A 72,089-nucleotide genomic window follows, 5' to 3' on the forward strand; every position below is an offset into this window, starting at 1 on the left:
TGGCTTCTTTCTTCCAAAATAGGCCATTAGCTAGAACACATCCGTGACCATTATTTTTAAAACTGTAAACTTTGACAAGCCACGAATATGTCAAACTGTAAATATATTTATATCTGACGTCTTCTTGGCACTTAACACAAAGCGTTTGACACTGACATTGCATCTATTACCATTACCTCATTTGACTCCTCTCTGTGCTTTGAATCTGTAACAAAATACTAGTGCTAAAGTTCATATCAGTAGGCCTGCCTGCCTGAAAAATTTGGGGTGTTCTTCAGCCTGGCTTGGTACACCCTTGTTTCAAGGAATTTGATGAAATGTTTATAACAGAACTGAATAACAGAGTTGGAAGGGACTTTTGGAGGTATTCTAGTCCATTGCCTACTCAAGCAGGAAACCCTATGCCCATTTCAGAAAAATGGTTGTCCAATCACTTCTTAAAAACCTCCAATGTTGGACCACCCACAACTTCTGGAGGAAGTTGTTCCACTGATTAATTGTTCACACTGTCAGGAAATTTATCTTTAGGTTGGTTCTCTCCTTGATTAGTTTCCATCCTGTTATATGAAACTAGGGAGCTCCATTGGTAGTAATGACTTATTGGATCAGATCCTCTCAATGTTTTTCAGAGGGCAGGTGCTTGGGTTTCATTGGCTGGCAAATAACATACTCTACTCACATTTGCCAATGACAGCTCATCTACTCTGTGAATAACAGGGGAAAGGGATTGGTAAAGAAAGTACCAGAAATAACTGTGGCTCACTTTATCTAGGTGATAACAGTATTCAAAGAAGGAATATCTCAGTAATCCAGCATGTGGTTGACATGCAGAAAATACCAGGCTCCGTTAAATAGCAGTGCCTTGAGCAGCCACACCCAAACAATTGAAGAGCTTTTCCCAACTCAGGGAGAAATGAATAGATTAGTTAAACCAAGGGTGTAACAAAGTTAGGTGACAAAGTCTTATCTTCATAAGCAGCAAGCAGGCATTAGCTGAACGTTAAATGTAAGATCTCAAACAAGGTACAAATATAATGCATCAAAAGTCAACATTTTTAAGGGTAAACTTAAGGCTGTATATGAAAGTTTGTCAGAAGTTAGGAAAAAAATTCTTTTAATATAATACAATTAAATTAAATACTGGTTATCACTCCATGTACAGTATATTCATTAATTTTGAAGGGATACTGGGAGCTGCATCTTAGACTTTAGTGGAGTACATGAAACCCTACAGCCTCAAGTTGTACACCAATGCATTTATGAAAATATCCCGTATGCGTTCTCAAGGATTCTTACAACATTGTCAAGTGGATCAGGATTGTCTCCCATTTTGTAGTTAATAAGGAATGACCTTTGAAGAAACAAGATACTGATTGATGCTTTTGAACTCTGTTGTAGGAAAAGAATACAATGGACAGCTGAGGCAGGGTGGTGGGGGGAGGATCATTAAACAAAACAGCCCAGAATTTTCACTCAAGGCACAAATGACCTGGCTAAAATTATCCTATCTTTACTAAGTAAAGACCTAACTTTCTAGAGAAGGCTTCTAAAATAGGGAGAAGTGGAAGGAAAAAAGAGGACAACCAGCAGTAAGGTGGATGGACTCGATTACAGTGGAGATAAGTATACCATTGGAAGACCTAAAGGACCAAGTTGGGAAAACTTTGAAAAAAAATTACCAATATGGTCCCCAAAAGTCAATACTGACTTGATGGCGCATAATCAATCAATCAATCAGATGAAATTGAGAGATTTTTGGCTTCCTAATATTGTTTAATAATCTGTAACTGTAGCAATATTTAAACCAAGGACCATCTAGATATATAGAAACAGAATTATGGAGTTGGAATTATTTAGTTCAGCCACAATTTGCATTTGTATACGAAACTGTGTTTGAATCCTACCAGTCACACGTGAATTAAGATTCTATAAATTAAAAAAAAAAACTTATTTGGTTACTAAAGAACATTATATGGTCTCTCTTCTGCCATAGCTGCTCTATTCCGCCAAACTATATTCAGCAGAATCCTTGGTGGCTTAACTGGATAAGAGAAGAACTTCAAAGGCATTTGTTCATATAAATCATGATAGATAGTAAATCAGGAATTAACTGTATGAAATATTTTGGGGTCCCTTTGAGTCAGATTTGATTCCTGGCCACTGCCTGGACAAATCCCTGTAGTTTTATTGGCAAGAATTCCGAAGTGGATTGCCACTGTCTCTTTCCCAGGGCTGTGAGAGTAACTGACTCAAGGTCACCCAGTTGGCTCCATGCCCAAGACGGAACTACAACTAGATAGCCACTTCTTGTTTTCTAGCCCAACATCTAAACCACTACACCAGACTGGTTTTATATGATTCATACATATTTTATACTATAATCTATCCTTCTGCCATTTATCACATAGGTGGACTACTTGAAGAATCCTTTCCTCTTTTCAGAAGATGCCATTGTCCTCCCCTCTCATACCTAAACAGAATTAGAATATGGAATGCAACTTCATTTTATGAAGAGGCGACATTGTGAGGTAAAACCTCGTTCACACTTGTCTTCAGTTCCTCAGTGTCTTTAAAGTGTTTCTTCTTGAAGCAGAAGTGGTTGTTATATCCACCTTGCCACACCTACTTTTGAGTTAAGGTACGCTGAACATGGATTGCTTTCCATCTTAGCAAAGTATTCATGAACAATTTGAGCTATAATCAATGGGGCCTCTATGAAATCCATATAGATTTTTTCTAAATTCCAGCACAATTCATTTGCACAAGGTTCTGCTCTTCGGGGGAATTAATGTTCTTACGCACTGGTCTGGAGATGTTCTTTAAAGATCATGAATAGAAAACATGTTCCTTTCAATAAGAGTTTACAGACCACTGGTCTTTTACAAAGCTGCAAACGGTAGTGAATGCATTCCAAAATACATCTGGGGTTTGTCTCATTAGGTCTGGTCAATGTTTGACATAACCAAATAGGGCATGTCTATTTTGCTACAAAGCTCATGGTTAAAGACAAGCAAATTCATGTAGAAGTCGTTCCTATTCATATAAAATACTTTATAAAGGGTGGTGTTTTAGAACATTTCTACTAATTCACTAATCCAGTAATCCTTCCCTATTTAAAGACAGATTTGATTGACAGAATGCTTCAAAAGACAGGAAGCCCTTTTGAGTTGCCTATTTTTTTGTATTTTATATTCTTTGTATAATTTATATTTTCTTTTTAACAATTCCACAAAACACAAATGTATTCAGTGAGGAAAGTCCAAGTGTATTGTTATTTTTAAAAATGGTAAGAACATTGTGTAATACTTCCATTTGCCAGATGCCCTCCCCCTCAGCCAGCAAACTAAGACCCTCAGAATGGTACCATGCATCAGAAATATAAAGAGGTACTTCAGAAATAGAAATCCAGATTGCAAGTCCTGACATTTATAGATGCAAAGAAGTGCTCCTGGATATAGGAGGTATATCTGGGTAAGGCTGAAGTCCCATCTGTTTGTTATCTTTCAGTTTTTGCACTATGATTCTAGCGACATCTTCTCCTTGACTGTCAGTAGTATCAAGCAGTTGCCTGACTCTTGAGGTCCTTGTAGGTTTGGTGTTAACAAGTTCATAATCCTCTTTCATGATTAAATCCCTGGCGAGAAGGGCATCTAAACACTGGTTAATGCAAGTGTCGGTCATCTGATGGACAATATTCTCTCTTTTAGTTTGGATCCAATTATGAGCTACAGCAAAATCTTGTGACTGCATAGTCCTCAATATAAAGCCTAATATAGAGAAGGAAACAACAACAACAAAAATATGACTCAGTCCTAAAATAAAAATAACATCAAACTACAAAGAGCAATTTAAGAGAACAGAGCATATTTTCCTAATTTTTTTAGTATGATACTTCAAAAACAAAACTTTGTCCTTTCACCATTATTAAAATAAAAGCTGTATTCTCCAATTATTTCCTATATACTAGCTCTTCCTTCAGCAGATCCTTAATTGTGTTATCTACCTTTTTGTCACATCTGGACACACAGCCATTGCTTTTATTAGATAAAGATGATAGGCAGTTATGATCATTTGAAGGTGAAAGGCAGACCACACACATTGTTGCAGTGTGAAAATCCCAAACTTTAGATTAACATTTCTATCTTGTTGTTTTGCCTAAATATTAGGGTCACCTAAAGCATTTGGAAACTGTTGTCCAGGGTTATTAAGCAGATAGTGTGTTTCAAAAGTCAGTGTGTCCCAATTTGTGGTTCTCTCCAACATGAAAGAGACAATCCTGGCAGAAATATCCACACGTTCCAGAAACAACTACCTTCTGTACATGTACCTCCGAATGTTTTGTATAACACAGCTTACAAAAAGATTATTTTTTCCTGATAGGTTCAATTTCTTTTAGATGTTCACTTCATTTTTATTATACTCAATTTTGTTCTAAATACCGTTTTAAGGAACACATTTTAAATGTTATTTAATGTTGTAAATCAAGATATCAGAACATTAATTATAATCCTCATTCCAAAGTGCATAACTAAATGTCTATGGAGATTTTCAGTCATCAAGGTCATGGTTGTCCCAAAGGTGCTTTTTCAAGAGCTGAAGAAGCTTCTTGGATGAGAAGCGAAACGTCTTCAAAGAAAAACCAGAAAGTCCAGTTGCCTCTTGAAAAAGCACCTTTGGGTATAATCCTCATTGTTTAAAACAATCACAAATTCTGACATGTAGCTTCTGTTCAAAAGTTCCACCTTCTATATACTTTCCATTTTTTTCTACAATCTTAAAGTGTGTATGAACTGAAACCATAAAATGATTAATAGTTACAGTATACCACCCTTTGAAGATAAATCCTTGTGATAGACAGTCTGTACATTGCTACCAGAGAAAAAATACATTTCTTTTTATAAATGTCCCCGTAAAATAACTCGCACAAATATGTAAAAGAGAATAATGCATGCACATTGGTGAAAATTATGTTGTTATTTCTAGAGATCTGATGCAGTTATATAGCAAAACAAATTGATCATGAGTAGGATTCAAAACTCTCAGCTGCTTACCTGGATTGGCTTCTGCTTTCTGTAGCAAGCCTGGCATGGAATTTGACGAATTAGAACTATCTGTGTTAGATGAAGAACTTTGTTGCGATATGCATGACTGAGTACTCTGGGAATGTGGAACATAACTGATCAGGGAGTGTGGTTCATCCTTAACTGTCACAAAAGAAAAGTATCTTATTAATTTAATTAAAAAAGAGTAAAAATAAAAACAAAGCATGAAATAAACCCAGAACTACTCCGTCATTTACCTACAATTTACCTACCATCCCAGCCACACTGCACCACACCAAATGGCTGCAACACAACCAGTAGATGGATTTTTCATTTTTTGTTTCTCTCATTATCCCAACAGATAACATCAAAAGTTATTTTCTGTGAACCAGAGAGACACTATCTAGTTATGATGTACTCATAGGAGGTGAGGGGGTCCTTGGTGATCTCTGAGCTTGGTTGTTTTTCTTGCAGACATTTTATTACCCAAACTAAGTAACATGATCAGTGCTAGTCTGAAGATTCTAGCACTGATAATGTTGCCTACTTTGGGAAATGTCTTTAAGAAAACAACCAAGCTCAGAGAATGGGTTTTGGTCCTACCTGATACACCCCTTTTCTGTGGAGAAGGAATGACTCCAGACATGGGTATTACTCTGTCTTCTGGCTCTATAGACTGGGTTCAAACTTCTTCAAGTCCTCTTTTGCAGATGCTCCCAGTTTCAACTATGTCCAACGAGGCTCCAGGATACTGCACCTGTAATGACACCCCATGAACGCCTCCCTGACCAGACCTCTGCTTTAGGGTGGGGCTGGAGTCACTCCTCCACAGAAAAGGGGTGTATCAGGTAGAACCAACACCCATTTTCCTGTTAGAAAACTCATGATTCCAGACATGGGATTTACCAAAGCTGGCAGTCCTCATGAGTGAGAAATCATCTGGTCCTGTCCTTCTGGCATCTCTACTACATGCTGCAGAACTCTCCAACCAAAGGCCGCCTCAGCCAATGCATATGTGTCAATCCTATAATGTCCTATGAACGGCGACTGAGTTGACCAGGTCGCCGCTCTGCAGATCTCCTCCACCGATGCTTGCCCAGGCAGCAGATGTGGCCGCACTTCTCTTCGAATGGGCTATAACTGCCCTGGGCTGCGGCAATGACTGAGCCTCATAGGCTCTGGCTATTGTGGCCCTGAGTAACCTGCCAATCGCCGAAGCAGATAGTTTCTGTCCCATTGTTGATGGTAAAAAGGACACAAATAAGGCCTCTGTATGTCAGAACAACCTGGTCCTCTTAATGTAAATTCTGAGAGCCCTCCTTATGTCCAGAGTATGCCAGACACACTCTCTGGCATGTGATGGATTAGGACAAAAATCTGGGAGAACCAACTCCTGGGCCCAGTGGAACCAGGAGTTGATCTTTGGCATAAAGGCCGGATCCAATCGCAATATAACTCAATCCGAATGAAAGACACATAAATCTTCTCTCATGGAGATTGCGGCCAGCTCTGATATTCTTCGGGCCAATGTGATGGCCACCAGAAACAGTATCTTGTATGTTAAAAAGTTCAGGTGAATCGTTTTAATTGGCTCAAAAGGGGCATTAGAAAGTGCCAGTAAGACCTTCTGAAGGTCCCAGGTGAACGACCGCAAGTCTCAAGTTGGTTGCCTCCCTTAGAAATCTCATATCTGGATGTTGTGTCATGGATAACTTTCCCCCACAGACTAACACAGATGCTATAGCTGCCACTTGCCTACAAAGTGTTGCTGGAGCCAGTCCTTTGTCGAAACCAGCTTGCAGGAACTCTAATAATTGCTGGATCTTGATATTGGTGGCTTGAATGCTCTTGCCAGTGCACCAAATCATGAACGTTCTCCAAGTAGTCATAAATACGTGTCATGGATGGGCATCTGGCAGCCTGCAATGTCCTTATTACTCCTGAAGAGAAATTCTGCCCTTCCAGCAGTCCCTGGTCAACCGCCACACTGTCAAGTGTAGCCACTGAGGCTCTGGATGGTAAACTGGCCCCTGGCTAAGGGATACCCTGGCGGGCGGAATCCTCCACAGTGGGGCGATTGATAGGCTCACCAGATCCGCGAACCACGTCTTGGTCAATATGGAGCAACAAGGATGACCTCCGCCCTGGTCTGCAGAATCTGACCGATCACCTGTGGTAGGAATGCCATCGGAGGAAATGCGTACAGTAGACGCCTGGGTCAGGGATAGTGAAGGACGTTGACCCTCTCTGCCCCGAGCCAGGAATCTGGAGAAATAGCAAGGAAGCTGATGGTTCATTGGTGACGCAAAGAGGTCTATGATCGGCTGTCCAAATCAGCACACAATCTCTTCGGGATTATCTGTTAGTTTAGTTTAGTTTAGTTTATTTGATTTGTATACCGCCCTACTCCTGAAGGACTCAGGGCGGTGAACAGTCAACAATAAAATACATAGATACAAAAAATTTAAAAACCAGATAAAATCAAATCAAATCATTTTGGCCCAGACAGATTAAAACACCCCAATAATTTAAAAACAGATTAAAGTTTACATATTTAAAAAAGGGAAGAGATTAGGCCAAGCCCGCCTGATGGAATCCAATGGCGCCATGCTTAACCAATCTGCTCTTACATTGTCTATCCCTGTAATGTGCTCCACCCTGATGGAAATCACATTGCACTCGGCCCAGCAACAAAGGCTCCATTAGAACCCTGGATCGAGTGCTGCCCTGTCTGTTGATATGGGCTTTCACTGTTATGTTGTCGGTCATGAGAAGGACATGGCGATTCACTAGACAACGTTTGAAGTGCTTGAGTGCCAATTGGGCTGCTCTCATCTCCAGCCAACTGATGCTTTTCTGCGACTCTAACCTCGACCAAGTCCCCTGCGTCACCTGGTCGACAATGGGCCCCCCAGCCTACAGACTGGCATCCATAGTCACTGTAATGCAGTCCTGATCCAAGAAGTGGCAACCCTGTTCCATGTGCCTGGATGTCCACCAGCAAAGAGATGCTAGGACATCCTTCGGAACCCTGACTTTGATCTGTGATGTTGCCCTGCCTGACCTCTGGAATGGCAACAAAAACCACTGCAGAGGCCTGGCATGGAATCTTGCACACAGGACCCCCTCTATATAAGAGATTATCTTGCCCAACAGGGATGACAGGATCGCTAGAGAGACTCTCCTGTGCGAACAAATTTGCGTAATCAGGTCCTTGATACTCTGAAGTCTGTCCGGAGAGACGAACACCAGACCTTCTAGCGTGTCTCTAATCGACCTCAGGTGTAAGAGGCAATTTGTAGGAACCAGATGGCTCTTTCCCATGTTTATGGAGAAGCCATGTGTCTGTAGACATTGTATCGTGATTCTCAAATCCTCCACTGCCTGCCTGTGAGAGGTTGACTGCACCAAAATGTTGTCCAGGTAAGCCGGAAGACGAATAGGTTTTGCTCTGAGCGATGCTCCTAACGCTGCCAGGTGTCAGCGCTTCAACGCTGGCATAGAGAGCAGAGGAGAGAGAGATAAGCTCTGAACTTTTGCCTGCTAAATCCCTTTGAAGTCGGGTTGTCGTGGAAATGAGGAGGGGGGACATTCCTGGGAAATGACGAGACAAGAAGTCTGAAGAATGACTTGGAAGATAGCCAATGAGAAGCAGAGATTTGGAGATTGGAAAGGGAGGGATTGGGGGGGAAAAAGGTCAGTCTTGTCCGTCTGTCAGACTTCGATGCTATCTCAAAATAAATGAATTTCCAAACTGCCAATCTTTAAGGAAATCTTTTCTTTAATTGAGCACAGCCACCGGATCATGACTCGATGCTTCCGCTGCTCCTTGGCAGTTCAACTATGAAGTCCATAGCAATCTCCTCCCATGGCCTTGACGGTTCAGCTACTGGCTGCAGCAGCCCCGTAAGCATGGAGAGGGACGAAACTTTATGTCCCAGACACTTTGCGTACCTTAATCCTCAAGAGAAGTCACGATGTCAAACCAGCGGGACATTTTGGCTTCCTAAAGACTCTGCACTTAGCTCGGAGACAGTTTTGGTGGCCCCACATGAGAAAAGACGTGGACAGCTATGTAAAAAGTTGTACCATCTGTGCCACGATGAAAACCCGACTAGGAAGGCCCCCCGGGGATGCTTCCTTAAAGATTGGCAGTTTGGAAATTCATTTATTTTGAGATAGCATCAAAGTCTGACAGACGGACAAGACTGACCTTTTCCCCCCCCAATCCCTCCCTTTCCAATCTCCAAATCGAGTCATGATCCGGTGGCTGTGCTCAATTAAAGAAAAGATTTCCTTAAAGATTGGCAGTTTGGAAATTCATTTATCTTGAGATAGCATCGAAGTCTGACACCAGGATCTTTGTGAAGACCCTGAGAGCTGATGCTAGACCAAACGGAAATGCCCGGTACTAGAGGTATCTGCCGTTGTAATAAAACCTCGTCTTATGATAACGGCCTTTTGAGCCCCAACCGGAAGCTCTCTGCAAGTGAGAAGTGTCAGTTAGCTCCATTTGGTTGCTAAGTGAAGCGTCTGATGCCATACCTATATAAATAGAAATATAATGAATCTTTTTTTGTTATTTCTGACTGAGAGCAATTGTACAGAATTATAAGGGCCAAACACCCTAAACTGTGGACCACTCCGCTCTGCAGGCCAAGGCCGCCTGCTCAGAGCCCCAAAATATGTCAAGCCTCGCTGCCCGAAACCGGCCGCACTTAGGCTATTCCTGGTCTGAAAAAAGACCGTATCAATTGATTTACTTCACCTTGGAGGGTAAGCGGACTCAGGCCCAGGGCCCTTCACGCTGCCCTCCAAGGACTTGCGCTGTGCTGGAGGACCGAGAACTGAGCCTATGACAGCTCTCCTCTCTGTGCTTAGAAATATGCTGACAAAATGGCCACCGCATCCGGCAAACTCTGAACAGCTCTCAAAATGGCGCATAATCACCCTTAGTCATGTCCTCCTGCACGCAGTACTTTTAATTCGCCACCCTCCTCCTTTTACTCACAATCCTGAGGAGAAGTAGCCAATCTGTAGGCCGAGCGATTTAAAGCTCCAGGCCCCTCGCCACACCGCTCTGCACCGCACCAGATGCTTTCTGCATGGTCCTAGTATCAAAATGGCGGCTCTCTCCTGAGCCACGCTATCACCTGGGTGATCTAGACACGCACTAAGCAATGGCGGCTGCTAAATCATCGCTTGCTTCGTCAAGGGTGGAATAATGGCGCCCGTTCTCCTAGCCGCCTATCTCTGTGACCTTTAATGGCAGCGTTTCACTCCCAGCTGAATACTATCTGGCCTCTTAGCACAGAGGAAAAGAGGACCCTCGGCTGAGGAAATACCTTCCAAAATCTTTAGCGGCTGGTGCGTCTGCGCTGAATCGCCGCTGAAATTGACTCACACTGCTGCTGCTATGAAAAAGCAGCTCTCCGATGTTAAATAGAAGCTACAACAAACTCCAAAAACAGCCAATTCTAAATAAGAAATGAGAGCAACCCAGAAAGATACTAACGAGCTCAGGACTGAGTTGAAACTGGGAGCGTCTGCAAAAGGGGGCATCTCTTCAAGTTTGAACCCAGTCCATAGAGCCAGAAGACAGAGTGATACCGATGTCTAGAGTCATGAGTTCTCCAACAGGAAAATAGACAAAGGACCCCACATTTCAATCCTGAGCTGCAAATATTCTCCTTTATTGGTATTCATAAGAGTATTATGTAATTGCCAATGATCAAACTGCAATTGTGTGCAGAGGACATACCATCTGAAAGGAGGTTGCACTTTTTTGATATATTTTGGGGAACACTTGACGGATAAGATTGATCATCTTGGGATGAACAGGAACTCTGGAAAGAACAGAATCACATGGAATAAAGATTTTTGGTTTAATTTTTTCAACTGGTAAAATTTAGCAAACAAGTACAATGACCACAAAATGTACTAGTGATTATGCTAGATATATTTAAAACCCTACTTACATATTAGTAATAAAATAAACACACACACACACACAAAGAAAAACCTATAATAAAATTATAATGGGGCTACAATACTAGCTGTCCAGGACCTCATGTGGCCCGCCAGCTGGACATGCCTGAAATACATGAAATAATGGCTTGTGTCCATGTGCCCCACATTTATGAAACATCTTGGTTTTTTTTTCTCTCCATACTCGCCTTATGCAGTATCAATCCAGTAGGATATATTTCTGAAATAGCACTGCAGAGTTACCAATGTTACTCTTAATACCATTAATTCTACCTTATGTTGTGGTCTCAGGGTATCTAGAATAATTTTACTCATTCTTGTGGCTTTCAAATTTGCTTAGGCTAAATTTTTTGGAATTGATGATCAATATAGCTAAAGTCTAATCTGTCTGAGGGTGCCAGGAAAGCTATTTCAAAACTTTGCATACATACCAAAATTGTTGGTTATAAATACTACACACAATCACTAATTGCCTCAACCATATTGTAGTTGATTTAGAATGCAACAAAAGTACTGCAAAGATTTTTGGTGTAAACCAAAGCTAAACTCATTGTACAATTCATGCATACAGCTCTTCATCAAGGAACATTTTCCCAGCCTTAAATAATCACACACACACACACACACACACACACACAGAGAGAGAGAGAGAGAGAGAGAGAGAGAGAGAGAGAGAGAGAGAGAGAGAGAGAGACCCATAATAAAACAGCATTGTTACTTGCCTTCAAATTTCCACAAAAAAAATTACCAATGATATTTTATTGTTTCTCATTTTATTAATAACAAAATGACATAAATCAGGTCTATAATTTTAATTAATGACAAGTCTGTGAGAAACATCCCACCGAGAGAATGTAGCTAGCCTAAAGTTACCCGGAAACTTTTCTGAAATAATATTGAATTGTAAGGGCTGGAAGATCTATTTATTTCAAGGATGCTTAGATGTTATCCCAGTTTCACCCTTTGGAAGCTATTATTTTTAAAATTCATATCTGCTCTGTGGCATTCAAACATGGAAGAGACGTCCCTCTGTATCATAGTATGGTAAGCAGGGATCAGTAATTATCCATGTCGGGCATTTGCCATTTATCAGTGTTTATCTTCTGCCTTGAGGAGGTCTATGAATATGCTAACTTATAGGTGTGCCTATGATTAGCATAATATATGCTATATGCCCCTGAAAGACCCTCAACATAAGTCTGAAATGCTGAATGTTAATCCTTGGCAAAGAGCTCATTGTTTAGCTCATCATAAATCTTTGCATCACTGGATGAGATGTTGATGTGTTCCAACCCAATATAGTTTACAAATGAAATAATCTCTGAGAGTCTCTGACTCTCTACAAAACTGACCTTTTAAGGTGTTTATGATAATAATAGAAAAAAAGTTTTACCTCTTGTATACTAGTGTTCAGTGGTATATTTAAAGATATTGATTCATCACTGGATAACTTGTTAGACAAATGAACGCAACTCCACTCATAGTGTGCCTGGAAGAGACATTGGTATAAAACAAAATGGTGTTATGAAATCGAAGCATAATTATGTGACAAAATACCCAAGAGTCCTGCATTTGAGTAAGGCTATGTGGGAAGAGCACAATTTGGGATGTGTGCTCACCTACAGCCAATTGCTTGCAAAGATTTTTATTGTTTAACACAACAATACATGAATTTATTTTGTAAATAAACTATAATTTATAATTTTTATATTATATAAATATATTAAATATAATAATAAAAATAAACAATACATACATAAATGGACGGGATGTCTATGGAGATTCTCAGTCATCTAGGTCATGGTTGTCCCAAAGGTGTTTTTTCAAGAGGCAACTGGACTTCCTTGTTTTTCTTTGAAGACGTTTTGTTTATTATCCAAATAATCTTCTTGGATGATAAGTGAAACGTCTTCAAAGAAAAACCAAAAAGTCCAGTTACCTCTTGAAAAAGCACCTTTGGGACAAATGGACAAGTACATCCCTTTAGCTAAACATGGTTACAGTTCTATCTGTAATCAGGTACCCCAATAGGGCAGTTTTCTGATTACAAATATCTCAATGGTCTTATGGTCCCATAAACTCCCATATATCTTAGCATAATTCAGACTGGGAAAGTGAACAACTGCATATGATTAATAGTATGAGAATTCTAAGTTCAGATACATGGATATCCAATTTCCTTTTTGGGAATAATTTTTATTCATAATAGATTATAATATGAGCACTTACTTTGGCCCTCTTTAAATCTATTACTGCTTCAAGCATAGGTATCTCTTCAAAGGTCCTCATCACAGATTCAAGATCTATTAAGCACCCTAAAGAAAGATACTCACTATTAGGTCTCTTAACAGAAAGTTTAAATTATGGAAATTACATTCCTGAAAAATATTTTAAAGCATACTCCCTAAGGCCAATTTGAAGGATGTCAAAACCAACTATTCCTGGGTAAAACTAGATAGTACTACATCCTATATATCCAACAGATAGGGAACAATTAATGTTTGACATTTTAACATAATTACCCTAAGAGATTTGGACTCCAGAAAGCCTTAATGTTCTCCCAGGCCTTAGGGTAGGATGAACTGAATTCCTTGTTAGATAAGTTTGTCACGTTACATATTTTTGTGTTAAACAGTCACTCAGTTTTGCCATTTTGCTTATTTTTCTTATTGAGTGCTTTATTTACTTATTATTTATCTTATTATTTTGTTTATCTTATTGTGTTTGTTCTTATATTGTGAGCTGACGGGTTATATAAATAAATAGTGTGTGTATTCTGCTTGACACATTGCTTTCAGGTTCACCAAACTTTACCAAAATTTGGTATTAACAGAATTACAATCCCAGCCATGTTGTGCCCCCTATCTCTCCTTCCCCACTGCTTCCCCAGTAGCTCAGTCCGATTGAACAGGATGAACCTATAACCTGCCAGACCCCACTTGTGTGGACTGTATCACCATCTTGAAGATTTTCACAAGTAAGGTAAAATGAATCTCCCTCATAAAAGCAGTCCTAGAGGCAACAAAGGCATCCCAAAGGCAATGTACCACAGTGGCATCTACAGCTTGTTTTCTCCTCCTTCATCCTCCATTTCTTCAAGCTTACTCTATTTGGATATTCTTGGGAGAATAGGAATATTGCATTGCACGTCTTGGAACTGTAGTTTTAACATTATTCCACATAAATACTATTTTAATGAGCACTTAATGCTGGTTAAAAATTAAGTATGTTTCCATAAACGTATATTACAACATAATAATGCATTAGTTCAGATACTACACAGACTAAACTGAAACTATTACATGAACCTTGCTTATTTATTTATTTATTTATTTTATTTATTCAAATTTCTATACCGCCCTTCTCCTTTCGGACTCAGGGCGGTGAACAGCCAAGATAAAAAACATCTATACAAAACATCACAGTTAAAAAATAAAGTTAAAATAATTTATAAATTTGGCCCATAATTTAAAACTTGTCAATTAAAATCAATATTAAAATTTTAAAACTAACCCTAAAATCAAGACAGACCGGCTAACTGGAAAAAATGAGTTTTTAGGGCCCGACGAAAAATCCGAAGGTCGGAGATCACTCGTATCTCTGGGGGTAGATTGTTCCATAGGGTAGGTGCCACCACAGAGAAGGCTCTCCTCCTGGGGGTCGTCAGCCGGCATTGTCTGGCCGACGGCACCCTGAGGAGGCCCTCTCTGTGGGAGCGACCCGGCCGGTGGAAGGCTATTGGTGGCAGAAGGCGGTCCCGTAAGTACCCTGGCCCTAAGCCATGGAGCGCTTTAAAGGTGATCATATATCTGATTCAGAATAAGGTGACTCTTAACACAGAAGTTAAGAAATCAAATGTCTTTGATTTCAAAATTTTCCAGAAAAAGCTAATCATATCATATTCCAAAAATATTCCGGTGGCGCAGCAGATTAAAGTGGTGTTAAGTGACACCAGCTGCCTGCAATTACTGCAAGTTTGAATCTCACCAGGCTCAAGGTTGATTCAGCCTTCCATCCTTTCGAGGTAGGTAAAATGAGGACCCGGATTGTGGGGGCAATAAGCTGACTTTATATAAAAAAGAACACCGCTTTGGGGGGGGGGCGGCGAAAGCCCTACTAAGCAAGTATATAGAAAAGTATGAAGGCTATTGCTTTAATGCATTGTAAGCCACCCTGAGTCTCCGGAAAAGGGCGGCATAAAAATTGAACCAATAAATAAATAAATAAATGAATATGCTTACTCAAACAAAGACTAGGTGGCTCAATGGCTAAGACCCTGAGCATGTCGATCAGAAAGGTTGGCAGTTCGGCGGTTCAAATCCCTAGTACAGGTCTCCTGCGTGAGCAGGGAGTTGGACTAGATGACCTCCAAAGTCCCTTCCAACTCTGTTACTGTTTACTGATTACTACTAAATCCCTTAAATCTTAAGAAAGTATCTTTCACCAAATTATTATTATTTACTTTCGCCAAAACTGAACAAAAACAAGGTTAAGATTTCAGGTATCTGAAGGCATAATTTAAAAGATGACTTTTAGAGTTTTCCCTCTTAATAATAATAAAAAAGAAATACTGAATGAACCACAACAAATCACCATCTACCATAGTATCGGATATGATTTTGAGTGCATTTCAATATAAAATAACTGGCATGTATAGTGAGCTGAGCGCTATCTGATAGCCAGAACAGGAACCAGGAAATATCAGGGTTAAGAATTTGCATGCAACAAACATATTACATGGCTTTAGGTAAAGTAGTATGCTGCAGAGTAAGAGTATGGGAAGAATGACATTGACACGTTCACTCTTTTCAGTCATTCCAGTGAAATTGGATAGAGATCAGGCTACAATACAGAAGCAACCCTTCCATGGGTGAAATGTAAAATCTGTTACTACTGGTTCTGTGGGCATGGCTTGGTGGGGGGTGGGTAATGTGACTGGGTGGGCGTGGCCAACTTTTTTTTAAAAAAAATTTTCAAAGCATTTTTTCTAAGCATTTTTAAAAGCCTCTCTGCCGATCAGGAACTCAGCTGGGATCATCAGAGAGGCTCTTTAAAAAATGCCTCTCTGTCGATCAGGGAACTCAGCTGGGATCGTCAGAGACTTTTCAAAGCATTTTTTTTTTTTTACCACCTCTTTGGCCAAGAGGTTGCAGAAAAAAATGCTTTGAAAAGCCTCTGGTGATCTCAGCTGAGCCGCGCGATCATCAGAGGCTTTTTTTTACTTTTAAAAGCATATTTTCATCGGAAGAGGTTGTAGAAAAAATGCTTTTAAAAGTAAAAAAAAAAAGCCTCTGATGATCGTGCGGCTCAGTTGGGCATGGGGGGGGCACGCAGGGATTTTTGCTACTGGTTCTCCGAACCACCCGCCGCCATCGCTACCTGTCTTGTCATTTGCAATTGCATTTTGACCTGGTCTTGCTGAAAACTGGAATTTACTTCCAGATTTTAGCAAAACTGCACCCCTAGTGAACCTTTGCTTCCTTAATGACCACTGCAAAAAAGGTCATAAAATGGGGTCAGTCACATGAACGACTCTTTTTATGACCTCTACAATATATCACAGTAATGAGCAGGCTCCATTATGATTACATGCTAAGGACTACTCTATCCAAGAAAGCAACCAGGCTGCTTTCTATGTATTCATCCTATTTAAATTTAAATATTAGAATATATATAAAAATCAACTATAATAATATAGTATTAGTTGTGACATCAATGGCTTCCGGAATCCAAACACCAGATATCTGATTAGTACAAATGTAGTACCTTATTGGATGGTTGTGTTAGTGTCTAGATTGTTCTAAAGCACTAAACAATTTTACAAACAAGAGTAATATATGCATCATTAAATTATGCACAGACTTTCTACCTCACTTCTGCATAGCAGGGCTGTGCAAAGACAGCAGCCACATGGGGCTTGCTAAGAACTAGTTGCTTTAATGGTTCAAGAAGAGGTCCTTCACTCATGCTCACATGCTTGGAGAATTACTGTTTTTATTCCTCCATGTCTAGCAACTGTCTCAGTTTTGCAATTCAGCTGTAAAATGGGAAAAAGAGTAACCATATCCTCACTGAGGGTTTAAAAAAAGCACAAGGAAGACTTGCTTGACTGAGCAACCTTCAGTGAATAGATAATCTCAAAACTTCCCACTGCAATTGAAACACAAAATAAATATAGGGTTACCTATTAGGTGGGCATTCCCCTTAGTCAATAGGCCTGTACAGGATTACAATTACAATTACAATGGGGAAAAGGTGCTTCAGAATTTCATTGGTCATGAACCAAGCAATAGCCCACAATTTCTTAACAAGTATTTTTGCATGTTTGGAATGGAAAGTGTGCCCATATGACTACAGGAATAAGTATAACTGCTTTAACAAGTTGTTGACTAGTGCTATGTCACATCTGTTCCAAAGCATCTTTGCTCATTGAATCCAGGCAACTGGTGGTGATGGGAAAGACCCACTTAGTAGGTAGTCCTATTTTTATAATGGTAAAATAATGCTTAAAGGCCAATGCAAATTATACTTAATAACTTTAATATACAATTAAAGCAATCCCAAGTAATACTTGGGATGCTTCCAACCATTGAACAATCTTGAACATTGTGTTCAAGTGCGGCTTTTCTTCAGTAGAGTTGATATGGAAGCAAGAGAAGCACTTAAGCGGGTGCAACAAATATACAACAGCAGAGTGTAGCCAGAGCTGCTGAGTTATCTATCATACAGAGAAACTCACTTGAAAAAGATGGTCTTTCCTCTGGATTGGGTGCCCAAGCAGATTCCATTAAAGACACCATCAATTCTCGGTAAGGAATATCAAGGGGCAAAGTCTCTTCCCCAACATCTGGACGCTTCCCTTGTGACATGCTAAACATAATTTGCAAATAATGTACAACGTCTGCAAAAGTCAATACATGCCTATGTTAGAAATATATGTGCATTTCGTCCAATTTTAGAAATTGAAACACAAGTAGTAAATTCACATTTTAGATAACATTGTGATCTAAACGTAATTTAGAAATTTTAAAAGCAAAATAGTTCTCCTGCTCTACCAATATTTTGCAATAGTCCAATACAATACAAGCTTAAGACAAAGGGGAAACAATGGGCTTTAAAAATATTGTTTACGTTAATCTGAATTTTAACTATTCAGGATTATTCTAACTAAGCTATTCTTTAACAGAATTAAAGACCAAAATCTGACCTTCAAATGGTTTTTTTCTTGACATCACTTCCCACATAATAATGGCATAACTGTTACAAACAAAAATGCATGTTAGTATGTATTTTTAAATTAGTTCATTTTTCCCCAAGGCAAAATAATCTCAGTAAAATGAAAATATCCCAGTTACTGTTGTTTTGTGGGAAATCTACATCCCAATCTAACAGCAAAGCAAGGATATTAGCATTTAAAATATTCTCAGTGACTAGTTGGGACAAATACCTTTGGTATCTTAAAAACACAGTAATTTTGTTATATATACAGCATTTGTGAATAAACAAAAACACACACAAATAAATAAATAAATAAATACCTATTACACCTAATATAAATACAAGGATACTTTCTCAAATGTTATTTAAATATTAATTATATCAATTGCATTCTTATATCAATATATCCCTGACATACTAGAAATTAAATAGAGTATATTTTAGGTTTCCATGCTAATTCTATGTAGCCACAAAGAAAACTTTGGAATATTTCACATCTATTTTTTATTGAATACATCCCCTTAGCAAAACTTCCTTCCATACAAGAGATGGCATCTTAAAATCAGAAGCTGATTTTATTCAAGAACATTAAGATGAACCTACATTCAATGCGTAGGATTAAGCTTTTCTTTAATTAAAAAGGAAGCAATATTTTTGAAAATATGCAGAAAGCTGTATTGAAAAAGAACACAAAGCAGAAGTTCTTTCACTAAACCAGAGTTTACCTGAATGCAGGCTCTTTGGATATGTATCATTGTTTGTTGCTAATGTGCATGCATGAAGCACTGGAGCAGCCAAAGTCCTTAATGAAATCTTTACACTCTATACCTTGACTTGCATTGTTAGTTAGTTAATACCCCTGTAAAAATTTTCTGAAGGGCAGCTTTTCACTAAATTAAAAATGCTTGACTTGCTTTAATAACCTGAAAAGGGTTAAAATGTTCCTTTCAAGAAACTAGTAATAATGAGTTTGGATTAACATTTTTGTGACCCTATTTCACAATAAGATACACGTGTGTGTGTGTGTTATTTGAAACTTAGGGATGAATTAGATTTTCCAAGCATGTGTACAATATAAAGCCTGAGAAAAGGTATGCATGAAAAAACTTGCATTATGCAAGACATAACTGGACAGCAAAGTCGTAATTGCATATAGAAACCCATCCTTAAATTGACTTGAGAGGCAGTTTAAAAATTTAATTAAACTGACTGGCAAATACCAGATGCAAAAGTGCATTAGTTTGTTGACTGCTATTGAACAGGAAAAGAAAAGAAATATACCCCAAACAATACATAGCGGATTAGAAACACCACTAAGAAAACAATCTTCCCAATAAAAAAATGTGCTGACCTTAACCTCCACAAAGAAGTATAAGGTTTTTCTATAGAGACTGAGACACCAAGGTATGCAACATTTTTGCCCTTTAATCTCACTGCATTTTACATATGGTATCTGTAATGCCCTATATGGCTGATTTTTTTATATTATATATTTTAAAAAATAATAAGCACACATTGTTCCGAAAATCCATAATAGAATAATATACCTGTATATATCATGCTTTACAGTTGAACAGATTTTGCTGCTATCGTAACATTCAGGTGGTATGTAAATGATGGTCCCTCCCTCAGATATTGATTTATCCCCTTTTGAAAGTGTCATGGACACCATGCGCCACTTTGATAAACCAAAATCTGCAATCTGAAAGATGGAAAAGAAACTCACGTCACCACGTGCAGCTCTGAGATACAAAGGTTTAGGCCCATTAAAATATCTACTTTGGTCAAAGAAAGGCTGTTTATATGAAAAGAAGCTTATTCTTTTTACTTTAAAAACTTTAAAATTACAACAATTATTTCAAAAAGGTAGGCAGATCAGAAAATAAAAGGGATTGGCTGATTAAAAAATGGAAGCATAAAATACTTCGTGAGAATTTGTTAAACTAGAAAATATGGTAATTGCCAACTCACATGTGTGTGCGTGTATATATACTGTATATATATATATATATTTATTTTCTGAGGTTTTCGCGGGTGTTTGTATATAGGTCTTTGGTTATTCGGGTTTTGTCCCGCGTAAATTGGAAGTGTCTTGACGACGTTTCGACGAAGTCTTATTCGTCATCTTCAGGCTGGTGTTTTCGGCTTCGTGCACGAAGCCGAAAACACCAGCCTGAAGATGACGAATGAGACTTCGTCGAAACGTCGCCAAGACACTACTCGCCGTATAAGACTACCCCTCTTAGTCTTAGCACACCAAATAAAAATTAAAAAAACATCAACTGGCTCACCCACTATGTAAAAGCAGCTGTGCTAGACCCAAAATGGCCCCTGCAACAAGCAGGAACCTCACACAGCCACAAAAAGCCCAAAAACCCAACTTTCACACTTTACACACACAAAATTCCACATACAGCTTTGTGAGATTTTGTGTGTTTGTGTAGTTAGAGTGAAACACTACAGAAACATACTAAATCTCAGAAAGCTGCACAAATATTATTTTATTTTATTTTATTTTTATTTTTATATGAAAGCTAAATTTAAAACTTCCTAAACTTTAAATGGCTAGGTCTAAAAAAGAACAACTAAAAAAAACCCCAATTAACTATTTTTTTTTAAAGATCCCAAAGGGGAAAAAAACTTACCCAATAGAACAGGGGTCTCCAACCTTAGCAACTTTAAGACTTGTAGACTTCAACTCCCAGAATTCCTCAGCCAGCTTTGTTTTGCTGGCTGAGGAATTCTGGGAGTTGAAGTCCACAACTCCCTGCCTGCTTGATTGCAGCAGGGAGTTGCTTGCTGATGGAATGGATTCAGGCAAGCGAAGCAAGGCAAGCAGCTAAGGCAGTGGTTCTCAACCTTCCTAATGCCGCGACCCTTTAATACAGTTCCCTCATGTTGTGGTGACCCCCAACGATAAAGTTATTCCTAAAACCATCAAAAATATGTGTTTTCCGATGGTCTTAGGCCGGGGGTCCCCAACCTTTTGGATCTCGGGGACCACCAACTTCATAATTTTAAATTTCGCGGACCACTAATACGAATCTAGTGCGCCGCTTGCTGAAGCACCTGGACTCCTAGTACGGGATGGGGTCCTTCAGGCACTCTCCCTCCTCTCTCTCTCTCTCTCTCTCTCTGTCTCCCACTCTTTCTCTCTCATTCTCTCTTTCTCTCTCTCTCATTTTCGATTTCTCTCTCTCTCTCTCTCCCTCTCTTTCTTTCTCTCCCACTCTTTCTCATTCTTTCTCTCCCCCTCTCTCCCCCCCTCATTCTTTCTCTCCCCCCTCTTTCTCATTCTTTCTTTCCCCCCTCTCTTTCTCTTTCTTTCTCCCCCCTCTTTCTCATTCTTTCCTTCTCTCTCTCCCACTCTTTCTCTCTCATTCTCTTTCTTCCCCTCTTTCTCTCACTCTCTTTCTCTCTCCCCCACTCTCTCTCATTTTCTCTTTCTCTGTCCCCCTTTCTCTCTCCCCCCCACTCTTTCTCTCTTTCTCTCTCCCCCTTTCTCTTTCTCTCTCTCTCTCCCACTCTTTCTCTCTCATTCTCTCTTTCTCTCTCCCCCTCTTTCTCTCTCTCCCCACTCTCTCTCTCATTCTGATTCTCTCATTCTGATTCTCTTTCATTTTGTCTCTCTCTCTCTCTCTCTCTCTCTCTCTGATTCTCTCTGTCTCTTTCTCTCATTCTCTTTCATTCTGTCTTTCTCTTTCATTCTTTGTCTCTTTCTCTCTCTGTCTCATTCTGATTCTCTCTCTCTCATTCTCTCTTTCATTCTTTGTCTCTTTCTCTCCCTGTCTCATTCTGATTCTCTGTCTTTCTCTCTCATTCTCTCTCTCTCTCATCTCATGGGCCAGCCAGTGTCTTGGGGCTGAGAGGAAGTCAAGCATCTCCCTGAGAGACTGAGAGCCGGAAGAAGTGTGGGAGTGAAGCACTACTTGAACTTGTGCGGCATGAGCATTTGCCTTGGTATATTTGCGCCAGCCGATGGCCAAGGCAGCCCTCATCTCTCTGCTGAAAGTGCAGCATCAGGATTCTGCCTTGGTATATTTGCGGCGCAAGGCAGCCTTCGTTTCCTGCTGCTTGGGACTCAGAGCGGTAAATGGTGACTGGTCCGGGGAGCAGCTGGATTTTGCTCTCCATTGCGGACGCCAGATCAGCCCCCTGCAAGATCTCATCTTTCGAGGAGTGCTCCCTGAAGTGGCACTGGAAACTTTGGTCGGTCTCCTCGAGAGATGAGAGCTTGCAGGGGGCCGATCTGGCATCCACAATGGAGAGCAAAATCCGACTGCTCCCCGGACCAGTCACCATTTACCGCTCCGAGTCCCAAGCATCAGGAGATGAGGGCTGCCTTGTGCCATAAATACCAAGGCGGAATCCTGATGCCGCTCTTACAGCGGAGAGAAGAAGCTGGATTTTGCTCTCCATTGCAGACACCAGATCGCCCCCCTGCAAGCTCTCCTCTCTCAAGGAGCCCAACCAAAGTTTCCAGCCCCGCTTCAGGGAGCGCTCCTCGAGAGACGAGAGCTTGCAGGGGGCCGATCTGGCATCCGGATTAGAGAGCAAAATCCAGCTGCTCTCCGGATCAGACGCTATTTACCATTCTGAGTCCCAGGCAGCAGGAGAGGAGGGCTGCCTTGCGCCACTGGCTGGCACAAATATACCAAGGCGGAATGCTGTTGCTGTACAAATGAAAGTAGTGCTTCACTCCCAGAGCTTCCAGCCATTGCAAACGCCACTTCTTCCCACTTCTGCCACCCCCTCCCCCACCGCCACAACAGCACCATTCATTCCGGATGGCGAGGGCTGCGCTCGTTTTTCTGAATTGCATCACCTGCAAAAATGCAAAAATTTCTCCGCGGACCACCAAAGGACCACCGGTTGATGACCACTGTTTTAGGTGACCCCTGTGAAAGGGTTGTTTGACACCCAACCACTGAGCTAAGGTAAGCAAGCTGGAGGGGGAAAAGTTTTTCCCTTCTCCATGGCTCTGGCGATCCCAGCTGAGTTGCCTGATTAGCAGATCGCCAGAGCTTGGATCGCCAGAGCCATTTAAGGCTCGTCAGAGCCTTTCGGGCTGGTCTGCCTGGTTACAGGAGAACGACACCCGGCGTATAAGACGACCCCCGACTTTTGAGAAGATTTTCATGTGTTAGTGTCGTCTTATACGCCGGAAAATATGGTGTGTATATATATATATATATATATATATATATATATATATATATATATATATATATATATATATATATTCCACTTGCTTTTCTAGACATATTCTTAAATCATTAGACTAACCTTGAGCAGAGTTCAAATTTACCAACAGCAATGTGTTATGTTATAAAACTAAAATCATGGTCACCACAAACCTTCTTAAAGTTCTCATTTACTGAGTGGTGATTTTTACTTCCCCTTCTAAGACATAAATATGAGCAATGCGATTATCTATTAAGCCACAATATTGCTTTTCACAATCACAAAAATGAATAAAAAAATTGAAAGGAAATTTAATAATTTGCAAACTTCTAAAAATACGGTATGTAGAAAAGAAGATGGAAACTTGATCTCTGTTGAAATTCAAGGGGAGGACTAGGATTAACAGGTTAAAATTAAAAGAAAGGAAATCCACACTGAGTATTAGGAGGAATTTCCTGATAAGAGCAGTTAAACAGTGGAATAGGCTAGAACAGGGGGTGTCAAACTCAAAGCTCGCGGACCAGATTTGGCCCGCAGGGTGCTTAGATCTGGTCCGCAGGGCTGCCCTGGAAACAGTGACGGACCAGCAGCAGTGCCTCTGCCAGCAAAAATGGGCTCCCAAGCTCCATTTCTGGCTGTGACGGCCTCCTGCAACCCTCTGCCAGTTAAAACAGAGCTTGGGAGGGCCGCACATGGTCCTGAACTGTACTGTAAAGTTTCTATCCTTGATTTTTCCACTTCTGCACTGTAGAAGAACCCAGTCTTACCTTAACATGGAACTCACTGTCAAGTAAAATATTCTGGGTCTTCAAATCATGGTGCATGAGTGGAGGGCTCAGGTTGTGAAGATAATTTACTCCCAAAGCAATTTCATACAAAATGCGATACCTGAGTGACCAAGCAATGTCGGGGTAGATGTTTTTCTATTTAGAAAAGAGAAAGAACACAACACATGGCGATATAGAGAGACAGACTGGAATGGTTGAAAGAGCATCTTGAAACTAGCTGATCCAGCGGCTTATGTATTTATTTATCAAATTGTAAAACCACCCATCTCCCTCACAGTGCAAATACTGAGTCTCTGTGCGCTCCATGCAAAGCAGCAGAGCCATGTTTTCAAACCTTTGCAAAAGGCTAGGAGAGTTGGGCTCTACCTCACCTCGGGGGGGGGGGGGGGGAGATGTTCCTAAGGCCGAGGCCAACACAGAGAAGGCTCTTTTCTGGACCCTAGCAGTCAGAATTCTTTAGCTGACAAGGTCCTCAACATACCGGTAACTTTTCCCTGATTGACAGGATGGGATGGGCAATGTCATGGGATACTATGGATAGAATGTAGTATTGCAGGCAAATTCTGCCCACAGTCAGGAGTTCAATCCTGAATAGCTCAAGGTTGACTCAGCCTTCTATCTTTCTGAGATCAATAAAATGAGGACTCAACTTGTTTGGGGGCAATATGACATTGTAAACTGACCAGAGAATGCAATAAAACACTGTGGAGTGGTATATAACTCTAGGTGCTATTGCTATTGTCAAGATAACCTGAAGAAGTCTTCCTTAAGTCACCAAGAATTGACCTCAACTAGATAACACCTTTAGCCTTTACCAATTGCCACCAGTTTATTTATGTACGCAATAATTAAAACTACACAATTAAAAATTAATAAAATTAATTACACAACTAAAACTATTTCATATTCATTCTCAATCTATAACAACATTTTGTATATAATAAAGAAAAAATGTATATGTTCTGGAGAATGGCTACATTCAGTAGCATTTAAGAGACTCCCCAAAAACTTGTCATTCCATATCAATGCATGAAGATGGGGAACTTGTTCTCAAGTTGCCCCTTTCTGGACTAAGACACAACGCTGGTCAGAACATGTGCTCCTTTTCTTTCTGATGCATTAACTCAGTGTTTCTCAACTTCAGCAATTAAAAAATATGTGCACTTCGATTCCCAGAGTTCTCCAGCAAGTATGAGTTAGGGTTTCTTTATTTTAAAATTAATAAAGTAGCTCTAAACGCTTACTACAATTGTGCATACTTACCTCATATAAAAGTTGGTTCAGTGATCCATTAGGCATATATTCTGTCACAATACCCAGAAACTGAGGTTCATTGCAAATTCCCAAAATTGGTAGAATGTAACTGAATCTTGCCTGATGTAAAATTTCAGCTTCTTTTAAGAGACTGTCTCGTTCACTACAAGAATAAATGGCAAAACAATAGTCAAATTTAGTTATCTTCCAGCTAATAGACTTAAAATGTACATTGTGGAAAGACATGGCTAAAGGAAAAGAATAAAAGGCTTATTTACATATTAATTTATTTAAATCTGTCCTTTCTCTTTGCATCTTTCATCATTTGCTGAAGTGAAAATATACAGTTGTTTTCAATTCTATTTCCAGGATTCCATTTTGAGGCTAGTTTTACTTTTGCTAGTCATTCTGTGGAATATAGGAAACTATATTTCCTACAGCTTTATACATTGTTACCTTAAAATCAGTCCTAGAAAGTTGGCTCAGGCATTAAGATAATTTAGGCAGTTCAAATGAATGTAAAGTTTTATTGCAAGCTTAAGATCTCTACAAGAATCTGAACTACTAACAGTCAAAGCAAATTGGTGGTAGATAAGAGTCAATGGAATTCAAGGTGGGCTGGACTTAGGCGCAAATGGACTGGAAACTGATGACATTTGACCTCTTCCTAGTCATCTCCTACAACTGCTTTATATTACCTATATCTGTTTGTAGAATTTTTTGGGAGAAACTCATGAGCAAAGGTTTTGATTACATTCAAATAAACTACACTTATTTTCTCTCCTGCCCCATGTGTGTGTGTGAGAGAGAGAGAGAGAGAGAAAGAGAGAGAAAGAGAGAGAGGGGGGGGAGGGAGGGAGGGAGGGAGGGAGGGAGAGAGAGAGAGAGAGAGAGAGAGAGACAGAGAGAGAGAGACAGAGACAGAGACAGAGACAGAGAGAGAGGGAGGATCTGGGAAGTGTTCCAGATTTTATCATCAGATTGTCCTAGTTCCCCATCATCTATCAAGAACCTTTTTATCCAGTCGACATCTGAGCTGGAATGACACATCTTGTTCATATCACACTTTTGAGGTAGGCAGGTAAAGCATTAGGGAGACTTTGCCCAAAGATCCCCATTGGTAAGATAGGTACCAGCCAGTCGTTTAATCAAAGAGTCCCGTATCAAAGGTGGTACTCTAACATATACTATATTATCCAGCCACTCATCAGAAGACAGCGGTGGTGATAGAGCAGTGCCAAATTACAGCAACATCAAGAAGAAGTATGAGAAGCTGGAGAAGTATCAAGATCTGAAGGAGGAACTGGAAAATAAAGGAAAGTGGAAAGTAAATGCCAAAGTAGTCCCAGTGGTGGTAGGAACACTCTAGACTATGACTCCTAAACTAGGAGAGTTGCTCCAACAGATGAATTAATTGCTCCAACAGCTCCATGAACAACAAGAGTTCTCAGTCCAAAAACATGCAGTGCTAGGGACAGCTAAGATACTGAGCAGAACCTTCAAACTCCTGTTTGTTTGTTTGTTTATTTATTTATTTATTTATTTATTTATTTATTTATTTATTTATTTATTTATTTATTTATTTATTTATTTATTTATTTATTTATTTATTTATTTATTTATTTATTTATTTATTTATTTATTTATTTATTTATTTATTTATTTATTTATTTATTTATTTATTTATTTATTTATTTATTTATTTATTTATTTATTTATTTATTTATTTATTTATTTATTTATTTATTTATTTATTTATTTATTTATTTATTTATTTATTTATTTATTGGTTCGATTTATATGCCGCCCTTCTCCGGAAACTCAGGACGGCTTACAATGCGTTAAGCAATAGCCTTCATACGTTTGTATATTTATACAAAGTCAGCTTATTGCCCCCACAAACTGGGTCCTCAATTTACCTACCTTAGAAAGGATGGAAGGCTGAGTCAACCTTGAGCCTGGTGAGAATTGAACTTGCAGTAATTGCAGGCAGCTGGTGTTACTTAACAGCACTTTAGTCTGCTGCGCCACCAAGGCTCTAGACCTTTGATAGGGGACCCAAGATTGAGGAAGATACATATCATCCATAGGGGGTGAGAATAGATTTTTATACATATTTATCTAGAGAAAGAAAGTATGAGTATGATAAATACATTCCCAAATGTATTCTTCTAGCAAGCAAACAAATTAAATAAAAATATTGGAAAATTTGAAGTCTAACAAAGCTGAAAGATGCTAGTGAAGAGGCTGTTGAATGTAACCCTTTATAGATAGAGTCTAAGAAACAATCAGCCAATGAGTTGGATTGGAAGTGGGCTTTGTTTAATGCAAAGGACATAATTCTGGGAACTGCAAATTATTATTCATTAGAAAGTGACAAGCAACACCATGCGAAACTGACACACCAATCCATATAGGAAACTGCCGTCAGTTTTCTATGTTTCTATATTTCTAATCACATTTCAAGAGAGAGGCAATATTTCTCGTCTCGGGAGAGATACATTATCTGCTCCTCCCAAAAATCACATCTCACTGTCTAGAAAATGTCTATGGAGTTCCCCTTTGTACATTTTACAACAGGCTTGCTAGGAAAGCATTCATGAGTCACACACATGGTTGTCCTATCATTTCTTCACAAAGGCTTCTCAGAATACAGCTTTGCTGTTTATCAGAAGGCAAATAATCTTCCTAAAACTGCAAAACCAGTAGACCCAACTCTTAGATGCAGCCATGTAAACTATCTCTGGAGGTTATCACTAAAGTGCAATTTTGAAAATCATTAAAGTTAATAGGAATAATCATACATACTGTATTCTGATTAAATCTAGTTATTATTTATTTTTGGTTCTAGTCTGCTGGTTATTGCTTCAAAAATGCCGCCACTTAAAGGTCAGAAAGTTACATGTGCCTTTTATATAAGACTATTATCCTTTCATAACTGGCTGGAATTTGAAAGTCATAGTGACCTAGCACTAGTGGTGGGCTGCTGCTGGTTCGGGCGAACTGATAATTCCGACAATCAGCTGGCCCCATCCACCTGCCCCCACCCTATGCTATCCTATATTTCCTTCTGTCTGGCTCAGCTGATTCACGCGGCACAGCTGATTTCTGCGCCTCCACTGTTCTATTTACTGGGGCCTTTGAAGGTAAACAGCTGAGCTTCAAATTGCTGTATTTTGAATGCTGTGCGCAAAGTGCACGCTCACAGAACCGGTTATTAAACCGGTTGGAGCCCACCACTACCTAGCACTTATCCTAAGGGGTGTTTAAATTTGCAGAAAGGCAAATTCTCTTGAGACAAGCTCAGAATCTGATGACTACAAGAGATCACCCAGGTCGTTTTCTTAACAATAATACAAAAGTGACTTGCCATTACTGAATATCTTGATAAGTCTCCATGCATCTCTTTGAAGAGCAGCAAGGTGCTGCTGTCTGCACTTTCTCTGAAAAAAACTAAAACTATGCCTGTTTTCAACCTTCAGAGTCCCAAACACTTATTCCAATAGGCTACATTTTGGGGAAGGTATAGGATTGGGACAGTGAAAGAACAAAATATGGGTTTAAGCTTTAAGGTGCTTGTTTTAATACTGAAATATTCTCACCTTGTGATAAAAAAGTCCTGCCTCTGCCTATTTTTGCACCACATACTGCATTAAGAGAAGATGCATACTTTCATAATTAACTTTAGGGAATGCTTAATATTAGAGATCTGCAATACTTTATTAAAGACTGTTTAAACCTGCCCAGTATCTAATTGGACAGAATTTGTTCAAGTGATCTTTCCAGCTTTATTTATTTATAAAATGTATTTTAAGTACATTTGCAAAAAAAAAACAAAAAAAAAACCAACCCTGTATAAAAGAAACCCACAATTAGCCCAAAATTAAATAATGTAACTTCCGAACGGGAAAGCATAACATTCCAACTCTAAAACATAAGGAAAAAGCCAGATCTTACCAACCTTCTGATGGCCAAGAGAGTTAGAGCCAAGAAAATAATTATCTTTTCAAAGCACAAATTGTGCTTGTTGATTTTAAATGAATTTATTCTTTTTCAATTCTTATTCTTTTCTTACTCAATTTATTCTTTTCTTGTTACTTAATTCTTATTCTATCACTTTTGTTTTTATTGGGGAAAATATTATGTTACTCTCTACCTTCAATAAATTTAAAGAAAAGAGTTGAATACCTACCAAAACAATCTTAAACTGTGTGCATTGCTGATTTTCTTTTGTTACCAAGTTATTTTATAACACATGTAGCTTGTGTCTTGCTCCCAACACCTGTCAGTCTGACATTTGTTTCCTTACGGTGCTTAGCAACCAGGTACACATACACTGATTATATCTTGGCTCTATTCCCATCTCTTTAAATCAAAATATTTTGCTGTTAGCATGAGCAAAATCTAGGCCACCACAAGTGATAGGATTCATCCTGTAGAGGCAGAATTGAGTTCATGTTTCTTATTAATAGAAACATGGCTGTGTCTTAAATGATAATGCAGAACCTGGCTTCTCTTCTGGAAATCAGAGCAGCTACTCCAAGAGAAAGTCTTCAGTAAACTGTTGAACTATAGATAGAACCATAAGGAACTAAGAGTGAAAGTAAGGAGTCTGTGTGTCTTCAAGTCAGTTTCTGACTTCTACCCACTACCAGGACAAGTTCCTGCAGTTCCTGAAGATTTCGTAAGTGGTTTGTCATTGCCCTCTTTCTAGGGCTGAGAGAGAGTGATAGGCACAAAGTTACCCAGATGATTTCATGCATAAAGTGGGACTAGTATTCATGGACTTCTACTTTAGCCTGATGCCTTAACCACTACACCAAATTGTCTCTCCAGTTAATTATTAACTGAATTAAGGGGAAATACTGAAAACAAAAGTGGTGCTACTTCTATTTATTAAACAAATAAAGACCAGCTGATGATAGAAATAAAAATTAACACTTGAAGTGTAGTTAAATACACACACACACATTCACACATAGAAACTTGATCTGAGCTTTGGAAAGTGGAACTGGATGTTCAGGTGAATTGTATATTATTAGCTACCATTTTGCATTGAGCAAGAATGATCCCTTCCAACTTTATTATTATTCTACCTAATTAATAACTAAGCAAAACATTAATACTATACAGGGCTGGATATTCAATTTATAGGATTGCTTTTTTATTGTCTACTACGCTTTCTACGTTGCATAACTATTCAGCCTTGCCCCTTTTCTTCTTTATCCAGATGCATCAGCTAGTTAACTATAGATAACTGTTGGTTATTGTAGTGTACCAGCTTTTGAACGTATCTCAGCTTAGAAACAAGCCAAGGAATCATAACATTTTTGTTAAGGAATTTAGAGTAGAAAGAAGTCAAATAACAATTTATGTTCATTAAATGAACAGGAAACATCCTTGATTACGCTGATTTAACAGGAATAAATATGGAATACAATGTGATTTTTAACATATGTCATAGTCAGTGGCGTATTAACCAGGGTGGATTTGATTTAAATCGAGTCGATTTAAATCATGATTTAAATCACTAGTAAAAAGACTTGATTTAAATCAACTCGATTTAAATCATAATTTTTAAAGAGCAACTGTCATCTCTGCTACTCCTTTGACCCGCCGCTGACTCACCAATAGTCCCAGTGTTGCAGAATATACAGCCTCGTGCTACATAACTAAGCTCCATTTCATGCTGAATAAACTAAATTATTTATGTATCTTAAATAGAAAACTATCTTACAATAGATTTTTACCCCAAAAGTTTTTTATTAAAATAAATTCAATAAAAATATAAAAAAATCTGATTTAAATTAAAAAATCCAATTTAAATAAAAAAAATCCAATTTAAATAAAAAAAATCCGATTTTTTTTTTTATTTTTTTTTAAAAAAATCATTTTTATCCATCCTGGTATTAACTGTTAAGCAGACTAAGCACGTGCACCAGACCCAAAGGGGGCACCACAAAGTTGAGAAAAAAAAACACAATGAAGATTTGTACAGTATGTACAAAGGAGGGGAGGCATCAAGATTTGTCAGTGCTTAGGGCACCAGTGAAGCTTAATCCACCACTGATCATAGTACAGAATGAATCTTTTCAAGATTCCAGCCCTTAACTTTATGTTGTTTTATATAATACTTTATTCCACTTTTCTGCAAATGACAGCCAGCCCCACTAACTCTGCCTTGGATTGTTTAAGTGCTTCTTTTTTGGCCTACAATTTTTACATGTATATATAACTTTATATTCCGGCAAGTCTATGTAGTAATTGAACAATATAATCAGTAGCAATACTGATTTTGCCTTTTTGTATTTGCTTGTACTACCGAGAAGTAGTTTTACAAATATAGGCACATTAGATTACTTCTCAAAACTGAAGCTCTATTCTGACAATATTTGTAGAAGTCTTCCACATCTCAATTTTGAAATGTAGACAGTGCGTTAACATATTAGCATTTTTACTAATATGTCTTGAAAAGGGGTAATTCCTATCTAGTATGCCTTATGTGCTAGTATTTTAGAAAGTGTTCTGGCTAGAGAATTGATCAGGTATGTTAATAATTTGGATAGTTAAGTTCTGCCATATAGGAAAACCAAAAATCATCAGGCGTGCCTGACTTTATATTAACCAAGAAGTAAATTGTAATTGAGGAAGTGAAAATAGCAAAAACACATGGAGAAATGGTGGCATTCTTGATTTCAAGGAAAACTAAACTTGAATGAAATGGAACCAACATCTCTAACTTCAAAAGCAGAGATTTTGAGAATAATGATGTGTAGAATTCCATAACAAATAGGAAAAGTTGCCCACAATAAGTGAGAAATAAAATAAGGCTATGCAAAGCATTCAAAAAGCTAGTTTAATACAAGTGAACACATCTTGCTGAACTTCTAGATGTATAATCAGGAAATGTACCTGTACATCAGGGGTGAAATCCAGCAGGTTCTGACAGGTTCTGGAGAACTGGTAGCGGAAATTTTGAGTAATTTGGAGATCCAGCAAATACCACCTCTGGCTGGCCCCAGAGTGGGGTGGGAATGAGATTTTGTAATATCCTTTCCCCCAGGAGTGGGGAGGGAATGGAGATTTTGCAGTATCCTTCCCCTGCCATGCCCACCAAGCTACACACGCACACCAAGCCACGCCCACAGAACCGGTAGTAAAAAAATTTGGATTTCACCACTGATGTACATATTACTGGGGACATTCTTCCAAGCAACTGTACAAGCCTAATACAAAAAAGAAAATTGGAAACAAATGGTTGATAATGAAACGATACTCAGTAAATGTGCAAAAACACTAATAGAGATTTCAAAGCAAAAGAGGAGACATTTAAGAGATTGTAAGAGAGCCATCTTCTCAAGGAAGAGTGTTTACAGGAAGCCTGGAAGTATAGATGTGGTGTCAGGAAATCTCCAGCTCAGAAGGAGTTAAGACTAGCAGAGGATGCTATGAACAAGAAAAAGACTTCCAAATTATGATCAAATAAAAAGAACAAGGAGGAAAAATTTAATATACAAGCTCTGGGATCCTCAACCCCTACTCTGCGTCCCCGTGGGAACCAGGCCATGCAAGCGTAGGGGAATGCGTGAAGTTCCATTTGTATAAAATCTCCCCCAGCTCACCACCACCGCTGGTCCATAGAGCTGGAAAGGTTAGGGACTGTTGTACTAGTTACTTAATGAAGAACATTATATAGATAACACAGGTAATACAGGGACTCCTTATTTTTAGATTAAATCTTTAAAGTCAGATTAATTACATCCTAGGATACTGAGAGCCGGTGAATGGTCTGACAAAACATTTATGCATGATTTTTATGAATTGCTAGAGAACCCTAATGGGAGCGCCAATGGGAGTAGGAAGTGGGCTGTTTCCTTGGCAGCCCTTGTCCTATGGAACATCTTTCCCTCCAGACGTTTGGCAGGCCTCCACCCTTTCAGTTTTCCATAAAGACTTAAAAACCTGATTTCCCCTCCCCCAAGCATTGGGGGATTAGATAATGATATGTTTGTATGGATTGGCAACAGTTTTTGTTTTTACTTTTTAAAATATCCATTATGTTTTAATTGAGTTTGTTTTAAAAAGGATTTTATTGAGGGCCACGCAGTGTTATATAAGTAACTATATAAATGTTTTAAACAAACACATTTGGTAATAATATATGCCACACAATTGAAGAAAGCTGGTTTCCCTATTTTTAGATATGGCAAAAATGAGGATCCAGGAACCACAGTTCACTTATCTGGCATGGAAAAATACTAGAGCAAATTACAAAGATTACCGTATTTTTCAGAGTATAAGACACAGGCCTGCCAAACCCTCTGTGCACTCAGTTTTTCTCAAAAACGGACAAAAAAACTGGCCCATTTTTGCAAAAAACGGGGCATCCAGAGGGTTTGGGAGGCCTGCAGAGTGCTCCTGGGGGCCGATGAGGGCAAAAACGCCCCCGTTTTTGCAAAAAACAGGTGAAAAATGGGCCATTTTTGTGAAAAACGGGGTGCACAGAGGGTTTGGGAGGCCTTCAGAGTGCTGCTGGGGGAAGGCAAAAACCCCCTTTTTTTCTTACTTATCTCTTCGAAATCTTGGTGCATCTTATACCCTGGGGCGTCTTATAGTCTGAAAATATGGTGTGTATATATATATATATATATATATATATATATATATATATATATATATATTACAAATCTATAACCATTTTGAAAACAATGGTTGTATTACCACAACCCAGCAAAGATTTTGACAAGAATAACCAGACTTGTGGTTGTTATTGTATTGGACAGTTCCTCTGTATATTGTGGGAATGCTCTAGGTTTAAGTATATCTTGATTTCAGCAAAACATCTGACAAAGTAACCCCAGATAGCTGTAAAGGTAAAGGTTTCCCCTGCCCAGTCGTGTCCAACTCTACAGGTGATGCTCATCTTTGTTTCCTAGGTGAGGGAACTAGCATTGTCCGAAGATGCTTCCATGAGCATGTGGGTGGTACGACTGTACGCTGAAGTGCATGGAATGCTGTTTCCTTCCACCAAAGGGGCTATTTATCTATTTGTATTTGCACGCTTTTGAATTGCTCAGTTGGCAGGAGCTGGGCCAAGAGTGGAAGCTCACCCCATAACACGGGGTCTCGAACTGCCAACTTTCCGGTTGACGACCCAGAGTTTTAACCGCTAGGCCACCACGACCTATAATATGATATATGGCATGACAATTAGCTGGATACAAAGCTGGCTAAGAAAAATCATACTGAAAGAGCGCTTATGTCAGGTATGGGAAACCAAGAACATGGGTAAACCTCAAAGCAGTTTCTTTATTGCATGTTCAGGTACAGACAAAATATTTCTAGACTACAGCATGCTCTGCATAACTATAAACCATAAATGCTGAGAAGAAATTAGGGAGTGTCCCTCCTGGGCTACTTCCTGAATAGCAACAATTCAAAACTGCTTTATGTTTTCCGTCTCTCATATCTCAATGCCAGATTCCACCACATCTCAATGGTGATTCCTCATTACATGATCACTGACTTAAATACCACAGCCTTACTCAGGTAAAGAAAAACTTATTAATATTGAGACTGAAACAAAGCCTGGGATAACTAATAGATATAGAAAATTCAAAACAATGTTGATAGGGTAAATAAATGGTCTGAGAAGAGAATGAAAGTCAGGGAGACAAATGCAAGTTTCTTCACTTAGGCTATCAACATTGAATGTAAATAGGATGGAGGTATCTGGCTTGGCAACAGTAATTCGTCCTGGAACAAGCATTAAAACTGAATGTATCAGATATGATAAGGCTGCAAAAATGCCAAAGGTAATCTTAGACTGCAAAAACAGAAACATCGTTCCAAATCATGAGCTGCAATTGTTTCATTTTGTTTTGTTTGGTCAGATTTCAGCAGGAATGCTGTGTTCAGTTTTGGTCTTGCATTGCATAAAGAATTCAAAAAAATCTGAAATAGATTTGGAGAAAAGCAACAACGATGATCTGGAAACTAAAGACTAAATTTTATGAAGGCAAGATGAAGGGAACCTTATCACTCCAGACTGGATAGCTGCAAACTGAAAACAATGGTGTCCCAAAATGGCCTAAGAACTTGAAATGATTAATTTCAACATTGAAACATCTAGGGTAGAATTCTGATATAACACTTAAATTCCATCTCTTTAAAATATGGCAGAATCTTCTAGCAGTTCCTATACTACTCGTATTCTCAAAGAACTAGCTAATATTAGATTTATTGAAAAGATAAACTGAATTTGATCTACTCCCTTTACCACCACAAAATAATAGATAACACAAATGACCATTTTGTGCAATGCCCAACTGCTCTACAGTGTTCACTTAGACTTGCTAACTGCCAACTGAAATTCTGGAGATTCCTTCCCACACAAAATGTGTCCAAAAGTGACACACCTATCTGTATAAGTGTCTTAGACGTATGCAGCACTCTTTACCTGCTGGAAACCATAAACCAAACCAGGATAAAGTTGGAATGAAAATATATATTTATATTAACTCAATTAAAAATATGAATTGAAATTATTTGTCTGTAATATAATGTACCCTATTTACAAGGGTATTATCTGTACATGCACTATCCTCCCTTCCCCACAGAAATGTATGCATATACACATATATGTGAGGACCCAGATTGTTGGGGGCAATATGCTGATTCTGTAAACCGCTTAGAGAGGGCTGTAAAAACACTGTGAAGCATATATAAGTCTAAATGCTATTGCTATTGCTATATCCCTCCCCCCCCCTTGCAAAGCAAATGAATAAAAAATCCAGGATAACAATTATGGAACAAGAAGAATTCTAGGAATCCCATCCAAAACTATACTACAGAATCATATTGCTTTCCTCTGCAGGCACGTTAATATCCTCCCAAAACTCTGCAGTATTTCCTTTTTTTCCGAAAGAGAAAGTGAAAGAAATTTTACCAGAATTTACCAGTCTGAGGAGTCCTTTGTGCTCTTTGAGCTTGCTTGTTTTCCCCCCACACATTTCATTAGCAAAACTAGGTAATATCATGCCTAGTGCCTAGCACTAATGATTACCTAGTTTGGGTAATGACACGTCTGCAGGAAAACAAGCAAGGTCAGAGAGCACCAAGGACCCCTCATGTCAACTCTGAGCTACAAATATTCTCCTTTATTTACCAGTCTGATCCTGAGTTACTTTTCCAACCCACATAATAGGATCCACTACTAGTGTGCTAATAATCTTTTGCTTCAGGTGCAAATTAAATTTCCTATAAAGGCAATGAGCCCTTAGTGCTCATTATCTCTAGCCCATGTGGCCAACAGCAAGAACTGTGGCCAACAGCAAGAACTGCTGGGAGAAAAGCAGGCCTTATCATGGGTAAGAACAGGTAGTCCTCAACATACGACCACAATTGAGCCCAAAATTTATGTTCTTAAAGTGAAAAATTCGTTAAGTGAGTCCTGCTCCATTTTACAACTTTTCTTGCCACATTTGTTAAGCGAATCACTGCAGTTGTTAAATTAGTAGCACAGATTATAAGTGAATCTGCTTGTCAGGTTGCAGAAGGTGATCACATGATCCCAGGACACTGCAACAGTCATACATGTGAATCAGTTGTTAAGCATCCAAATGTAAATCATGTGACTATGGTGGATACTGCCACGATCATAAATGCGAAAAATGATCATAAAGGTAACTTTTTTTCAGTGCCATTGTAACTTCGAACAGTTCACTAAGACAGGGGAAGGCAAATATGGCCCCTTTATGATCTGTGAACTTCAACTCCCAGAATTCCTGAGCCAGCTTGGCTGCTCAGGAATTCTGGAAGTTGAAGTCCACAGGTTGTAAAAGGGCCACAGTTGCCCACCCCTGCACTAAGAGAACTGTTGTTAAATCAAGGACTACCTGTATATAATCTCTTATGAACCACATATAAAAATGCCCAAATAGGGCTACTACCCGCCAAAGAAAAATACATAGATCTAATAATTATAAGACTTGGGGTTTTTTTGAAAAGAAGAATGACTTTCTTTTTTTTTAACTTTTCGGAAACAGCAATGGAGAAAAAGCCTGTCTCTCAGGAAAAGGAGGATGGCTTAGAGCAAGGGTCTCCAAACTTGGCAACTAAGCCTGGAGGACTTCAACTCCCAGAATTCCCCAGCCAGCAGAGCCCCAGCTCTGCTGGCTGGGGAATTCTGGGAGTTGAAGTCCTCCAGTTTAAAGTTGCCAAGGTTGGAGACCCCTGGCTTAGAGGGCAGCGGTGGCATTTGAGCAACATCCAACAGGCCTTCGTGCCTAGCCCTAAAAGTTACCTTTCTAACAGGCTGCCCTGCAGGGATTTGACAGCCACCGGGATCCGCCAGTCTGCGTGACGCGCGGAAGACACCGTCCCGTAGGCCCCACGGCTGACGAAGCGTTGGTCCGGGAGCTTGTTGGATGAGATGATGGGGAGGGTGTAGCTGATGTTGCAAGGCGAGCAACTGGCACTGTTCCCGCCGTCGGGGCCTCCGCCATTCGTCCTCATGCTGCAGTCAGAGGCCATCAAACTATGGCAAGTCCTCCGGGGGAAAAAAAACGCCCCTCGCGTGGGAATTCAGGCAAGGGGTCCCAAATGATGCCCGGCGGTGGCGCACTAATGGGCACCACCTACCCTTTCCAGCGGACCCCCGATAATCTCAGCCAAGAGATCTTCCGCGACTCGTTTCCAAACTTCTCTTCTTTGCATCCCAGCCTGCTCTCACCCGGCAGCTCATCCGAAGCGTCCCGAACCTCCAACCTGCTGATTTCTACCAGCCGCTCAGAATATCATTCCGGACCCGTCACTCTCTCGGCCGCCATCTCCGGAGTCCGGCTGATCGAAACGAACTTGTTTTGTTTTGTTTTGTTTTGGAGCCGCTCGGCTCGGCCTTTCCTTTCCCAAAATTTTCCTCCCGCCCAACTCTCGACGCTTCTCTTCTCCCACTCCCCTCGGCCGGAACAGGTGACCGAACCTCGCGCCAGAGACAGTCTTGCGCTTTCGGTCTTGCGCTTCACAGGGCGGCGTCGCCTTCAAAAGGGCGGAGAAGAACCTGGGGGTGGGTGAGGGGGCTCGATTTCGAAAGGTTCGGAAGCCGAATCGGCCCCCCTGGGGCTGTTCTGTTTCGGGCGGAAGGAGTAAAACACGGAGGACGAGGGACGCCCAAGAAACCCAGCTGGCTGCACCTGGCGGTGCCCGCGTCAATGGCGCCCTAAAATCTTGACGGTCCCGTCTTCTCGCGGGGAACTGGATACTCCTCCCAACTGGGAGAGTTGGGCAGCTCTGAGGAAAGAAAGGCGCTCGGGGAGGAAGGCGGTGTCTCGGCTGCGTTCCCAAAACCTCCGACTCCCTCCAGTATTCCGGAAGAGCATAAACTCACAGATTGGAAAGTCTGGCTAATGCCCGCCTCCGATCAGTCGCCTCCTTGTTCGTCGCTGCGAGTTGGCGGTTCTCCTCCCCTTAGTTGCTTAAGACGGAATCGTTCACGTAGTAGACCCTTTGGCCGGCAACTCATCGGCAGGCTTGGGAGAGGAGAAAGCTGCGATCTCGTAATACAAGCTAGTCCTCGATTTATGGCCACGATTGAGCCCACAATTTATGTCACTAAGTTTGTAAAGTGAATTTTGCCCCATTTTACCACCTTTCTTGCCATAGTGGTTAAGTGAATCACTGTAGCTGTTAAGTTAGTAACACGGTTGTTAAGTGAATCTGGTTTCCCCATTGATGTTGCTTGTCAGCCGGTCGCAAAAGCTGATCCCAGGGTCCCGGGACACTGCAACCGTCATAAGTATGAACTAGTTGTCAAGTGGCTGAATTTTGATCATGACCATGGGGATCAGTGGTGGGTTTCAAATTTTTTTTACTACCGGTTCTGTGGGTGTGGCTTGGGCGTGGCAGGGGAAGGATACTGTAAAATCTCCATTCCCTCCCCACTCCAGGGGAAGGTTATCGCAAAATCTCCGTTTCCTTCCAATCAGCTGGGACTCTGAAGGCAGAGAATAGATTGGGGGAGGGGCAATCAGAGATGGTATTTACCGATTTTCCGAACTACTCAAAATTTCCGCTACTGATTCTCCACAACTGGTTAGAACCTGTTGAAACCCACCTCTGATGGGGATAATTGTAAGTGTGAAAAACAGTCATCGATCACTTTTTTCAGGACTGTTCTAAATTTGAGCGGTCACTAAATGAGCTGTTGTAAGTCGAGGACTACCTGTAGTTGGCAAGCAAGCAAGCAAGAAGAAATATATCTGAACTTCGCAAACTCTGATTTATTTGGGCTAAAGGTGATAGGCCAGTTTTTATGTTGCAGTCCTGTGCCTGTCTGGCTATTTTTACAGTATGTACTTAAATATTTGAGGTTATCTTAAGAAGCATCACCCCGTTAGGGTTGTGATTCATGTCAGCTAACCACACAATCTTTAATCTGTGTTTACATAACATTAAGACAATTCTCAACAAGCAAATAAATTTTTGTCTTAGGTTGTTACGTGATTCAAACCTATCCTACCTCAGTGTATAAACCTCAACAGAAGTGATCATCATAAAGTTTAATTAATGCAGCAGAAGTAAAATATTGTTTTCAACAGTTTCCACAGGATCTAATTGATTTCTTTCTGAGGAAAAGAGGATCTCATATTTATTGAGATCAAAGAATCTAACCTAATTTCCAAATTAGAAACAGAGAAGTTTTTGGTCCTGCCCTTGGGTTCATTTTAATCATGTGGAAGCCAGTGGAGAAGGGTGATTTCCGGAAAACACACCAAAGTTAGGGTGCTTTTTAAGAGAAAGCAGAAGTTTTGTAAAAAAAACAACAACCAAAATCCTATACTTTATAACTTGGCGCCAAAATCTAATAGAGGAAACCAATTTTAACATCAAAAATTACTTTCAAAATTGAGAGGCAATTCTCTTTCAATTCTTCTATAATTCCATAAGTCTTGAGAGAAGTGTGAAATCTCATCAAAACACTGATGATGTTACCTAGTTTGGTAATAAAATGTCTTGAAATATATCTCTCCCTCCCTCCCTCCCTGTGATTCTATAAAATTGGACCTACAATAGCTTAACCTTGCTCCCTTGCTCCTTGCCCTTTCTGCTGGTTTCAGAGTTCTCCCAATATCTGCTGATTCTCCCTTGTCGGTTTTGATGGCTTCATGAGAGATCTGCATGGATAACCTTATTCTGTCTTAATAATCATTTTTTTTAATTTGGCAATTAATTACCATAATCTATAAAAACAGGACATTATGACATTCTTGCCCTAGAAACAAGTTGTTGAATATTGAAAGGAATTCTCAATCGGAATTCCCAAACAAAGAGCAACTTTGGTCAGCATTCTTCACATATGGAAATTGGAAACTATTTGCTTTCATGTATTTGGGAAATTTCTGTTAGAGGTCTTTATCAAATTTGGCATTTTCCTAGCTATTTACAACAGCCTTGGGTCTTATAAGCAGTCTGATCTATGAAGTTTTGTAAAATGATGTACTATTTTCTATTTTTTATGTATTTATTAGATTTAGATGTATTATAATATTATTATTATTATTATTATTATTATTATTATTATTATTATTATTATTATTATTATTTAGATTTATTATTATTATTAGATTTATTAGATTTATTTGAAAAGTGGTTGGGCTACTTTTTAAGTTCATAAAGTACAGAATTAGAAACCGAGTGCTAGTTCCAATTAAAAACTGCATGATATAATCTGACCTTGCACAGTTAAAATCCTTCATATGATCTTATCTAGTGGAGATGGAGGCGGCGAAGCGTTCCTACTTCTCTGCCCTCATCGCATCTGCAGATAACCGCCCAGTCACCCTGTTTAGGGTGTCACACTCCCTTTTGAATCGGGGAGCGCGGGATGACCCTTTGCGGGGGCGGGCCGAGGAGTATAGTCAGCATCTGCTGGACAAGATCGCTCAGATTCGGGACGGTCTGGACTCTGACTGGGCAGGGTCAGACAAGGGGGAGATGATGGGTCTTGTCATTTGGGAAGAGTTCGATCCTGTTACCCCTGAGGAAGTGGACAGGATCATGGGAAGGCTGAGTGCTACCACATGTTTGTTGGACCTGTGTCCCTCCTGGCTTGTTTACGCAACCCGGGAGGTTACACGTGACTGGATCCGGGCAGTGATTATTGCGTCCTTGGGTGAGGGTAGCTTCCCCGCCACCTTGAAGGAGGCGGTGGTGAGGCCCCTCCTCAAGAAACCTGCCCTGGATTCAGCCATTTTGAACAACTTTTGTCCTGTCTCCAACCTTCGCTTTGTTGCGAAGGTTGTTGAGAGTGTGGTTGCACGGCAGCTCCTGTTGACCCTGGAGGAAGCAGAATACCTAGATCCGTACCATTTGGGTTTCAGGCCTGGGTACAGCACAGAGACGGCAATGGTCACGCTGGTGGATGATCTCTGGAGGGCCCGGGACAAAGGATACTCCTCTGTCTTGGTCCTATTGGATCTCTCGGCGGCCTTCGATACCATCGACCATGGTATCTTGCTGTGACGCCTCAAGGGGTTGGGGGTGGGGGGCACTGTTCTACGGTGGTTCTCCTCCTACCTCTCAGGACGTTCGCAGGTGGTGTTGGCAGGGGGGCAGAGGTCGGCCCCGAGGCCCCTCACTTGTGGGGTGTCCCAGGGGTCGGTCCTCTCTCCTCTTCTGTTCAACATCTATATGAAGCTGCTGGGGGAGATCATCTGTGGTTTCGGGGTGAGGTATCATCAGTATGCTGATGATACCCAGCTTTTTATATCTACCCGAACCAGCCCAGTGATGCCCTCAACGTGATGTCCCAGTGCCTGGAAGCGGTGCGGACCTGGATGGGGAGAAACAGGCTTCGGCTTAACCCTGCCAAGACTGAGTGGCTGTGGGTACCGGCATCTCGGCTCGAACAAGATACCTCATCTTTGGTTATAGGGGGTGAGGTGTTGCCCCTTGTAGATAGGGCGCGCAACTTGGGCGTCCTCCTAGATTCACAGTTAAATCTGGAAGATCATATAATGACCGTGACCAGGGGGGCATTTGCCCAGGTTTGCCTGGTGCGCCAGTTGCGCCCCTACTTGGACCGTGATGCCCTATGCACAGTCACTCATGCACTTGTCATCTCCTGTATTGACTACTGCAATGCTCTCTACATGGGGCTGCCCTTGAAGACCACGCGGAGGCTTCAGCTGGTGCAGAATGCGGCCACATGGGTAGTGATGGGAGTGTCCCGACACTCCTACGTTACACCTCTCCTGCATGACTTGCACTGGTTGCCGGTTGCCTCCGGGTGAGATTCAAGGTGCTGGTGATTACCTATAAAGCCCTTCATGGCTTAGGCCCGGGATATTTGGCGGACCATCTGCAGCCAGCAACAGCTTCCCATCGCCCTGTGCGTTCCCACAGGGAGGGCCTACTCACGATGCCGTTGGCCAGATAGTGTCGGCTGTCTACCCCTAGGGAGAGAGCTTTCTCTGTGGGCGCACCCACCCTTTGGAATCAACTCCCTCTGGAGCTCCAGGTGGCCCCCGACCTTCGCTCTTTCCGCCGTGGCCTGAAAACGTGGCTATTTCACCTGGCCGCCCTGGACTAATGGGGGTTTTAATAGAATTTTAACTGGGTTTTATTGAATTTTTGTTAATTTTAACTTGGATTTTTGTTTTAATGGTTTGTTTGCTTTGTTTTAATTGTTGTGAGCTGCCCTGAGTCCATTGGAGATAGGGCGGCATACAAGTTCCATTAATAAATAATAAATAAATAAATAATTGATAAAATAGGGGGATAATATTTTATTACATATTATATTAATTTAATATAGGATATTGTATCATGTAGCATTAATTAACTGAAAATATTTCCAAATTCTGTATCCTCCTCCTCTCCCGCCCTTCGCAGTCTTCAACATTTCAACTTTCATAATACCCAGCCAGTTTACGTAGCTGTGCCGTCTTTGTTTCTAAGTTTTCTTCTCTTTTATAGTAAAAAAAAAGAAGTGGAGAAACACCAGAAGACATTTTCAAGCATTGTCACCAGATGATACTGGTAGGGATGGGGCAGAGGTGGTATTCAGCAGGTTCTGACCAGTTCTGGAGAATTGGTAGCGGATATTTTGAATAGTTTGGAGAACCGTTAAATACCACCTCTGAATGGCCCCACCCCCATCTATTCTCTGCCTCCCGAGTCCCAGCTGATCTGGAGGAAATGGGGATTTTGCAGTAACCTTCCCCTGGAGTGGGGAGGGAATGGAGATTTTACAATATCCTTCCCCTGCCATGCCCACCATGCCACACCCACCAATCCATGACCACAGAACCGGTAGTAAAAAAATTGGAATCCCACCACTGGGGTGGGGGTATTGGACCAGAACTAGAAAGATTAGAAAGAAAAAAAGCTAGAAAGAAAATTTAAAGTACCCCGAGCCTTGAAAATAAAATCGGGTGGCTTTGGACCAGTTACTCTCTTTCAGCTCAATTGACCCTCTAAAATAAGTTAAGTGGAAGGAATGTTCTGCACAATCTTCCAGCAAAAAGACAGAATAAATAAGAAATAAATAAATTTAAACCCTTTGTGAAATTCTGTGTTTGAGAAAGGCTATTGTGCAATGAAAGCTTAATTTGAAACGCCCTGGAAGAGGGCACCAAGCAGTGCCTATGAAAAAAGGAAAATCCTTTGTTGAAGTAATACATTTGGCCACAGCTTTGGGTCAGCTTTTAAGCAGAAAAATAGACTTATCTCTGATTGGACATAGAAGTCAAGCTAGGCAGAAATGCTGGGAAATTCCCTTACCCCCCCCCCCTTCTGGCTAAGTTAGTCGTCAACAGGAAGGAGGAAATAGTTCAACTCTACAGAAGGACTGCAAGAGCCACTAGAGATCCTGGGGAGGAGGGTGGAAGGAGCTCTATGCAAACTGCAGACCTTTATCATTGCAATTTTAATTGCATCCTTTTTATACGCATTGCTTTGCACATGGTCAGTTGGAGCCACTTGGAGCATTTCATGGAAATTCCCATTGAACGGATCCTGAATGTAGTGAAAATGAAACCGGCAGCTGGGGAAAGGGGTGGGAGGAGAAGGGTGGATTAATGGCATTGATGAACTGGATTTCCCCTTGTAGTGTTTTATTACCATTTTTTTAATGTTAAAACTACTACGACACTATTTGTCATAGCATTTGGCAATTGAACAGTTTGACAAATAAACATTTGATTTAATTGATTACATGTCAACCACCCTGAAACAATTGAAATTTGGGAAGTGATTGGATTGAAATAAAATGTAGAGGTTTTTTTTAAAGGTCCAATGCGTATCGATTGGAACGCTTTACTAGATTCCTTTTCTTTTTCTCTTCTTTTTCCTGCTTACTGACATTCCAGGCTTCCTGATCACACCTTATTCTCCTGGAGCTGTTGAACCGGTTTCCCTCCACTCTCTTCGTCTCTCCTCCCTTTCCCCCCCTCCTCCCCCACAGCCTTTTCTTCTGTGTTTCTGCAAATCTCTGGGTTTCCCCTCCGTCTTTCAATACCTCCCTCTTGTTTGCAGTTATTGCTTATTTTTGACTGTCCATGGACCAACCTTCCTTCCTGAAGACGGAAAGTGGAATGTAAATTATTACATGTGCTGTTGGTTTTGAAACCTGTTACTCATTAGGAAAAATGACTTTCTCACTTTACCTTTCTTCCCACAGCCAATTAATTTACAAGTAAAATCTGGCTCACTGGCACAGTCTTGCATTTCATTTGATTTCTTTTTAAGATGTCAGAGATCAGGCTGGTTAACTTCGGAGAAAAAGAGGCTGCCTGATCTGGAGAGAGAAGGGAGGCCATCTAGTGACATAATGACATCACTAAAAGGAGCAGAGCTATTTTTTTTCCTGAGCCCATGGGATACATGGGGTGAGGGGTGGGGGAGCTATTCATTGGAGAGAATCTATTCTCAATCCCACCCTTTTTACATTGATAAATAAAGTCTGAGATCACAAAATTTGAGGTGACTTGGGCTATTTGGGATGTTTTTAAGGGTAAGATGAGAATAGTTTGCCCTTGCCTCCTGTTCCCACATCCCAGAAGGCAAAATGATTGGCAAAATTGAATCAAGAAACAAGATTTGATGTCCATGGACTTAAGAGATAAGGGGAATCAGTGTTGGAATTGGGAGCATTTGGCTTTATGTGCCACTCATTTTGAAGAAAAATCACCAAATTTAGCTACTAAAATTGTGATATGATCATGGAAATTAAAAATGGGGATGCAGACATTAGATTATCCACTCAAACGGTATTAGATAACCTGAATATTCAGAAAGTTTTCAAAATTCTTTGGCTAGATTGTTGACTTGTGGATTATGTCTTTGTTCACGAAGGTCCTCTCTAGCTGTACTTTAGCACAATAAAATGCTGATTATAACCTATAAAGAAGAGACTTTGTTGTCAAATATTAGATGAGAGACCCTTATCAGCCCGGCTACCATGGGAAACATGTCTGATCGAAAAAGAAGAGAGGTCTCCTATATGACGGTTCCTAACCTGTGTTATCTTCGTTGTCCAGCAAGGAATGCATTGATTCTAGCAGACCTTCTTTTGGTATTTAAAGTGATTTGTGGAAGGCTAGGGGGAGGGAAGTGGTTGATTGGTTATAAATACCCTGTTTTCCCCAAAATAAAACATCCCCTGATAATAAGCCCAATCAGACTTTTGAGTGCATGGAAATAAGGCCAAGCAGTTATTTCAGGGTTCAAAAAAATATAAAACAGGGTCTTATTTTCGGGAAAATATGGTATTGTCTTTATGATACCTGAACTGTGTTTATAATTTTAAAACAAGGCTTTTCAGTTGCCAGAAGCATCAATGGTTGGAAAGTTGAGGTATACTGTAAATAAGAAAAGAAAACGAACTGGCCAGGGAGGGGGAGGGGCATAAAAAAAATTCCTTGAATTATGAATATGATGTAGTGGTGTTCTGAACATTTGAGATGTTAACTTTTTTTTTTTTTTTTGGCTATGCAAAGGCCTTTATTTCTACTACTATTCATGTATATATTTATTATGTTTTATCGATAGGAGTAAAATACAAAACAGAAAAACAGTAACAATACACGTCCAACAGTAACAACAACAACAAAAAGAAAAAATGTGTACATAAAAAGAAAAACGACCCAAACATCCAACATTAAACATAACAAAATCCACCCTGGCTGGATGCTGAAAAGGAAAATAAAAAAAAAACCTAATAGATTCTCTTCCCGTCACATACTGGTCCGTAAATAGTTATACATTTTCTCATTCTTATTTAACAAGAAAAATATATAAACAAATATTTCAAATGAGGAGGTCTCTATCTAATAAATGAATCAACCCAACATCTAATATATATATAAAAATAAAATAAAATAAAACAGTCAGTAGGCTAGCCCAAATATTATACTAGCCTTCAAATCCCTGTTTACTGTCTGTTACTGTATTTAACACATAGAAAGTCCATTTTCATGTCCAGTATTCCTAATAAAAACAATTCAGGTTTCAAATCTATTTTTTTGCTTTGTAATTTCTTATAACCATTTTTGAATTAGACACCAATACTTCCTTGTGATGGGGCACGTCCACATTAAACAAAAAGACGTAAATATAAATGAATATAAATGTGTAAGAAAAAATGAATATCATAATGTGTATATATATATATATATATATATATATATATATATATATATATATATATATATATGTCGGAGTAATGCAATTATTCTACTATTGAGTAGTAAATAGAAACGATAGAATAGAAAACTACAAAAGCAAAGTACGTAAATTCATACGAAATGCTGTAAAATTATCATTAATGTTATGTTCAATACGTTATGTTTTGACATGTTTTTATATACGTGTGTTTTTATATACGTATACAAACTGCTTCTAGTCTCTTATACAGCTGTCTAGTCTACTATCTTTAATCAAGGCAGTTAATTTTGCCATCATTGCTAGTTCAGTCAGTTTTAAAATTCATTCTTCAGCAGTCGGCATCTCCTTTCCTTTCCAGATGTTAACCTTAATGGGATAATGTTTAATAGGATAAACTTGAGATAATAACATTGACGCATGGTATGACTCCAAGGTGAATTTCCCAGCCTTCATGCTATTTGCAGATGTGGAATCTGCATTGCTGTCTGTTGGACAAATGTAAATCAGGATTCATTTGTGCTTTATTTTGTTGCACAGGTGTGGTGAACCTGAGCGGTAAGTCAGTGCTGCAGTTTAATTAATGAAGGAAAATAGTTCTGCCTTAAAGATTCAGGAAAAGTTGATCTACCCTGGCAAAACACTTTGCTTGATGTCAGAGGTTCTGGCATGTGAACAGCAAATACCCAACAAAGTTGCACAGTCACGTCACACTCTAATTCAGCAAAGGAAAATACTTCTAAAAGATCTGCACATCTCATCTAACATTACCTTTTTATTAGATATTCAAACCTTTAGTTTCTCACTGAATCACTGAGGAACTAATGTATAAAAACCTTGGTTAATAAACTTATTTGAGTTGACTTTGCTGTGGAGCAAAATAGGTGTTGTGGTTAAGTTGTTGACTTTGACTGGGAACAGAATGGGAACAATTGGCCATGGCCGTGACCAGGGGGGCCTTCACCTGGTGCGCCAGTTGCGCCCTTTCCTGGACCGAAATGACCTTCGCACTATCACTCATGCCCTGGTTACTTCCCGCTTGGATTACTGCAATTCCCTCTATATGGGCCTGTCCCTGAGATGCACCCGGAGACTCCAGCTGATCCAGAATGCAGCCGCACGGGTTGTTACGGGAGCCCCTCATTACTCCCGTATAACACCTCTCCTGTGTGAGCTGCACTGGTTACCAGTGGTTCTCCGGGTCCGCTTCAAGATGCTGGTTCTCACCTATAAGGCCCTACATGACTTAGGTCCGGGATATTTGCAGGACCTTCTCCTGCCTGCCCCTCACTGTCCTGTTCGCTCACATAGGGCTGCTCTCCTCAGGGTTCTGATGGTGAGCCAATGTCGTCTGGCGGCGCCCAGGGATAGGGCGTTCTCTGTGGGTGCTCCCATCCTCTGGAATGAGTTGCCTACTGAGCTCCGGACGGCTCCTGATCTCCGCTCCTTCCGTCAGGACCTAAAGACTTGGCTGTTCAAGCAAATAGGCTGACTCTGATCCTGGGTTTTATTATTTATTATTTATTAGTTAATTTGGTTTTGTTGTACATGTTTTTAACTTGTGTTCGACGCCCTGAGTCCTTCTGGAGGAGGGCGGCATATAAATACATGAAATAAATAAATAAATAAATAAATAAATAAATAAATAAATAAATAAATAAAGTATATCTGTGGTGAAATTCAGATTTTGTTTACTACTGGTTCTGTGGGCATGGCTTGGTGAGCGTGGTGTGGCTTGGTGGGCATGGCTTGGGTGTGGCAGGGGAAGGATACTGCAAAATCTCCATTCCCACCCCACTCCAGGGGAAGGATATTGCAAAATCTTCATTCCCACCCCACTCGGGGGCCAGCCAGAGGTGGTATTTGCCGTTTCTCTGAACTACTCAAAATTTCTGCTACCGGTTCTCCAAACTACTCAAAATTTCCGCTACCGGTTCTGCCAGAACCTGCTCGATTTCACCCCTGATGTATATGTTTGCATGTATAATTTACCAATACCAAGATTACCAACCTAATTTTAAAAAATACGCTATTAGAAGTAAATCATGATCCCCCAGATTTATTTCAAACACCACTATTGAATACAGCCACAGACCAATCTTTCCCAATGCGGTGCCCTGTTGGATTAGTTTCCATTATCCTTTACCAGCAAATAGCATCAAAGGGAAAAGTTTCATTGAGAAAATCTTAATTGACTACTTGTCTCATAATCTGTGTGGGGACATACCATGTATTCAGGTAGAAGTTTTGCAGTGGCCATCTCATGGAGCCAATTCAAAATGATGAGAGGGCTGTGAAACGTGCTTTCACTGGCTCCCATGCTCTGCTTCTAGTAATAACATCAAAAATGTCCACAGTTGGATATTTCCCATGGCTTGGAAAAAGTCCGTGAAAAATATTATTTTTCCATGTTTCTAAAATTGCTTCCATTAATTAAACACAGAAACCTATAGGACATTGCAAAGTCCACACTTTGAAAGGAAATATGCATGAAGAAAAACTATTGTAATTATTTAGAGTATAAAATTGGAACCATGATAATCTAAGACTTATTTTAGATTATTTTATCTAAGAAATCTTTTCTCAGGTATAAAACTTCCTGATTGATCTTTGGCCAATTATTTTAATCATAGTATCACTGAGAAGTTGTGAGGATTGCTGGAGAAATGGTTGTTGAAAATGACAGAACTAGTGGAAATGGCAAAATTAAAGTGAAAGATTAACAGGTACATTTATTGTGACTGAAAATCTCTTATGGACTTTCCACAAATGAGAAAAATTAACTTGTTTGAAGCAGTGGTGAAATTCAATTTTTTTTCCCTACTGGTTCTGTGGGCGTGGCTTAATGGCCATGGCAGGAGAAGGATACTGCAAAATCTCCATTCCTACCCCAGTCCAGGGTGAAAGATATTGCAAAATCTCCATTTCCACCCCACTCTGCCACCAGCCAGAGGTGGCATTTGCCGGTTCTCCGAACTATTCAAAATTTCCGCTACCGGTTCTCCAGAACTTGTCAGAACCTGTTGGATTTCACCCCTGGTTTGAAGATTAGAAAGGAAGCTTATAGGAAGAAAGAAATTATGATGTAACCTGAGACAGAGTTTGTAAAATTGCTTCCTGCAAGCATGGGAGAACAGAGGTGTAATGACTTCTTTCCTCACCTGTGACCAGAATTAGTCTCTTCAAAACCCTAAAGAAGCACAGAATGGCAGCCACGGGAAAATGAGTGAATGGAGAAAGCACTAGACTTACAGAGAAGCTAAGACTGTAAGAAATGGAAGTTTTACTCTGGGGAGTTCAGCTGAGTAATGTTGCAGTCAGCTGTCTGCTTGGAAGAGAGTCCAGGCTCTGAGTCAGGGGCCATATTCATTTACTTTTACCGGTTCCCAAATATGAGTGCACACAGACTGTCAAAAACGGGACATGATGATGTCATGGCGGATGGGTGGAGCCTTTTGCAGCCGCTGCTACCATTTCGGCCAAACCGGATAGAACCGTCTAAATACCACCACTGCTCTGAGTCCAGAATTTGCACTCAAAATACCCATTCTAGTGGTGGATAGTTTTTATAGCTTGTTGCTCATGCAGGAGAAGAGGAGTAAGAGGAAAACTACCTTAAATAAACTGGATATTTTTTTAATAGCAAAAAGATGAAATAAAAATGGACCTTGAGAACAAAAGTTCATAATCTATTTACATGCTATCAGAAAAATACAGTACATCTGTTTGTGCGTCTTTCCCTACAGGAATAAGATTACTGGTGAACTCTGCTGGCCTTGGCTTCCCAAAATCTGGGGCTTTGAGATATCTTGAATTTCAGTTTCTGTAATCTGCCAGTCAGCATTTGATTGATTATACCAATTCCATTGGTTATGGAATTATGGAATTATGGAAGATTGTTATACCAGACTGGAGAAACCTTATAGCAATGTATTTTACATATATTGACTGCCATCTTGTGGTAGTATACTAGTATAATTTGTTTTCATCGATGACAATCCTCTCTAAAGGTTCCCCTCAAACATATGTACTAGTCGTTCCTGACTCTAGGAGGCAATGCTAATCTCCGTTTCAAAGCCGAAGAGCCAGCTCTGTCCGAAGATGTCTCCGCGGTCATGTGGCTGGCATAACTAAATGCCAAAGGCGCACGGAACCCTGTTCCCTTTCCAGCAAAGGTGGTCCTTATTTTTCTACTTGCATTTTTTACGTTCTTTCAAACTGCTAGGTTGGCAGAAGCTGGGACAAGTAACAGGAGCTCATCCCGTTATGCGGCACTAAGGATTCGAACTGCTGAACTGCCGATCTTTTGATCAACAAGCTCAGCATCTTAGCCACTGAGCCACTGCATCCCTTTCAATCCTCTCTACACATATCTAAATTAATACAGTATAAAATGCCATATTCATTAAAAGACAGGAAACATAAACATGATTAATGGGGAGATTATAACTTGCTTAACTGTCCTGAAGTTATTGGAGGGGAGATAAGCTAACAAATGTGTTTAATACTCTCTCTTTCTTTACCTGATAATACCAGGAACACAGGGGTGGGTTCTATTTACCTTTACTACCAGTTGGAAATGAGTCCGCGTGCGCAGAAGTGTTCTGATGATGTCGGGGTCAGTGGGCGGAGCCTCCCACCGGTTTTACTACTGGTTCTATAGAACCGGTCCGAACCGGGGGCAACCCACCACTGCAGGAACAACATTTTAAAAGGAATATTACTAACAGACACAAAATGTGCTTAATAGAGATTAGTCTAGTCTAGGCTGCATCATAGAACCTCTTCATTCACTGGCACTTAAGACTTCTTCTTGACATTCCTCAACAATCAAGAAAGTTTTCTAGACTGTATTCTATGAACATAAATTGTCTCAGAATGCAGGTTACAATTAGTATGATCCATTCTGGATTCCATTCATATCCAATTTTCACTATTATTTATCTATCATGACCTGGACAGGCTGGTATAATACAGATATCTAATGAAGTCTCTTTCCTTCCTCTACTCTTTTGTTTATGTTTTATACAACACTTTTGTTCTATAGTTATTTCTCAGATTTAAAAAAAAATAACTGAAACCATCACCTCTTGTTTCAGAGGATGCGTTTTTTTAGCCCGTTCATTAATTGCATTTAAGTTTGCAGTAGAGAATATGATTGCATTCTTACATTATTAAGTGGATTATATAATAAAAATTGCCGTTCTAGGTTTAAAAATATAACAAAATATTATGAAAGTTGCTGCTTCCTATACTACTTCTTCCTCTTATCAGCCTCTTATTATTTTGCTTTATTTTCATCCTTTTGATTGTCAAAAACTATGTTCTCTCTCTCTCTCTCTCCCTCCCTCCCTCCCTCCCTCCCTCCCTCCCTCTCTGTCTCTCTGTCTGTCTCTCTCTCTCTCTCTCTCTCTCTCTCTCTCTCTCTCTCTCTCTCTCTCTCTCTCTCTCTCTCTCATTGGCATCTTAGAGCACATTCCATTTATTTAAGGTTGAAATTAACATGTTTACATAGAGAGCAGTTTATATATACAGGTAGTCCTTGACTTATAACCATAATTGAGCCCAAAATTTCTACTGCTAAATGAATTAAGGGAGTTTTGCCCCCTTTTACGACCTTTCTTGCCACTGTTGTTAAGTGAATCACTGCAGTTGTTAAATTAGTGACATGATTGTTAAGTGATCTGGCTTCCCCATAGATTTTGCTTGTCAGAAGGTTGCAAATGGTAGTCACATAACCCCGGGACACTGTAACCATAAATATAAATATGAGTTAGTTGCCAAGCAACTGAATGTTGATCACATTCAGCTTTCTGCCAATCATAGTAAGATTACAATTATTTATTATTTGGATTCTTGTAGGCTGTTAAGAAAGTTAATTAACAGCCTTTGTTTGAAAAAGACTGATTTAATTTAGTAAAGTAAGGTTTGTACAGACTTTGTGTGTGCTGCGTTCTTTGGGGTCCGTAGCTGGGGCAGAACAAAAACACAGTCAGAATCCCACTTTTTCCAGTGTCGTTGTAACTTTGAATGGTCACTAAATGAACTGTTGTAAGTTGAGGACAACCTGTACTTTGGAAGTAGCCAGTGATGCCTCTCCCAAATTCACCTTGCCAAATTACAACAGCAAAATGGCAATTTTTAGAAATATTAGTCTGCCTTTTTATTTGGTGGAGTATGCAATGTCCTAAAATAGGTGCATTAAACCTTTAAGAAGTTTAATGCGTTTAGTTTTTTCCTACACGTAGCACGGCCAAACTTAAAACAGATGTATATAAAAACTTTTTATTAAAGCTAAATGCTATTCTGTTAACAGTTAAAATGAAATGGTGTGTGGTATTTATAGACAGTCCAGACAAATTTTTGGAGAACTGCTTAGCCACTTGATGTCACTGTTGCGACAAGTTCTCTAATCTTCTAAAAATAAACAGGAGAGAATTATCTCTCATTTATAATGACACTTGTATTAATAAGAACTTGAATGAAACATTCTCAGTCAGTCTTATCTCTATTCGTAACCATTTTAAGAATAAATTGGCCCTGTTTAAAGCAATTCTTGTCCCATCTTGGCTTTTGAAAACGATTCAAGTGCTTGTGAAACTTAGCACTTCTTAGGTTCCATTTTATTAAATGTTTTGGAAATGCCAGATTTTGTTGGAAAAATTTTCATGAAGCTAGTTGCCAGAAGTTTATTTTTTGGGTGTTGCAAAATCCTTGTATAGATCCAAATGAATACCACTTCAAGTCATTTTTGATTCCCAATGACCACATAGATTGATGTGGTCTGACAGAATAGTCAGAATTCAATGATTAGAATTCACTTTTTCATAATAATTATATTCAAATACCACTTCCTTAATAGTTCTACGCAGTGGTGAAATCCAATTTTTTTTTTACTACCAGTTCTGTGGGCGTGTCTTGGTGGGTGTGGTGTGGCTTGGTGGGCAAGGCTTGGTGGGTGTGGCAGGGGAAGGATACTGCAAAATTCCCATTCCCTCCCCACTCCTGGGGAAAGGATATTGGAAAATCTCTATTCCCACCCCACTCTGGGGCCAGCCAGAGGTGGTATTTGCCGGTTCTCCGAACTACTCAAAATTCCGCTACTGGTTCTCCAGAACCTGTCAGAACCTCCTGGATTTCACCCCTGGTTCTACGGAGTTATTCAGGTTGCTCAAACAATAAGGGAGGAGGAGATCAGCTCTACCTTCCTCTCCACTGACAAACATCTTATCCAATATGCTTTGCAGTGCAGATCCTTCACCACTTTTGGAAAGTCCAGGTACATTTAACATGTGAAAATGTTCCCTGTTCAAAACTCGGTAGAAAAGTCTCCATTGCAAAGAGTTACCTCAAAGTTGTAGATGAGAATCGGGGGAAGGAAAGGAGCGGGAAGGGGTAAGCAAGTATTCATATCTCAGTTTCTACCCATAACAAATTTGAATGCCAGCATTTGCTTATACCAGGGGTGACAAACTCGATTTCATTGAGGGCCGCATCACGGTTCTGTTTGACGTTTTGGGGCCAGGGTGGGCATGGCCAGGGTGGCTGTGGCCAGCTTGATGTCACTTGTGTCGAGGCCGCTTGTGGAGGCCTGAGTGCTCTGCAGCAAAAACGGGCTCCTGAGCTCTGTTTTCAGGTGCGACGGCCTCCTGCAACCTTCTGCCAGCGAAAACAGTTTGGGAGGAATGCACACAGCCCTCCCGAGCTCCGTTTTCGCTGGCAGAGGCACTGTGGGCTGATCCTTTGCTATTTCCAGGGCGGCCCCGTGGGCCAGATCTAAGCACCCCGTGGGCCGGGGTTTGACACTCCTGGCTTATACCAATTCAAGATTCAGTTTAAACTAAAATTTTATTTCAAAATAGATAATATAGTATATCTAAATCAAGGATGATAAGTTCATAGACTGTGATTCATATGTCTCCCCCACTGGACACCTCTAAGACTGAATCATTAATATTTGGCTGGGAATTATTTCCCAATTATATTTGGAAGGAGAAAACTACAAAAGGCCGCTTTGGACTACAATAGAAGGTTAGAAATAGTTGGAAACAGAATACAGGCGACTTACAACAGTTCATTTAGTGACCATTCAAAGTTACAACGGAACTGAAAGAAAGTGACTTATGACCATTTTTCACACTAACGACCTTTGTAGCAGCCCCACAATCATGTGATCAAAATTCAGGCACTTGGCAATTGGTTCAAACTTATGACTGGTTCCTGTGCCCCAAGATTATGTGGTTACCTTTTGACAAGCAAAATCAACATAGAATTTTACTTCATATCTGTGATTTACACAGATTTACTTAACAACGGTGTTACTAACTTATCAACTGCAGTGATTCACTTAACAATGGAAGGAAGAAAGGTTGTAAAATGGGGCAAAATTCACTTAACAAATGTCTCACTTAACATCAGGAATTTTGGGCTCAATTGTGGTCCTAAGTCGAGGACTACCTATATTAGATACAGATATGTTAACTATGGTAAAGTTCTTTCCTTCACTGGAAAATTCTTGTAGTTTAATATTTTTTCCTAAATCCAGACCTGTCCTAATAGCATGTGTAATTCATTACTTTTAACTGTATTTGTCCTTAGAGTAAAAAGCTTTTGACAGTGATGCTAATGATGAGATGCTGGACTTATCCTTGTTTTTAGAAATTCCATTTTTTTTAAAAAAAATAGAATCTTATCTGCCACCAATTAGATTCTTTTCTTCTTTGGTTACAATATAGCAATAGCACTTAGACCAGGAGTCTCCAAACTTGGCAACTTTAAGACTTGTGGACTTCAACTCCCAGAATTCCCAGCAAAACTGGCTGAGGAATTCTGGGAGTTGAAGTACACAAGTCTTAAAGTTGCCAAGTTTGGAGACCCCTGACTTAGACTTATATACCTTCCCATAGTGCTTCACAGCACTCTCTGAACAGTTTATACTATCAGTTTATTGCCCCCAACAATCTGGATCCTCTTTACATGTATGCCCATAAAGTCTATTAATTAATCCTTCTATAATTGACATTTTCAGAAATGTTCAGAAATGTTATTCATCTGAGCTCTGGTGGCTCAGCAGACTAATTAACATCCACTTACATCTGCTGCCTGCAATTACTGCAAGTTCAAATCTCACCAGGCTCAAGGTTGACTCAGCCTTCCATCCTTTCTAAGGTAGGTAAAATGAGGACCCAGATTATGGGGGCAATAAACTGACTTTGTATAAATATACAAAAGTATGAAGGCTATTGCTTAACGCATTGTAAGCCACCCTGAGTCTGGAGAAGGGCGGCATATAAATCAAATTTAAAAAAAAAATCTTGTCCATAATAAGAAATTCACTCTGTAATGCAATCTGAGATTGCAAAATGATACTCCATCTCTTTCTTTTGAGTCTCACAGGACTTGTCCCCACCCCCAATCGAAATCTGTTTATTGCTCTTTGCCAGTCCTGCATATTTTTGTCTGAAATTCAAAATGGATGCCATCTGGAATAGATAGTTCAACTTGGGTAGTATATTTATTTTTATTATGCTAGTCAAGGAAATCTTATTTTTTCCCCACCTTTAAAGGTTTTGTTTTATTTCTTTCTATAATTTATTGTAATTATTTTGAAGCATAACTTCATTGCTTCCTTTTCAAGTGGAGTCCTAGATATTTCACTGAATCTTTTGCTATTTCACAGCCACTTATTTTTTCACAATCTTAAATGCTTTAAATGCTTTGCTGTTATCTTAGTTTTCTTTTCATTGATCTTAAGAAAAGCAGCCAAAGTCTTCGATTACATGACTCAACTGTCATATAGAGTGTTGTGTTTATGAAATTGTTAATACTGTATCATAATATTTCATCTTGTATTCCTCTCACTGACTTTTAATCTTGACTGTTCCTGTATCTTTTTGGGTCTTGTTTGCTAGAATTCCATTGTAATCTTTGCTGTTTGCTGTTGACATATGCTTTCCACCCATTCTTCTCTAGGATTTATTTTGTCTAGAACAGGATGTCAACCCAGTGGTGGGTTTCTACCGGTTTGCCCCAGTTCTGGCTCCGCCCACCCACCCAGTCATCATCATGGACACTCTGCGCATGTGTAGAAGGTTCTGCGCATGCGCAGAAGCGCCGTGCACGATTTCACAGTACCGAACTGTTACCGAAGGTAAGTGGAATCCACTACTGGTCAAACTGGTGGCCCATGGGCCAGATGTGTCATGTGCAGGCCACGCCCACCTGAACTCTGGGAAGGGGGAAAACATGAAACATCACGTGATGACAATGTGACACTGTGAGTTTGACACCTGTGGTCTAGAACTTCTAATAGAAATATTCATTCTAAGTTGTCAAAGGCTTTTTCCACACTTAAAATATCACTTCTGCAATGTTCCAGAAACCAAGAAAAAGGTGCAGAGTTACTTTTAAGTAGTTTCCTTTATTGTTCTTCACCTATAGACAGAAATCTTGCCAAATTAAAGCTCTTATTTACATCATTCTGTGAAATTTTAGGGAGGAGCAAACTTGACCCTCTTTCTTCCAAATAAACTATCGGGACTTTATTTGTCTTGGTCCTCTGAATTGCAGCCACTCTCTCTGGATCTCTAGACTACCTTCCACTTTTCTTAAAGTTGATATTTGCATTGGATTATAACCTTTTGGTGTAGTAGGTTCTAATTTGAAAATATTCTATCCTGTACACTCAACAGATTTAATAGTAAATATCTTATATAATCAACGTTCAATAAATAAAATTGTCTCTACGACTGAGATTGTTTTGGGTCATTGCACATTAAGATTATATATGCTGCCTCCCATACCTTTGTTACTGTTATTTGAATTTCATTCATTGTCTTCATTAGTATTTCCACCAGTCCGTCTTCTACCTTCTTGTAATATTGGGCCATTAGCCTTGGTGGTTTTGTGCCCAATTCTAATTTTCTTTTTTGATTCTTTGGTTCTTGAATTGTTATAGAATTACTGTGTATGTATCTGTATTTTTCAGTGAATACTTTATGTTCTGTATCTTAAATGCATGTTTTCTGATTTTCCTTACCAGATTTATGTTTTGTACAAAACTTCGAAGATGCAATCATACTGGATGAATTGGAAAACTAAAGGGAAAAAAAACCAGTAAAATTTATTTCAAGTTATCATTTACTGTAAGGGCAAATTGCTGTTTTACAGATGCTGTATAATTCTGTCAATGATTGCCAAGATCGACAAAGTATCTAATAATAAATATGGATGGATCTTTGTTGGAAATGCTGAAGAAACTTTCTACTATATGGTTGGTTATGTAAACCCCCCCATAAAATACTGGAAAGTAATACATCATAGTATTTTTAAAAATCCTAAAAATACAGTTCAGACTGACAGCACAGATGCTTTTATTAACTATAATCCCTGAAAACAGAAATGAAAAATATCACAATTTACTAAGATATATGTGAACAGTTGCATGAACAAACCTTGTTCAACACTGGGAAAAAGAAATCTTGCTAACAACATTAGAATAAAATATTTTCTGTAATGGCAGCCATATTCCAAAACAGAGCAGGCAGCAACAAACTAGCAGGTTTTTAGCAAGGAGTAAAAATAATTTTATGTCCATTATAGCCCAGGTTAGCGCACTATTAATGAATAGTGGAGTAGATTGTACCATATCAGTTCTGTTACCATTAAATTTATCTGCTTCTGTAGCTTTTAATTGTATTGGCTGATGGGTTTTAAAGTAAATTTTAATGGAAAATTTGTTACATTTTAATTTCACTATGTTATTCTTGCAAATTGTTAAATTAGTCAGCTGCTAAACATTAAAATAGAAATGGAAGGAAATCAGTAGAGATTTTAAAGATTTATTTATTTATTTATTTATTTTATTGAATTTCTATACCGCCCTACTCCCGAAGGACTCAGGGCGGTGCACAGCCATGAAATAAAACACATAGATATACAAAATTTAAAATCGAATAAAATGGATTAAATAAATTTGGCTGAATTAATACCCATAATTTAAAATACCCATATTTTAAAATCCATTAAAATTTAGAATTTACACTTAAAAGGGAGAAGATTTAGGCGAGGCCAGCTTGATGAAATAAAAGCGTCTTCAACTCGCGGCGGAAGGTGCGCGATGGCGATTTTACTTATTTAGAAATTTTGTTTGCAAGATGATCTAGATCTAGGTCTCAAAATATTTAGTTCAAAGATCCACAGTGGACAGACAATTGCTGCATATTATTTCTAATGTTGTCTTTATTAATAGTATTCACCGTTAATCAGTGGAAAACATCTGTGATGGTATTAGGCTCATGTCTGCTTTATAAATTTCCCATGGGAATGTGGCTCAGGACAGGGAACATAATATTGATTTAGATAGGCCTTTGATCCAATCCAAGAGGTGAACCTTATAGTATTAGGAACAATAATCAAAAGACTGACAAAGGATCATCATCTTTTTAATGACCCCCATAATTCCTTGTGGGGTGAAGTCTGGGTAACTGAATGGATCTGAGTGATTACTTGCTGGATGCCCTTCCTATCGCCAATGCAGAGTTATATTCAGCAGATATATTCTCCTCGTGCCTAGAGAGAGAAATGTCTGCCTCTACCTAGGATTGAACTCACAGCCTCCGGATTGTGAGGCGAGAGCTCCACCTTAAGGCCACCGCACCACTCAAAAGTCTGACAAAGGATCATATGATAACATCTCTTAGTCTCCTTTTTTGTTAATTGTGGTGATGCTTAGAACAGTGCAAGAGATGGCTGAATTTCTAAACTATTTGAGACTAGGACTTCTTAAAAATGTATTTGTCCTCTCTGGATTTGCTGATAAGTTCACACTTTCTTCATAAAGAAGAACATTTTAGTAATGCCAAGATTTTTCATCTGTAAATCACACTAAGAGACACAAGTTATTTACGAGAGAGCCCATTGCTGATCATATATTGCAGGGAGATCTGAAGTTTTGATACCTGTGTGTAAGCACTTCTTGACACTCATCTTAATATATGAAAGAAAAGGCAACATATTGCCTTATGGCAGGGCAGAGACTTCTTAGGATTCAAATGGGGAGGTTGTGGGAAAACAGCCTTCTCCATTGCTCTGGAGGCTCATTGCTCTCTTTGAGGTGGGCAGCAAAGATGCAGGAAAGATCATGACTGTGAATCATGTAAGGTTTATTTATTTATTTATTTTTGGAAATATAATTTTAAATTATTTGATAAAATCTGTCTATTTTGTGACAAATTTGCCATTTGTTTCACTTGTCATCTTAGTCCTTGGGATGGTGCCAAAATTTGTGCTGATGTTTGGCAACAGTGAAGAGGAGAGTCCACAGGTCATAAAGAATCATTGTGCAGGATATGTCCTGTACATTGTCCATCTTTTTCTGAGACCTCCTTAACACACTGCTTTTTGAGAGAGTTGCTTTGGTCTTGTATAGAATGGCATGGCATGGCATGGCATGGCATGGCATGGCATGGCATGGCATGGCATGGCATAGCATAGCATAGCATAGCATAGCATAGCATAGCATAGCATAGCATAGCATAGCATAGCATAGCATTGCATAGCATAGCATAGCATAGAATAGAATTCTTTATTGGCCAAGGAATTTGTCTTGGTGCCTATACGCTCAGTGTACATAAAAGAAAAGATACATTCGTCAAGAATCATAGGGTACAACACTTAATGATGGTCATAGGGTACAAATAAGCAATCATATATTAGGAAACAGTCAATATAAATCGTAAGGATACAAGCAACAAGATTAAGTCATAAAGTCATAAGTGGGAGGATATGAGTGATAGGAACAAAGAGAAGATTAATAGTAGTGCAGACTTAGTGAATAGTTTGACAGTGTTGAGGGAATTATTTGTTTAGCAGAGTGATGGTATTTGAGAAAAAAACTTTTCTTGTGTCTAGTTGTTCTGGTATGCAGTGTTCTATAGTGTCATTTTGAGGGTAGGAGTTGAAACAGTTTATATCCAGGATGCGAGGGATCTGTAAATATTTTCACAGCCCTCTTTTTGACTTGTGCAGTATACAGGTCCTCAATGGAAGGCAGGTTGGTAGCAATTGTTTTTTCTGCAGTTCTAATTATCCTCTGAAGTCTGTGTCTGTCTTGTTGGGTTGCAGAACCAAACCAGACAGTTATAGAGGTGCAGATGACAGACTCAATAATTCCTCTGTAGAACTGGATCAGCAGCTCCTTCGGCAGTTTGAGCTTTCTGAGTTGGCGCAGAAAGAACATTCTTTGTAACTGTTTTGCAGGCCTGGGCAAAGCCTGCAAATCAAGGCTTCAACAAAATACCTTTTGATTTGGTTCACTGATGCAGAGCAGCCTCTTGCTATTCAGTGCCACATTGGAGATTGTGCTCTGCACTGCATCAGCTCTTCATTGACCTTCAAGATACAAATATTTCCATGAAGTAAAAGAACCAGGAAGATGGCAACCTCAAAGGTGAGAATACAAACTGTTAAAGTAGAAGGCCTTTCTATGCTAGATGCTATTTTAAAGCAGGAAGATGGCAACCTCAAAGGTGGGAATACAAACTGTTAAAGTAGAAGGCCTTTCTTTGCTAGATGCTATCTTGAAGTAGATGCCTTCAGCAATTGGACTCAAGGGTGACTCCCAAAAGAAACTGTTTCTTCTCTTCCTCCTGTTGTAGTGATTCATTATTGGTTTATAGAATGCCCAGAATTTAATTTTGCTTTCTCTACTGTTCTTAACTGTTTTACCCATTCAGGAAAAAAAATAAATCTGGATTCTAATGATGTTTTCCCTTAGTTATTTTAGATGAACTAATGATTATGCAACTAATGCATGGCTTAGGCCCGGGGTAATTGCAGGACCATCTCCAGCCGCTCTCCCATCGTCCTGTGCGCTCTCACAGAATCGGCCTCCTCAGGGTGCCGTCAGCCAAACAATGTCGTCTGACGGCCCCCAGGAGGAGGGGGTTCTCTGTGGGAGCCCCGACCCTCTGGAATGGATTGCCCACCGAGCTCAGGATAGCCCCTGACTTTCTTTCCTCCCATTGCGAGCTGAAGATGTGGCTCTTCCGTCAACTCAACTGATCCGTTTGGGGGTACACAGTCATAATTTTAAATTGTTTTAATAGGGTTGCTGATTTTAATTTTATTTCATTGTGATTTGTATTGGAATTTGTCATTTTGTAAGCTGCCTTAGGTCCTAGGGAGAAAGGCAGCATATAAATCGCAATAATAAATAAATAAATAATAAATAAACTGATTATGAGTGACATCTGTAATTCAGGGGTGTCAAACTCAATTTCATGGAAGGCTGCAACAAGGTTGTGTTTGACCTCAAGGGGATGGGTATGGGTGTGGCTAGAATGGGCATGGCCAGCTTGATGTCACTCATTGAGACTCCGTTTTTGGTCACGATGGCCTCTTGCAGCCCTCTGCTAGTGAAAATGTAGCCTGGACGGGCCCCGCACAGCCTCCCCAGGCTCCATTTTTGCTGGCAAAGGGCTGCAGGAGGCCATCGTGGCCAAAAACGGAGCCTGGGAAGGCTGTGCGCAACCCTCCCTAGTTCCATTTTTGCTGGCAGAGGCACTGTAGGCTGATCCTTTGTTGTTTCCACAGCAGCCCCGTGGGCCAGATCTAAGCATCCCACAGGCTGGATCTGGGCCCCGGGCCTTGAATTTGACACCCCTGCTGTAATTCAAAGAACTGTTTTTTTTTTTAAGTCCACCAAATATGCATTGGCATTTTTACCCATCCACTTTGAATATGGGGTTATGAAAATGGGGGATACTGTGTAAAAATTTAGTGTCCTTGATCTGAACTGGTGGATCTTCTACTCTCTGCATCCAATCACATATGCACAAAGTTCTGTTTGGCAAAGGGAGGTGAGCAACAGTTATTGATATAAAATTCATCTGAGCAACTTTGTGTAAGTCATCTGTGTGATTTATTACAGCATTACATTTTTGGTTATGAGGAAAAGAACAAGAGGGAGAGTATTTTTAGTTTAATTTATATAACAGATTCAGACTCTGAGACTCAAAAATATCACACATAAAAACGTATTTTAGTACAGATTTGTTAGTTTTTTTTCTGTCTTCAGTAAAGTAGGAAAAACAGTATAATTATGCATTGGGAATTGCAGATTTATTTCTTTGTATGGCATATATTATACCAGTTAGATATGCAGTGCATGAAAACAATATTAGTGCTGAACCTTTTACTATTTCTGAAATTACTATGTTGTCTGATTATATCACATGAAATCTTAGAACTTCAATCAAGTCATATTAGACTAATTATGTGGATACAGATTTTACAGGATGGTAAATCTTGGTATAAATCTGCTGAAGAGTGAATTCTGTTCATACAACATAACAAGAAAGGAGGCAGGGAAGGTATTCTTTCTCCCTCAAAAATGGTTTTTTATTCAAAGAGCATTTGGCTGCGTTGTTCTTAAAAGATGATTTCATACAAAAATATTTAAAATCATAGCTGTAGGGTTACCTCTTGCATTTCTAGAAGAGCCTACAAGGTTTGGTTAAATACCGTACCTTTCTCCATATAGGATTTGGGGCAAAATTTCTTCCTTTATATTCCTTCCTTTCCCCAATGGGCTCAAAAAAAGAATTTCTTGGCAATTGATGACTAATTTCTTTATATTGCTACTATGGATAGCATCCCAACCTGGTATTCTCCAAAAGCCAACATGTCCTTGGAATATGAGTGTCCTTGGAAGGCTGTTTTAAAGCATTTAGGAAAGATTTATTGCTGTATTGAACTTTGTTGAGTAGTACTTGCACTACTTTGGATTCAGTCATCAAAAGATGCTCTGAAACACCTGTCTGCACCATTTTAAGGTAGCTCCATCTTTTCCCAGGTCCTAAAACATCTTTTTCTAATTTAATTCCAAATGTTTTAGAATCCTAATTAAGCATCAGCAAATCAACTCTTTCTTGAAAGAAGACTACAGAAGAAAGACACTAGTAAGATATTATATATCCATGTTTGTGTTGACTTACTCTAAAGTCGCTTCCTACATTAATTCTTAATACATTGGCAAAATAAATGGTAGTTGAACTTCATACCACTATGAGTAAATATTTTAACTACAGCAATGAAACATTTGACTTTTTGGATAAAAAATCCTCTTGTTTTTATAGCAGAAAATGGATGGTATTTCGGAAACAAACAAAGCAGTCCACCCCAATACTTTTAATAGCAAACCTTTGATGAAGTTCAGAAATATTTATAGGTATTCCCAGCATTATATAAAAAAATGCTTTTGTAGCAATTTTTTCCACAAAAAGCTGAACATTATATAAAAATAAATAGTCTATGGAGAAAGATTCTTTTTTCACAAACTCCAGTGCCTGCAAAAGCAGCCAGTCAAATTTGAACAGATGCTCCCTTGACAGATAATGCAGCATGAGGCATTGGTAAATCAGTCATAGGCCATACTTATAAATCACAACATTTCAGAGGACTCACTGCAGCTCTTGCAGTTAAAATGCATTTTTTATCTGTCTCTCTCTTCTTAATAAATGCAAAGGGTCAGGTTGATATTGAACTTGAAATTGAAAATTATGTCATAGAAGTGCACAGTGAGATCCATTGTTCGGGTTCAATGCTCAAGGTTGATATTGTGTTATAGTTTTTTATATCCTGCCAGATCTCCTTGAAATGTGCATGAGAGACTGGCTGGCATTTAGACTGGGTATGTTCATTGGGTTGGGAAAGGATATTTAAAATCTACCATTGTTTTTGAATATATTTTATTATATTTTTACTTTATTGTAGCTCAGGATCAAGCTGAAATTCTAACTTGAATTGTAGAGTTGTGCCTTGAACATACATGCTATGTTTTGTACTAATAACACAAAACTTATCTGATCCAATTTTCATACACGGGTTTAATCCTTGCGTACTACAAAATGGAATGGAATTAGGCCTGTAGCTCAAAATGACTGTATTCAAATCACATATTAAAGCAGTTTGGTTAAAAACGTAACTACTACATTCACTCCAGGGGTGGGTTCTAAATTTTTTTACCACCGGTTCTGTGGGCATGGCTTATTTTGTGGGTGTGGCTTGATGGTCATGTGACAATTCTTTAGGATTTAGCAGAGGTACTGGTCTCCCAAGCTTTTAACTGCTTGCAGAGCTGTACCAGTCTACCCATTTGTTTTTGGAGGCACCGGTCTACTCATTTGTTTTTGGAGGCACTGGTCTACCCATTTGTTTTTGCAGGCATCAGTCTACTCATTTGTTTTTGGAGGCACTGGTCTACCCATTTATTTTTGCAGGCACTGGTCTACTCATTTGTTTTTGGAGGCACTGGTCTACCCATTTGTTTTTGGAGGCACTGGTCTACCCATTTGTTTTTGCAGGCACCTTTCTACTCATTTGTTTTTGCAGGCACTGGTCTACTCATTTGTTTTTAGAGGCACTGGTCTACCCATTTGTTTTTGGAGGCACTGGTCTACCCATTTGTTTTTGCAGGCATCAGTCTACTCATTTGTTTTTGGAGGCACTGGTCTACCCATTTATTTTTGCAGGCACTGGTCTACTCATTTGTTTTTGGAGGCACCAGTCTACTCATCTGTTTTTGGAGGCACTGGTCTACCCATTTATTTTTGCAGGCACTGGTCTACTCATTTGTTTTTGGAGGCACTGGTCTACTCATTTGTTTTTAGAGGCACTGGTCTACCCATTTGTTTTTGGAGGCACTGGTCTACCCATTTATTTTTGCAGGCACTGCTCTACTCATTTGTTTTTGGAGGCACTGGTCTACCCATTTGTTTTTGGAGGCACTGGTCTACCCATTTGTTTTTGGAGGCACTGGTCTACCCATTTGTTTTTGCAGGCATCTGTCTACTCATTTGTTTTTGCAGGCACTGGTCTACTCATTTGTTTTTAGAGGCACTGGTCTACCCATTTGTTTTTGGAGGCATTGGTCTACCCATTTGTTTTTGCAGGCATCAGTCTACTCATTTGTTTTTGGAGGCACTGGTCTACCCATTTATTTTTGCAGGCACTGGTCTACTCATTTGTTTTTGGAGGCACTGGTCTACTCATTTGTTTTTAGAGGCACTGGTCTACCCATTTGTTTTTGGAGGCACTGGTCTACCCATTTGTTTTTGCAGGCATCAGTCTACTCATTTGTTTTTGGAGGCACTGGTCTACCCATTTGTTTTTGGAGGCACTGGTCTACCCATTTGTTTTTGCAGACACTGGTCTACTCATTTGTTTTTGGAGGCACTGGTCTACCCATTTATTTTTGCTGGCACTGGTCTACTCATTTGTTTTTGGAGGCACTGGTCTACCACCACACTGCCTTTTAACACTGATCAGCTGTAGGGCGGCCCTTTGAAGCCCCGTGGCAAGAGTTTAAACAGTTTTTTCCCTTCTAGCCGATCAGCTGCGACTCAGGAGGCAGCAATAGATTGGGGGTGGGGCCAAATAAAAGGTAAGAATAACGCGGGGGGTGGAGGGGCGGGGGGGCAGAACCAGTTCGGTGATGTCATATTGTCACCACTACCGGCTTGGCGGAACCGGGTGGAACCGGGAGGAAGCCACCACTGATTCACTCTATTAAATTTGTTCAATGTTAATCTTGGTTAGTTATTGTAGTTGCTTAGTAACTTGTATTAGTCTAGCCTCTTCGATTAGTTTCTGGTTCAATGCCTTGTGCAAACCAAAAAAAATAAGACAATTCAGTAACCAGGTGAAAAATGTGTGAACATAGCCAGTTTGTACACATGCATCTCACTATATGCAAGACTGGGAAAGTAATAGATAGAGTTATATATGTGGTTTTTTTCTGCCAATGATGAAGCTAGCAGATGCAATTTAACTTTTGTATTGTGTTGATGGAATATAGGGAATGGAACATGGTATGCAAAGTAGTGTATATAAAATATGATCTACTAAGCAGACTGCCATTTCCTCAAAGTACAGGAAGTGTCTGAGTGAAAAAACAACAACTAAGGAATCTGTGATGTCAAGGGAGGAGATTTTGCAACCAAGCATCCATTACAGAATCAGTTCTACTAAATTTGAGTTGTCAAAAGACTTGAAGCCAAAAGATGAAGTTCCCAAGCCTAGGTTCAGCATGAGCCATCAGAACTGTAACCAAGAGGTTTATAACTGATTGAGTTAGCATGCTCAGCATTTGTTCTTTTAAAAGACAGAAAGTAACTGAAGCCAGAAGATTAGTTTCTCCAGTGCTTTTTATTTTGTAAAGAAAAGAATGAGTTGAGAGAGAAATGTGAAAGCCAAGGCATATGAATCTTCATTCTAATCTCCAGCTTGAGTGAATTGCTCCCTTGATGCAGCAACATCTGGATTGCTGTCCTGCTCCATGGTCAAATGGCTTCTTGAAACCAGAACCTGCCACCAAGAGATACATCTTAATTAACAGAATGTGCTAGATAGGCAAATCAAACGAAAACATTCATATTGTTTAATCGTTTGGAGATAATGAGGCTATGGACCTGTGCATCGGGAATGGGATTCCTCTTTGGTTTCTTTTTTTCTGTTCTTTCCTCAGTAACTCTAACTGTGCTCCAAATGACTTCAATTATATATTGATGAAAACTCTATTCCATCCTTTAATTAACCCATTCTAAAATAATTGCCCATAAGCAAATAAAGAAGATTAAAAAGACAATCAATCAAATCAAATCAAATCAAATCAAATCAAATAAATCAATAAATAATAGATATGTTCTGTGCAAAAATTTGAAAAGAAATTAAATAATCAATGTACAGTTCTTGTATACCATTCTTGTGTCAACATGATGTGAATCAAAGTGAGAACTAAATGAGAGATTATTATTGGGTTGTTAGACCCAAAAAATCAATGCTAATTTGCCTTTAGTCTAACTGCTTTATTACAACAGCCTTAAAAATCAAGGTAAAGCAGAGGTTTAATAATAAATACAAAAGAAAGTTACATTAATAAATCAACTTTTTTTCTTGTTAACATTTTTATTGAGTTATAAGACGAAATAAGATACAAAATACAAAAGAAAATAGGAAAACAATGGGGAAGAAGGGGGGGGAAAAAAGTGAGGAAGGATTAAGAAAAATAAAAAGAAGCATTGACTTCTGATTATCTCTGTTGCAGTAAAACAGAGATAAACAAGGCATTAACATCAAATCACAACTTTTTGTTTTTTCATAATAATATAAACTAGCCATTTCTATAAGTATCTATCAGTCTAATTGGTAAAACCCAAAACCAAAGTTTCATTCTTTTCCAATTCAAGCACAAAGTTCAGAAACGGTCTCCATGTGGAAACAAAAGGATTTATAGTCTTTTCTTTAATCAAAATAGTCAATTTTGGCATTTCAGCCAATCCATCAGCTTCTGCAACCATTCGTCCATAGCGAGAATCAAAGTGTCCTTCCATTTTTGTGCATACAATAGTCTTGCTGCTGTCAACATATAGTAACAACGTTCCAATTTTTTTCTCCAAGTCTTTTTCCATTAGGTCCAAAAGGAAAATTTCTGATTTCATTTTTATGAAATTTTCTCAATTAAAATATAAAATATACTCCAATTTTTTTTTGCTTTATCACATGTTCACCATAGATGATAAGAAGTCTCCTCTTTACTTTTAACAAATCAACTCTTTTCAAACAAACAAAAATCCTTTGTGATTGCAGTTTCTCCATAAAATTGCACATATTCTTGCCCAGAGCCCCTTTGACCCTGAATGCAAGCTACATATGAATTCAAGACTTTTGAATGGAAATGAAGATAAAATATCACTTTTATAAGAACTGAACCACAACACTACTAGTTTCACACAGCTTTATGCAAGTCAAAATTAAAACCCAGTATTTAGCTTGTTTGTTTATTTATCTGGGACAAGAAGTAGCTTTATACAGCTTGCCTGAAAAAAAAACCCTTACAATTAGCTATGTTTATCAAAATGAAATCTCTGAACAGCCCACTGCACAGACATAGGAGGTTAATGGTGTATGAAGCATTAGCAAAATCAGGACTGAATGTGCTGATGTCGGAAAGAATTGGCAGCTTCTATGAGGAATGCAACATCATGAGTTCTTTTTTTTTTAGAGGTGAATCCCTCGGTCAGGACTACAGCCAGAGATGAGGCTGTTTCTGCAGGATTAATTCAGCCTCCAGTCCTTTCTGTGGGAAGTGTGAACCTTCTTCTCTCCTTTCATTTGACCTTATATGACCAGAAGTGGAGGTGGGATGGAGAGATGTAGTACAAGTATGGTGTCCCGTTCAACATAATAAGCCCCAAAGCAGAAAATCTGTATTACCATATTTTGAAACAAAACATATTGCCATCTATGAAGGGCTCCAAATTAAGTCTTGGGTCATCTCATTCTACTACGGATTAGCCAGAATAAGAATGGCCAATCTTTAGTTTATGGGTATGTGATGCAAAGCAATAAGTAAACAGTGTACCTGTAAACAGACATTCATGCAAACTCATTTCCATATGCACTTTTGAACATATAAACAGCATTCCACGCCCAAACATTTTCATAGATTGGGCAGGGTAATTTCAGCTATGGTGAAGTGAGGATAAAGATTCTGCCATTACAAGTTGTTCTGCTACTAGCATGCTGCCCTGCCCTTCAGCCTTGCAAGAACAGAAATCTTCAGGAAACTAGAGAAAGCAAAAGAAGCAGGCAGAATATGAACAAGGCAAGTGAGAAGTTCCTGAACATTTACTTACTTACTTGCAAATGGAAAGAAAGCAGGGAGGATTTGAGGAAGACTAGCTGTAAGCAAAAGAATGAACACCCTCAATATCAGCAGATCAAAGGTCTTTTGAGGGCCAGGAGTATTCTAGATGAGTTAGAATATAGAAGGAAAAAACTATTGGCAAGCTATGCTTGAATCTCTATGGCTATTTGTAGGGTGTAGTAGAAGAGGATGCCCAAAGAAGACAAACAATTTACCAATTTTATCAAGTCTACCGGTATTAACCACATCAAACATCAACCTCATTATCAAGGTTTTATTCTTCAGCATGTCAGTGTGCATTGAAATGCTGCAGTTACTAGAAATGCAGTTGCTAGAAATAAACAATGCTACCAGAGGTGGGTTTCAGCAGGTTCTGACCAGTTCTGGAGAACCGGTAGCGGAAATTTTGAGTAGTTCGGAGAACCGGTAGTAAAAATTCTGACTGACCTCATCTATTCTCTGCCTCCCAAGTCCCAGCTGATTGGAAGGAAATGGGGATTTTCCAGTAACCTTCCCCCGGAGTGGGGTGGGAATGGAGATTTTACAGTATCCTTCCCCTGCCATGCTCACCAAGCCACACCCAAAGAACTAGTAGTAAAATATTTTGAAACCCACCACTGAATGCTACACAAAACATTTCAACCTTCCTGTCCAGTTTTCTCCCCTCTGGTTTGCCTAAGAGTTTCTTCATTTAAATCAGATTTATAACCACTGGTTACCAGTTGCATTTTTGCTCAAGTGATACACAAAACAATGCAAACTTTGAATGAGTAAACTAACACTGACTGAAATAAAATTTATGATAAGCAGAACAAAATATTCCCTATGGGAGAATCTAGCCATTATAAGTGGGGAAAACACAGAGCTTCAAGTTATGAACCTTCAGGCATGGAATTGGGGGAACAATGGAATTGGAAAATGCTGATGGAGTGAAAAAAATGACAATAGTTTAGGAAGGATATAAATACAAGAGCTGTGCAAAGCAGTGCTTTCCCATGCTAAGGTATTCTCCTAATGCAGATCATTGCAGGAGACAATTTAAGACAATACCTCAGCTCAGAAATTCACTTGCTCCAACCTGAGGCTCAAATGCCAGCTGTTTTACTCCAGTGGGAAGGAGCCTCTGCTGCTGCTTCAGATGACTGCTTCAATCTAAGCTTGCTGAACCAAAACGCCCTTTCCGAGATCTGCTCAAATAAACACAAATGGCCTTTTGAAAAGCTGGCTCAAATCTGCAGGCAAAGGACTCAGAAAGCACCACAGAAGGATTTTCTTCAAGAAGATTATGCTGGGAATGCACTGAAATGGGAAAAGTCAGGAGAGCTGCTGGCTGCTAGAGTGAAGGTTAATTAAAGGCAAGACTGTCACCTAATGATTAAAGAAGTGGGGATCACCAAACTTGTTCCATAAGAATTTCACTGCAATTCTTTTCACCTTAAAAAAAAAAAAATCAAAATCAAATTACCTTTCATCAGACTAAATGAGAATGGGTAGGGGAAAAAAATGCAAGACCCGTTCTCTACCCAAGATTAATTTATAGAGGTATATAGAGTCCATGGCAGGTGGTGTCAGAATAAATGCACTACATCCAATGTGCAATGTTTCCCATATGTGGGATCAAAAATTATTATTGAATCAGTAATACTGTATACTGCATTGAAGTGCTGCCTTGTGCCTCCCAATTAAAAAAGCAAAACCTGTTAAAGAGACGAGTGTGTGTTGCTTCCCAAAGCTAACAATGGTCCACAGGGAAACATTCTGCAGCTATTTGTCCATGCACGGGAACCAAATGAGGTATGAGTCATCAGAAGGTGTAAAGAAGTGTCACAAATGTTGACAATGAACACAAAGAGAAATGAGGAATAATTTTGAAACACAGCAGCTGAACAAGCGACAGACTGTAATGTCTAACAAATACTGGCAAACGAAGATAAGAGGTGGCTCATGTATGGGAAAAAATAGACAAATATTACATAGAAAGAGACAATAAAGGCAAAGCTTGGTGGGGGGAAAGCAAACAAAAAATTCCCCACACTTGAAGCACTGAAGAAAACTTCTGAAAAAATGAAATCTTGGAAATACAATAAATGATTAGGCAAACAGAAATTGAGAAAACGAGAGTGAGAGCGAGAAAGTTCAGAGACACTAGACCAGACTGAGTGCCCAAAGCGTGCATGTGCCCAAATCCCCAAAATGCGCGTGTGGCCCCTGCACATGCGCCCCTACACATCCCCCCGTGCATGC

The 72,089-nt window shown here is 39.5% G+C and overlaps 1 protein-coding gene across 1 annotated transcript; it reads right to left on the minus strand.

The window, feature by feature from the left end:
- Positions 1 to 1,097: 1,097 nt before the first annotated feature.
- Positions 1,098 to 38,774, minus strand: RIPK2 (receptor interacting serine/threonine kinase 2). Its single transcript, XM_070940460.1, has 11 exons — positions 37,779 to 38,774; positions 25,484 to 25,637; positions 24,200 to 24,355; positions 19,796 to 19,950; positions 18,238 to 18,287; positions 17,770 to 17,931; positions 13,260 to 13,345; positions 12,424 to 12,519; positions 10,804 to 10,888; positions 5,052 to 5,204; positions 1,098 to 3,767 (listed from the first exon to the last, which is right to left on the minus strand). Exons 1-11 carry the CDS (start codon positions 38,006 to 38,008, stop codon positions 3,427 to 3,429), a joined length of 1,668 nt encoding a protein of 555 aa, XP_070796561.1. The 5' UTR covers positions 38,009 to 38,774; the 3' UTR covers positions 1,098 to 3,426.
- Between the last annotated feature and the right edge of the window lie 33,315 nt (positions 38,775 to 72,089).

This window comes from Pituophis catenifer, unplaced genomic scaffold (assembly GCF_029215685.1).
Source record: "Pituophis catenifer annectens isolate HBS135680 unplaced genomic scaffold, rPitCat1.0.hap2 SCAF_3, whole genome shotgun sequence".
In the NCBI taxonomy this organism is placed as follows: domain Eukaryota; kingdom Metazoa; phylum Chordata; class Lepidosauria; order Squamata; family Colubridae; genus Pituophis; species Pituophis catenifer.

Bases quoted from the DNA above. Each gene is read 5' to 3' on its own strand.
- RIPK2 (XM_070940460.1), bottom strand. From the start codon at position 38,008: ATGGCCTCTGACTGCAGCATGAGGACGAATGGCGGAGGCCCCGACGGC. The intron at 25,638-37,778 runs GTAACTTTTAGG...TTATTCTTGTAG, and splicing joins CAGGGCAGCCTGTTAGAAAG to TGAACGAGACAGTCTCTTAA. The intron at 13,346-17,769 runs GTGAGTTTCTCT...ATCTTTCTTTAG, and splicing joins GGAAAGACCATCTTTTTCAA to GGTGCTTAATAGATCTTGAA.